At 38.8% G+C, this 50,840-nt stretch overlaps 5 protein-coding genes across 12 annotated transcripts in view; 3 read left to right on the forward strand and 2 right to left on the reverse strand.

Annotated features, from left to right (window-relative positions):
- copa (COPI coat complex subunit alpha) overlaps positions 1-1,447 on the reverse strand; it is a 12,039-nt gene extending 10,592 nt beyond the window's left edge. The window contains exons 1-5 of the mRNA XM_027013855.2: positions 1,253-1,447; positions 584-697; positions 430-503; positions 179-259; positions 13-89 (exon numbers count right to left, since the gene is read on the reverse strand). Of these exons, the coding sequence (XP_026869656.2) occupies positions 13-89; positions 179-259; positions 430-503; positions 584-697; positions 1,253-1,292 (386 nt within the window). The 5' untranslated portion in view covers positions 1,293-1,447. The remainder of the gene's footprint in view (positions 1-12; positions 90-178; positions 260-429; positions 504-583; positions 698-1,252) is intronic.
- Positions 1,448-1,941: 494 nt separating this feature from the next.
- Positions 1,942-5,736, reverse strand: pex19 (peroxisomal biogenesis factor 19). Of its 2 annotated transcripts, XM_027014614.2 has the most exons (8): positions 5,653-5,736; positions 5,161-5,246; positions 4,835-4,997; positions 4,659-4,744; positions 4,277-4,450; positions 3,917-4,075; positions 3,684-3,728; positions 1,942-3,547 (listed from the first exon to the last, which is right to left on the reverse strand). In XM_027014614.2, the coding sequence occupies exons 1-8, from the start codon at positions 5,711-5,713 to the stop codon at positions 3,461-3,463; spliced, it is 861 nt and encodes a 286-aa protein (XP_026870415.1). In that variant the 5' UTR covers positions 5,714-5,736; the 3' UTR covers positions 1,942-3,460. The 2 variants fall into 2 exon arrangements, with proteins under 2 accessions (XP_026870415.1, XP_026870423.1); XM_027014622.2 differs by lacking the exon at positions 3,684-3,728.
- Positions 5,737-11,896: 6,160 nt separating this feature from the next.
- Positions 11,897-24,212, forward strand: elavl1a (ELAV like RNA binding protein 1a). Of its 7 annotated transcripts, none has more exons than XM_027013817.2 (9): positions 11,897-12,172; positions 12,960-13,006; positions 13,423-13,636; positions 16,633-16,810; positions 17,446-17,549; positions 18,141-18,294; positions 18,393-18,618; positions 18,898-22,328; positions 23,186-24,212. In XM_027013817.2, exons 3-8 carry the CDS (start codon positions 13,601-13,603, stop codon positions 19,220-19,222), a joined length of 1,023 nt encoding a protein of 340 aa, XP_026869618.1. In that variant the 5' UTR covers positions 11,897-12,172; positions 12,960-13,006; positions 13,423-13,600; the 3' UTR covers positions 19,223-22,328; positions 23,186-24,212. The 7 variants fall into 7 exon arrangements, with proteins under 7 accessions (XP_026869618.1, XP_026869626.1, XP_035375582.1 ...); XM_027013825.2 differs by having other exon boundaries at positions 13,577-13,636; XM_035519689.1 differs by lacking the exon at positions 12,960-13,006 and having other exon boundaries at positions 13,577-13,636; positions 23,186-23,442; positions 23,664-24,212.
- A 12,606-nt stretch (positions 24,213-36,818) lies between these two features.
- Positions 36,819-40,717, forward strand: zgc:101744 (uncharacterized protein LOC541409 homolog). The gene is made up of 5 exons (XM_027014193.2): positions 36,819-37,108; positions 38,139-38,232; positions 38,654-38,792; positions 39,831-39,999; positions 40,455-40,717. The coding sequence occupies exons 1-5, from the start codon at positions 36,991-36,993 to the stop codon at positions 40,487-40,489; spliced, it is 555 nt and encodes a 184-aa protein (XP_026869994.1). The 5' UTR covers positions 36,819-36,990; the 3' UTR covers positions 40,490-40,717.
- Positions 40,718-43,462: 2,745 nt separating this feature from the next.
- diras1b (DIRAS family, GTP-binding RAS-like 1b) lies at positions 43,463-49,576 on the forward strand. Its single transcript, XM_027014411.2, has 2 exons — positions 43,463-43,537; positions 48,043-49,576. Exon 2 carries the CDS (start codon positions 48,077-48,079, stop codon positions 48,671-48,673), a length of 597 nt encoding a protein of 198 aa, XP_026870212.1. The 5' UTR covers positions 43,463-43,537; positions 48,043-48,076; the 3' UTR covers positions 48,674-49,576.
- Positions 49,577-50,840: the final 1,264 nt, after the last annotated feature.

A 50,840-nucleotide genomic window follows, 5' to 3' on the forward strand; every position in this document is an offset into this window, starting at 1 on the left:
CGAGATACACACCAAACACAAGTCCTGGACTGCCAGTTCCAAATGCGAATGGTCTGGTCATCTGAGGCACTCAAGATCCACGGGTACTCCTGTAAAGGAAACAGACAACATGGAGTCACAGGGTGTAGCCCACACAAAGCTCTTCTGATTGTCTAACAGGCAGCATAAAATGACTCACATGATGGAAGAAGGTAGTGCGAATGTAGTCCAAGTGCCCAAGCAGAGTGAAGAGACACCGGCGAAGCTTGTAATTCCACACCTGACCGACAGGTACCAAAAAAAAAAAAAACAGTCAAGAATGAACCGCCACGTGAAGCGCTCAAGAACGTGCTGCTGTTCACGATGGTTGCCGTCATAGCATCTCCTCTCAAGTGGCCAGACAACCACAACACAAGCTTTTAATCGATCTTGAATAAGCAGATCTCAAACCTTGATTTTGTAGTCATCACCTCCTGATACAAACAGAGGCTGCTGTTTGTGAAAATCAATTCCTCGAACTGGGCCTGGCCAAAAGAGTATACACATATAAGCTCGTAAAATACAATACAAAACACTGAGAAACATTTTAGTGGGTTTGTCATACCATCATGTTCGTCAAATTTGTCGATCAGGGTGCACATACGGTAGTCCCAGAGCTGGATGATTCCATTGTGCAGACTGGCTAAAATCCACGGCCGCTTTGGGTGAAAACTAAGCCCTGTAATGGCGGAATTGTGTCAATACTGGTCAGTTTAAAAATGACCGTCAGATATGTAGAGTACATTAAATGACAGCTTTAAAGTAATGCCACGGCGTCCAACACTACAATTAACGAGCCAAGCAACGTTACCGTCACACACTCAGAAGAAAAATTGCTAGCGTCAGTTTTCAAGTTACAGATGTTTTTAATTATGTTATCTTAAAATGTTAGCAAGTACTTACTATAACGAAATTAACATAACAGGGAGAGCTTAACTATCCCATAACTATCTTTATGTTGCCAATAAATATATGCAAACTTTTGGCTAGCTAGCTAACCTAGCTAACTCGCACCAGACAGGCCTAAATGTCATTGCAAACGGCCGTGACTGGACGTTTGACAATAGTGCAATGAAATCCTATGAGAAAGACTGAATGTGTTCATGAATGTTCAAGTCAAATATACATCTACTTTTACAGAGCTATCTAGCTAGCTAGCTTGAAACCTACAGCTAATAACCTGGATAGCAAGTTACCAGTTAGCTAGCAAGCTAACTTGCCTTGAATAACTTACCTTTCACCCGAGCAGACTTTGTCTCAAATTTAGTTAACATCTCCACTTCAATAAATACACCTACTATGTGTATATTCCAGTATAGGGTAATTCTTACTTCAAAATGTTACCCCTCAATGAAAATTTAACGACAGTTCTCTACTTCCCGACCTGACACGTATACCAAAAGCAACCGAACTACTTCCTTTAATGAAGGAATAAAGCTTGACGCTTCAAAATGCCTACAGTGAAACGTCCACGTCACAGAAACCCAAATCATAGTGTTTACATACATAGAGAGCGGGATTGACAATACTAACAACAAATGCAAATACAACCTCCTTAAAAGGATTTTGTTAGAGGTGTTAATAAACGGTGTCAATTAAAAAAAAGCCGTATTAATAAACTTTTAATAATCTTGTGGGACCCTACATCTTTTAAAAGCACATACAATAGTAATTTAAATGAAATGTTTTATACAAATAGAAATCTCTGTAAAATAGAGAATAGACAATTACCAAGTCAAAATAAACATTATATAAATCAGACCTGATAACTCAAAATATGCCTTTCATGTCTTTTTATAAAATATTGCAACCTTATATATGTATATTTCCAGGGCTCTCAGGTCCACATACCCTCAATAGGGCTGTGCCTGGGATGTCTATGAATAGGAAAGATTCAGTGAGGGGAAAATATGGTCATGGGAATAAAGGTCTGACTTCATTGTATTCATATATTTAGTTTTAGCAAGTACAGACAAATATCAACCTAGTAACGTATGACTGTAAACAAGAAAAAAAAATGCATTTCTCTTTTCCCAGTATACTTTTACAAGCTTCCTATAGCTAAGTAAGAGCTACCAACAATGCAATTCACTCTCTCCTCCTGATTTTAAGTAAAATATTCTTGTAATATGCACATGAAAGACAACTTTTGCCTGTGATGAGGAATCTAAACAGAAGACAGCAACACAGTACATAAATCCCTTTTCTCTTTCAGATTTTATTTTCCACATATGTTCACTGTGGGTGAGCTTTTTAGCTGAATTCAAGTGTTTTTACATGTACAGGTGTCCAAACCCCCCAAGTGCCCACTTCTCTTACTGCAATCCATTTTCGCACCTTTTGTCCTTTCACCATCACACATGCGATGATCACTTATCCACTGTTCCAGCTTACATAAATAGCTCCAACAGCTGTATACATATAGATGTATAAAATTATAAAGCCACCCACATTTCAAAATAGTCTTTTTCACTCCCACCCCTTCTCTGGGCTATATTCACGAATAATTATGTTTTAAAATGCTAATAGAGAACAGAATGCTGAACACCACTACCTGTGAAATAAGACACTTTAACTGATGCATTTTGAGGACCAGCTGACGTTATGGTATAGGTGTTTTATCTACGTGGGGTGTCTACAGATATACATGGCTTTCATTTATCCCAAATGTTACCACTTCCCTAACCCTCCATTTGTACAGTTTGATAAGACAAGAAATAAAGTGGCCAACCTTACCCAGTTTAAGAGGAATAATATTTATCCATCATATACTTTGTTACCTGACTGCAAAAAACACAAGCCTGCATTAATTGGCTCTAAGACAGGCTCACATCATAAAAGGCACTCTTAACTAATTTTACTATTAGGAAAATAATTTGAAGTCAGTTTTAGTCACCAATTAGTTTTGTGAAACCACACACAACTGGACAAGGTTTTAATATGCACCCATCAAGTAAACACAATTAATTAAAAATATATAGAATTATCAGTATAACCATAGTGCATAAAATTAATAGATCTTATTTGTCCAATGATCGATCATCCTCCCTTTGAAAATCTACAGGTATTCTTAATTGTAAATTAATTATACTTTTAAAGCTTGATCACCCACCTCTCAAGGTATTATTTTATGGCATGACTTGACAATACAGGCACAAATATCTAGCTGTTAAGCTGTTAAGATAAGCATTAGGTGGAAATCTAATGCCAAACTATCAGCTCATGGGGAAAAAAATATCAAACCTGCATTAAAAATATTTAACAAGCTGTTCCACATCAACTAAAAGAAATGAAACGTGAAAGTAGAAGATCTTTTAAAAGGTGTGGACGATTCAGACACACTCCAAAGCTCCAACCTGTACACAGGAAGGGCACAGAGAATAGAGCACTCTCTAGCATTTTCTTAACATCATACTGTGAAAACACAGCAAGCTTGGTCAAATCACATGACTATGCATTGCTCAGCTCCCACTGCTCCTTGTGTTCCAGGAAGATGCAGAGACTCCAGGTCAAAGTTTAAACCAGGTGGCTGAGGATAAGAAAAAAGTAATTTAGTCCAATCCTAAGAGACTTGGACTATAAGCTTTAACCTTAGTACAGAAGCCAGCTACTTTGTTGGATACATATTAAGTTTCAAAGAATGCTTTCATTAGAGAGGCACTCACTGCCTCTCCAGCTAGTTCTTTTGGTGGCTGGCCCAAGTCTTGTAACTGAATGGCAAATATTGAGACAGAATGTTAGTTGCAATGTTTAAAGATTAGCACACCAGCTGCAAAGCATACAAATAATTTAACAAGTTAAAAGCACTGTAAGCCAAGTCAATGTGCTATCACTCTAAAATAAAACTAAACCATGAGGGACTATAGTTTTGTTTGCACGGAAACAGGGATTATTTTACCTTCTGCATAAGTTCTAGAATGCTCTCAAAGTTGCTTTGCCCATCTCCATCTCTTTCAAATTGGCTACATATCTCTCCCATAATTCTGTGTTGCTGCTCATATCTATGGATGTCCACTGGGGGGAGGGAATGCCTGTTGTTTTTCAACCAGTCAGGATACTAAATGCAAGTAAGTTACATTCTGTTAGCTACACTTTATATAAGCAAACACTGAAATTATTCAACTATGGCTAATACAATTATAAATTTGTGTGAACAGCAAAATATGATGGGTTAACTGCCAAGTAAAGAATCATGCTTTAGGGTTGGAAATTGTTCCTTTGAAAAATTATTAACACCATAACCACACATTGTGCTCACCTTTTCTGTGATTTCTTTCAGAGATGGGTATAGGACATCCTTTGACAGAAGGTTCTGCATAATGGACTGCATGATGGGCAGAATATTGCCATCATCCCCACCTCCTTCACTACTTTCATCCAATCCCAGCCCTTCTAAAGTTTTGGCCAGATCCTCTCCAGCCAATCCAGCAGCCTTAGCCACAGACAGGGGAAAAGTAGCTTTCGTTTTAGCTTTAGCAGTTTTACTCATCAATGTTGTTACAGTGATATGCTGTGCTATAAAAAGAGAAAATTAATCACATTTCTCTTAATTTTTTGTTTTGGACAACATCTGAAAGCACATTTATATAGTTGATTTCAGCTTTGTTTCATACACTCATCAGTTTCTTATGATTTAGTACCTGCAGGTTATCAGTGTTTTTCGCTAATCCACTAAGAGTCTCTTTAAGACAGGAAGCAAATTCTTGCTGAGAAGCTGCATCTGTACCTGAATTAAGGGAATAATGTTAAACAATTATGAAGACACAAGTATAACAACTTTTGCATTTGCAAAGACCCACATTACTATATGACATACCCACTTTGCCTGCAGCCTCAGAGAGCTTTTGAAATTGTTGTAGTAGCTCTGGTTCTTCTTGAGCTAGTTCAGCCATGGCTTTCTCCCATTCTTCACGGGCCTGATTAGCCATCTCCCCTTCAAAGAGAGACTCAAAAAACTGATTATCTTCCATCAAAGATGACTGTGGACAAAGGGACACACAACAAACACACAGTCAGAGCTAACACCAGTACACAAACTACATTAAACTTATTTACATCAAAAGTGCTATGGGAAAATGCAAATAATTTGAAGATTTGAGGAAAACACAAACCAACTGAGGAAATGTGGTACAAGCTGTTTACCTTTTGCCCACCCTTTGCTTCAGCACTAGGTTGCACATTACTGGAGACACGAGGTACATTTGTCTTCTCAAAATCATCCAGTGCACCTGATTGGTAGACAGAGGGAGAGATGGAAAGAGAAGGCACCTGGCAAAGGTGTAGGTATAATTCTGTATGTGACAAAAATGTGTCCTGTGAACAACTACACGAGCACAAGATCTAGAAAGCAATAGTTGATATTTTGGGTATGAGGAAGGTAGTTCACGGAGAAATTTGTATGTCTAGTCACGTCCAAGTCCTCTTTCGGCTGTGGACGACTAATCTAATCAACTGTTCATTTGAAAAAGTGTTATCTTACTGGACCAACAACATAGCTAGCCAACTAACTAGCCATGCTAACCAGCCTATTTAAATACGACATAACGTTAGCTAGTGACAACTAATTATTTTATTTGCTCAGTATACTAAAAGCTGGCTTGATTCGTCATCACCGACTGTTACATTTCATCTTACTGTCCAATAATTCATCCAATTCTGTATCTTGTGCATCCTTTTTTTCTGACTCCGACGCCATCTTGTATGTCAACGACACTCTATTGTCGCAGGGCGATGACGTAAAGTCACATTATTTGATCCTGTATCAAGGACAGCGTGTCCCACCACGTGTAATATGTGCTGAATTATCTTAACCAATGAAACTAGCTGGGTAATTTCATAATGAATGTATAATGAACAGGCCCATATATAATGCACGCGTGTATGTAAGAAACAGAACGTTTAAAAGTTATAACAAAAAAAAGCCCAATGCTTTAATAATACACATTTTATAGTTGTAGAATAAAAAATATACTCGTCCAGCAGATGCTGCCTGAACAAAAGAAATTAAACCAGCTCCTGTATTACTTTACTGAGCAATTTGATGTATTATCTCAAATAAAAAAAAGGAAAAACAACACAACAAAACGAGCAGATACGGTAATGTTGTTTGCGCCTCTTGTTAGTTATTATGAGATTTCCGTTTTTAAATGTTTGTATGTTAAAATCAAAAGCAACTTTATTCATTCGCCTATGTGTTTATTGTCCGATATTGATTCCCCTTCTGATCGTCAGTTCTGCTTGCAGCTTCTTTCCCCCAATGTCCCCTCGGACTGATAATTAGGGGTCTGGGTCCGGATTGTCTGCAGGTTATACAAGATTTCTGTAAAGCTGCGTTGTAACAGCGCGTATTTTAAAAAGTGCTATATAGCGCCAAATTGCTGCAGAGTAAAAATAATATTAAAGGGATTTTAAAATAACATTTTGGGTCAGTTGTAAAAGTATAATAAATGTAGTAAAATGCGTGATTTACTTTATAATAAGCAGGGTAGTTAAAGTACTGACAGTTTTCTGAAATATTTGTATGTAATGTGTATTTATGTGTATAAAGCAAGGTAGCCAGGTAAATGCTATAGGACGACATCTGCGACAGGTTAAATGTTAAAAGTAAAAATGTTTGTCATTGGCCTGAAATGTTTAATGTATGCTGCCATGTCAGGTGTAAGGCACCTGCACACTCATTTTTATAATTATTTTCTAACAATTTAAGTCATAAATTTGCTATGAAGTGGTGTAGAAGTGTTGACTTTTTTTCTGAGATCCTTTTTAATCCACAATTTTCTTCTGATGGATTTAAGTTGGCTAAGACAAAAATTATCTTAAATGTCAATTCTGATTGCTATTTGCTAGTGCCTCTAATAACCCAATCACAGATGAAATCACACTTAAGCATTGGCATTCTCAATTTTAGAAGCATGGTTCTGCATGTACCTAGGTGATGTTAGCCAACCAAGTGCAAATAAAATTGAGGGCAGTGAATATCATAATGTTTGTATGTATATAGAGAATTTCCTGTAATGTTAGCTATCAATACATCAGGCAAGAGTGCTAAATAAGTCCTGTACTCTGTATTTAACAAAGGTTATATATGTCATTATTGACATCTATGTTGTTATGGTAATTATCTTCTGACCACCAAGGTGGTGCTCACACAGTTGATAATTCTGTGACAGATACAGACTGAGATGTATATACCTCTATAATTCTGTATCAGCTAGACTGAGATGTATATACCTGTATAATTCTGTGCCAGATACAGACTGAGATGTGTATACCTGTATAATTCTGTGCCACATACAGACTGAGATGTATATACCCGTATAATTCTGTGCCACATACAGACTGAGATATGTATATATCATATACAGTCACTCAGTGACACTACATGTGACATAACTGAGACTATACCTTCTTTTGTCACATATATGGGTGGGTGACAGTACACTTTCCCTCACCTGCCTGTACCTAGATCTCAGCTCCATACTGAGACTTGATCAACGAAGGAGCTCTGTATGGGGGTTGGAATACCATTGATCTCTGTAAACTGAAGACTAAAGTGAAGATTTATTTGGGTGGAATATACATCCAGCTACATGCTTTTCTGTGCACCTCGCCTGAAGTTCATCATATTTACACTGTGTCTGTACCCTGAGCTAAGCAGAAATACAAAAAACAAAGAAAAACATGTCTTAATAACCCAATTAAAGTGACTGATTTACAGAACACTGCCTACACCTTTTATCTAAGCCTGCGTTTACTAAATGTTAGATCTCTAACATCTAAATCACTCATGATAAATGAAATCCTAACAGATCAAACATTTAATGTACTCTGTCTAACAGAAATCTGAATCAAGCCAAATGAGTATATAACTTTAAACAAAGCGTGTCCTTCTGACTACAGCTATGTACACCGCCATCGTCGAACTGGCTGTGGAGGCGGTATTGCAGTTATATATACTGACACATTAGGCATAAACCAGAAAGCTGGTTATGATTTTGAGTCATTTAAAATAATTTTTACTAGCATAAATGATGCTGCCAGTCAATAAGAAGCCCAACCAGCCTCTTCCTCTTACTGGCATCTACAGGCCACCAAGACCCTACTCAGAATTTGTAGATTTCTTCTGTAACCTACTCACTCTAATAGAAAGAGCCATTATTGTCAGTGATTTCAATAGTCACTTTAATAGTGCCCAAGACCCTCTGAGATCGGCCTTTAGTTCTATATTAGAATCAGTTGGTTTCACCCAATGTATAAGTGTCACATTTGGCCACCCTCCTGGCGTCGGTTTCCGTGGTTTCCCTGTGATGCAGATTTTCCTTTGCTTCCTGGTAGTTCCGTTTCTTGGTTTCATTTTCTCAACCCCTCGTCTGTTCCTTAATTACAGTCCTTGTTTTGGTTTCCCCCATTCATATGTTCACCTGTGTCTGGTTAGTGCTTGATTGTCTTGGTTATTTAAGCCCTGTGTTTGGTTTTGCCCCCTGTTGTTGGTTATTTTGGTAAGATTGGTCATGTGTGTAGTTGTCATTATCTCTGTTACTGTTCTTGTTTCATTTATTTGCTTAGTTCGTGTGTTACTTTGCCTTAGTGTTTTCCCCATGTCTCTGTTTTATCTGCCTCCCTTGTGTAGTTTCCCTCATTTAGTAAATCACCTCCTGCATCTGCGTTCTGCCTCTTGCCTCGTCCCCGCACATACGTTACAGTAAGAGAACCCACACACTCTGGTGGACATGCGCTTGACTTAGTACTGACATACAGTGTAGACACAGAGAACTTAGTTATACTACCCCAGTCAGATGACATCTCAGACCATTCCCCAATTTAATTTGAAATACATGAGTCAAGATATAGTAACCTCACTCACTATAATACCAGATGCACGATAATGACAGCCACTGCACCTAGATTTATTGTGAAGCTCCCAGACTTATCGTTTGCAACTAGGTACCCTCAAACCCATTATTGATCAAATAACTGAATGCTTAGAGTCAGTATGCACACTCAATGATGGTTCCCCACTTAAGAATAAAAAAATGAGGAACAAAAAATTAGTACCTTGGTATAATTACATTCACAATTTAAAACAAAACACTCAAAAAATAGAACGGAAATGGCATCACACTAAGCTTGTAGTTTTCCAGCTTGTATGGAAGGAGAGCCTTCTGAAGTATAGAAAAGCACTTATTATGGCAAATCATCTTATCTCTCAGCCCTAACAGAAAATAATCCTAGATTTCTTTTTAGTACTTTTGCACATCTAACTAGGAATAAAACTGACACCAATGCTCAGATTACATCACCACACAGTAGTAATGAGTTCATGAATTTCTTTAATGAGAAAATTAAGCACATTAGACATAACATTAAGAGTATTAACATGACATCGGGCAACAACCACGCCAACAACTCTAGAATCCTTTACACCTATCCAAGAGCCAGAACGTACATCTCTGATCTTGTGCTCAAAATCCTCCACTTGCTTACTAGATTCACTGCCTACACACTTTCTTAAGGAAATTACTTCCTACCTGAAGTAAACCCTCATGCCTGTGTTTTCTTCAGGCTCTATTCTTTTAGCTGTGCTGCCATAGCTATATCTGCCGAAGTCCATCTTTGCACATTATAGTCCCCAAATTTACACACCCTCATACCTGGACATGCCTAATAATCTATTCTCTCTTTCTGCCGAAGTACACCTACCCCTGACATCAGGATGTTACTGAGCCTCAACCTGTCTCAGCTGCCACGGCTCCTCCCACCACCCCTGATGTCCCCTGCTGTAGCCCACCAGACCTCCACCCTAGCCAACTACTTCTCCAGTGGGGAATGGTTTAAGGCAGTGGATTAAAAGATGCATATTTGAACATTCCCATGGCACCAGAATATATAGTTTCATCACTTTGCCTTTTGGGATAAAAAATTTCAGTTCAGGGAATTGTCCTTTGGGCTTTCCTTAGGTCCAAGAATATTTACATGCTGCAAGAAGGCCCTCTCCAAAAAGAATGCAGTCAGAGACACATGTAGATTGCTGGATGATGCTAATTGCTGAACCTCACTGTAAACTGGATGAACAGCCAACTTAAACAGACAATGCAGTCTATAGGAACGGCCCTAAACTCCCAGTCCATGGTAGCCTTGCTGCTCCTGTAATGGGCTAATGTTATTCTGACCTTTACCCACCACCTCAAACTGGGTTTCGGAATTCGATATTTGTCTCTATTATAGCTACAGGGTTTGGTCACAGTTGCAGTGCAGGTCAGCACACTGGAGTTGCTCCTCATCCAATTCTTTCAAATGTTGACAAAAGACCTCCAGTTGGAACTTGTGCACCACAGTCATATGCTAGGTATACATCTCTCCATATCCATTACCATTAATAGGCATTCTTTTGAGGTACAAAATGATCTTAGGTCAATCTAAACCATATAAAACCTCTTCTGTTTTGATGATTTCTTATTTGTCGAGAACACAGTGATTAAACCCCTCAAAATTGGTCTGCAATTTCAGCATCTTGTTCATTTGTTATGCCATATAGATCAAATTTCATTGCTGCCATTGAGTTCTGAGGTGAAATAATCTTGGATTAAGCAGGTTTTTCTTACATGGGACTTCTCCTATTTGGTTAACTTATTTGTCTGGCTCAAAGTTAAAACTCTCAATATTGATCCAGAATTTAATGTGTTTGCAATTTTGAGGTATGAAATGATTTTTGGCCAGCCTAATATAAAGTTTTCCTCACAGTACTGGACCTGTTCTGTATGAGTTACTTCTTATTTGTCTGGCTAGATATGAAAATAGCCTTTTGTAAACCTCCAACATCTTTTTAAAAATCATTAATCAGATTTTAATCTCAATTTATATTCCCAATGCTATAATGGAAATTTAGTTTATTCTTAACTATTATTATGATCACATCTTGATCACATTAATAGTTATATTTCTGTAAAAAAAAAAAAAGTGCACAGAAAATATGCGACATAGAAACTCTGTTGGACTAATTTACCATGATTTGCTGAACAACAACCTATGAGAAGGCAATAAATAAATAAATAGAATCACTTCACCTGTGACTCAGTCCCCTGGTTATAAAATATAGCATGCATAGGTTCCAAATTGCGTAACACACATAGCCGGCATCTTGTGTGCGCATGCGCAATAGAGACTGTAGGTTACATTTTAGTGCACGGCCACTCTTTACTAATGGGCAAACACAACATGCCGCATAACATAATACATCCTTATACATTAAGTAGTTATCTATAATCAGAAAATATGTGTCTTAATCTCTGCATAAACTAGCATAGTGGCTAGCAAAGTAGCCGACGTTAGCAAGCTGAGATAGCTAAATGAATTTACATGAAGCATTCACGTTTGATCGTATTAGCTGTCCGGCACCTCATCACCCCTTTAAATAACATATTATTTCCCCAAAAAAGTATTAGATGATTATTAGATAGTTTAAAAATGAAAGTTTGTCGTCTGACCCGTTCGCACGGGAAGGGGCGAGGTTAAACGTTGTACTGCAACCAGTCACTAGAGAGCATTAGTATGAAAAAGTATGAAGATAATGACATATAACATTTTGAGTAAGGAGAAAAAAAATACTATACATGACATTTTAATGTATGTAATTAGTTAAATACAGCTAGGTCAACGAAAAATAAATAAATAACCACCCTTTACGCTTCTCTGGTCAATCTACATTGAACGACTGACCTAAAGCAAGAAGCTAACGCTCGTCTTTTTCACTCTCCCGCTATATATTGTTTGCTTTCATTGTAAATGTTAGAATGTATTTGAAAATGGCAAAGTGCCCTTTTCTACACATGATCGCGAAAGCACAGTCTCGGTGGCCATGTTAAAATTATATACTAAGCAACCTAGCCATAACTAGGTAGGTAGGTTAGTTAGCTAGCTAGCTAGCTAACATATGAGAATTGAATTAGCAATTGAAGGCCTTTTGTGCCACACGACGTTGGGGCCTCAACTATAAATGACAAGAAAAGGATCAAATTGTCCAGCAGGGAGGCGGGGCCTTTCTTTCTTACTAGGGCGTTCTTGAGGGTGTTGCGTATCAAGAGAGCCTGCTTCACAGAGACATATTAAATACGTCTGCGGCTCGTTTTATGAACGAATTGGCGTGGTGGAACAGTTGGTAAGATACTAGTAATACTTATCATACGTTTATTATTACAATTTAAACACGAAGCTGTGTTTGTAAACACCAGGGTAATCGGACCGATGGCATGCGTTGGAGGCCTCCTTCTTAGCTAAGCCTTGCAGCGCAGCCTCCTCGAGTTTGAATGCGGCAGATCGGTAGTACGCGGAGTCCGTATGATACTGAAAATTAACGCCAGGGACGCGGCCTAGTGCTGCAAGTAGCCTGCTAAACGGTCGGAGATAAAGGTCAGCTAACTATGTGTTCATAAACACGGCGTCCGTAGTTATGGCTGTTGAACTAAGGTAGCTTGGTAGCTCGGCCAGCAACATTTAAAACTTAAGATGAAGAACGAGGCGAGTCGGTGCGGTTAGCCAGCCAGCGTTAGCTGACTAGTTCTGATTTTCACGAACCCAGTTTGTAAAAGCAGTGACGTGACTCGTGAGGGTACATTTAAGCCATAATATACTAATTGTGTTTTTAAGAGAGATGGTGGATAATTCACCGGCTAATTCTAACATTTATGCGCTTGTAAAATCTAATGCTGAGCTAGCTCTAACCGTGTATTAAGGTAAGCACTCGAAAGGTCGAGTTAATGGACATGCGATGAAAGGGTAAATGTAGTTTACGTTTCTAATGACTGACAGAGCTAACCTAGCCAGCTAAATGGATATCATACGCGCGATTTATCAGTCCAAATATAATCTTGGTTTGTAACAGAGGTTGAACAGTTTGTTTGTTTATTTATTTATTTATTTATTTATTTTTTGTTTCCCCCCACAAGAAAAAAAGCTTAAACATTGTCAGCCCTGATCGAAGTTCTGTATCTGTGTATGTATGCGTATTATTATTATTATTATTATTATTATTATTATTATTATTTTAAATTATTATTATTATTATTATTTTTTGTGTGTGTGTGTGTGTGTGTGTGTGTGTGTGTGTGTGTGTGTGAGAGAGGGGGGGGGGGGTATGTAGATTAACCAACTATGTAGAATAACCAACTGAGTGAGACTGTGTGTCTAGGGAGTTAGTTTTATATTTCCAAACTAATAAAATGTCAGGATACCTTAGCTCATACCTGACATGTTCCCTGAAAATGTGAAATTTATGCAGATAGCAGTAAATATCCATCTTCATGGAGATAACAACAGATTTTATAATGGAAAGTCAAAGTGAGGTTTTAAAAATACACGCTGAAAATATCCCAGTCTTAATGGCTGATGGCTGTTATGTTCTTTCCACAGGTAATATCGGAAGGCGGCTCATCTTTTATTTATTTTCATTTAGTTTATTTAATTCACTTTACTTTAAACCCAATACCTACCTTTGCCTTCCCTACCTCCCCTTTTTCAATCAGCGTGTATTTTTATTGCCTTATTTTGTTTTTGGTATCTTCAGAGTCGGGATCTGTGACGGCTCTTCATGGCAGTCAGAAGGGGACACATTAGATACTTAAAAGTGAGTAGAATTTGTACCTTTTAGGGAAACAATTTGGTTCATTATTACAATATTTCAGATTTGACTGTAACCAGTCATTAGGCCACAAGAGCTTCTTGGTCTACCGTTAGTTGTAGTCATGATCCAGTAGTCAGAAAGTAGTAGTCCAAGGTATAGTTGTACTGGATTTCAAGATGAAGAGTATCTTCCATATCGTGGTGTTGGAACAGCATTACATATGCTTTGTTTTGACTTAGCATTTAGAAGCAATCACATTTTGACCAGTTTAAAGTTTTTCATAGCGCATGACCTGAGGTATTCTCAGATGTCTCCTTTCTGTGCCTCCCAGTGTGTAACAATAGGACTGGATGGCATAATTCCAGCATGTAATACTAGGAAAGCCTGTGATTAATTCACATTTGTTTCAGTGCTGAAAGTTGACTGCTTACCCTTTTGCATTACACAATAAGACCTCTCTTCTAACATGAATTGAACACTAGAGTGCTCATGTTGACCGTGGAGATCAGTGCTTAATCTCGGACATGAGAGGCTGTTCATGCAGTACTCATTATTACATGCCATTACATTATTACTTTACATTCGTGGGCTGAAGCTACCTTGTTTTTGCTGTGTATCCCTAAAAGATGGTCAAAGTACATGAAGGAGAATTAAAAAAAAAAATCTTTAAGTGTTTTTGTAGTTAATTGTTAGTGACCTATAATTAAATGTGGTCTTTTCTATTGTAGATGTATACATTATCAATTTGCCATAGATTAGTGCTTGTACAAAGATTTAAAAGCCGTTAAAGAAAAATCAAGTGGCAAAGATGCATGGCAAAGTAGCGCCACGATAATTTGCTTAATATCGTCACTAATTTAAACTATTTCCATATTTTATTCAGTTTATTGACCCATGGTTAGTGGTTATGACCATGTGGAGAGTGATGCCCCCCACTAGGCCCTCGAACACTGTAAAACTCTACTTTTTGTATGCTGTTATTTGAGCTGCCATGTCCGGGAGTATTTCCTCTAGCTGCATGCTTATATGCACCAACTGCTCACATGCCAGCTTGGTTTTAAATTGCATTGAAGTCCACGATGTTTGAAGCAATGTAGAAATGACTGGTCTCCAAATTTGTTCTTAAAAATAGCCAATCGATATTTGAATTTTCCCTTTCTCAGGTGACGTGAATAACATTGAGTATCTCTTTACAATGGCACCAGTCAGTGGGTGGAATGTATCAGGTTGCAAATGGTTAGTTCTCAAAGTTGTGTTGGAAGTAGGAAAAATAGATGTATATGTATAAGCATCTGAGTGACTGACAAGGACTAAATTGTGTAGGCTAAACATCTTGCTTGGAGCATCTCCAAAATGGCAGATCTTGTGCAGTATTGTTGATATGCAGTAGTTCCTGGTATACAACCTGTGAACCAATGACAGGCTCCTAGGCACCTGAGACTTGATGTATGTGGGGAGCAGAGTGTAGCCTGGTTGGTCTGATTCCACATAAAGGCTACTGTAGAACAAATTCCTAAAAAAAAAAGTTCAAGGTAGCTATGATGGAAAGGCGTCAGAACACAGTGCATCACAGCTTGCAGGATACGGTGCTACATAGCCACAGAGTGCCCATGCTGAGCCCTGTCCACTGCTGAAAGTGCCTACAATGGACATGTGAGCATTAGACCTGGTCTGATGAATCACGTGGGTTTTTTTGTTTTTGTTTTGTTTTGTTTTGTTTGTTTTTTTTCCTCCCCTGTGGATGGCTGGGTGTGTGAGCTTGTGTGTTGCTTACCTGGAGAACAGATGATGCACTGAGGCAGTGTGATGCTCTGGACAAGGATCTTCTTTGTAACCTTGACTCCTGACATTCAAGTGTGTGTTAGTTTTGACACACATTCCTAAACATTTGATACCTAAGTACACCCCTTCATGGCATCAGTATTCTCTAATGTCAGCAGCCTGAGCCAGTAGGGTACTGTGCCCTGCCAAATTGTTCAAAAATGGTTTGAAGGTGTTGAATTGGCCTCCAAATTACAAAACCCATGGAGGCCCCACTTCGCAAGTTGCAAGACTTGACGGATCTGCTAACGTCTCTGTGCCATATACTATAGAACACCTTCAGGATTTTTGTGGAGTCCATGCCTTGATGTGTCGAAGTGTTTTTGGTGGTGTGAGGGCCTACATTGTTAGGCAGGTGGTTTTATAATGCCTCTGTGGGTGTGTGTGTGCACATGAAGCATTTTAGAAAGTGTACATAATCAGAAAAGAATTCAGTTATGGTCATTTATAGCCATGAACCAGTACAAGGTTACAAAAAATGTTCCTTGGGCTGGTTCAAAATTAACTTTTTCTTTGTTGAAGCACGTCCTTGTATGTGACTGGAATTTTGAAAATATTGTGAAAATCGATCTGCTAACTTCTTGTATAAAAAGGATGTCCTTGCATGTTGCTTCCATAGTTGTCGGTTAGAAAAGCAAGAGTTTTTATACATTGTTTTGATGGCAAAAAATTAAGTTAAATTTAAATGAGGCAGAAGTTTCATTGTCTACTAGTAATTCGGTGGTAAATTTTGGAGGTGGGAAAAGGTTGTATTTTAAACATAACAGATATTCAAATCTTGAAAATATCAGATGCTGGAACTAGTTCATATATTTTTCTTTGGCAGCACAGGTGAACTTCTTGTTGCTTATTGACTTTTCAGTAAAAATGTATTCATCCCCACGAAAATGGAAGTTATGTGGCAGGACTACTGGAGGGTGGGGACTGTTTATTCTTTACTCATGTAATACTAAGATGAAGCATTATGTCAGTAAACAAGTTTAGGTGAATTACAAAGACCTACTGTTCTGGCCTTTGATTAATTCGAAAACAACCCTTATCAGGTAAAAACAAAAAATAAAAATTGAATACACCAGTGTCCAATGGCGGCCAATTCATGTTCATATTCACTGACTTTGGTTTAATTTGTTCAGAAGCAGTTTCTTAAGTCCACTTTCTTTTTAAACTTTGCCTGACAGGAGGTCTATGACATGTCGAACGGTTACGAAGATCACATGGCGGATGAGCCAAAAGATTCCAAAACGAACCTCATTGTTAATTACTTGCCTCAAAATATGAGCCAGGACGAACTGCGTAGTCTCTTCAGCAGCATTGGGGAAGTGGAATCTGCTAAACTTATTCGCGACAAAGTTGCTGGTATGTATCTGGTATAATCAAATGGTGAAGAACGAATGGAAATGAACTCGAACTCAAACAGCCCAATTGGCCTTTCTTCATTCTTGAAGAATTAGGATTAGAGTGTTTAATCTTTGTGTTTTAGGGGAAAGTATCTGTAACTATATTTAAGATGGATTTTGCTGATTGGGTGTAATAAATTCCCAGTGAGAGTTCTCCACTCAGACCTTTTTAGTCTGGGACTAGGCCTCTTATGCTTCCAGAAAAACCTGTGTAACACTGCAGTTAGTTCTGTGAATAAGGAAAGGCTAAGGGAGAAACTTTTTTTTCTTTTGCTTTCCCTCAAATTGATGACCTCTTTATCAAAATGTGAGATGCATAAATAAATTGTTAGATTGCTTTTGTTTCACTTGCGTGAATTCTAGCTATATAATGATTTTTATTTTTTCCCAGGATGCCCTCTTCCCACGCCCCCTTAATGTAGCCAGTTTGTTCTAGGCTAGAATTAATTTTCACCCATGTTTGTTTAACCTTTTGACATTCAAATGTTTTATTTGTTTTGTTTTTGTATTTTTATTTATTTATTTTATTTGTATTTGGAACGTTGCTACGTTTTTTTGTTTTATTTTATTGTTTTCCTTTTTTTTTTTTTCTAGGCCACAGTTTAGGGTACGGATTTGTTAACTATCTTAACCCTAGTGATGCAGAAAGAGCAATCAGTACTCTCAATGGCCTGAGGCTACAGTCTAAAACTATCAAGGTAACGTGACTGAAGGTGTTCCTGTGTACAGTATAATTTGTTTCTGTTGATGGATGAATCAAGGTAGTAAAGTTATGTATGCTCTGAGAAGTGCTGTAAAATGGAATATATAGTTTATATGTTGTGGCCTTTTAAGGATATTTTGCTTCTAGTTATTTTACTTTTGGTTAAACTAGGACTTGGGGTGATATTCACCCCTCCCCCCCACCAAACCACCTATTTTTAAATAAGATGGAAGTTTTGGTTTTCCCATGGTTCCCCTGGTTATTGGCTAAAACCTGAGGGCCAGAGTAGTAGTATATTTTATTTCGTTGATGCCAAAAACAGATTTAATTTTAACTTTGTCCTCCTTGATTTATTAGCAATTAATTTGATTTGTGCATTTTTGTAATGACTTATTTTACAATTTTTAGTGTATAGCAAGCCTTGATGTTCTCTATAATGAGATCATTGTTAGTGCATCAATAAATAGACCAGATATAGATTGCAAGTTTTCCAAATTTCACTACCTTTTTATTTTCTAAGCTTTTATCTCAATTCCATTTAACTGTTCTAAAAGATTGTACTTGTCCTGTCATTTTTTCCTTTCAGGTTTCCTATGCCAGGCCCAGCTCAGACTCCATCAAGGATGCTAACCTCTACATTAGTGGACTTCCTAAGACCATAACGCAGAAGGATGTGGAAGATATGTTTGCACGTTATGGCCGAATCATCAACTCGCGAGTGCTTGTTGATCAGGCTTCAGGTGACTGGAATAGCAAGTTTTCTTCCTTTTATACTGTATATGGCGTGGCTTATTTTTTGTGATTTGCAATGGTTTAATGCAAGTTCTCATCCTCTCAGGGCTGTCTCGGGGTGTCGCCTTCATTCGCTTTGACAAGCGGGCAGAAGCCGAGGATGCCATCAAGGACCTGAATGGGCACAAGCCTCCAGGAGCAGCAGAGCCCATCACTGTTAAATTTGCAGCCAACCCTAATCAAGCTAGGAGCACTCAGATCATCTCCCAGATTTACCACGCCCAGTCACGCCGCTTCGGGGGCCCCGTCCACCACCAGGCTCAGAGGTTCAGGTAGAGAATGCATGAGGGGGAGGGCTTCACTTTCCAGTATTACAAGCTTTGGTGTGCTGCTTTGCTGTGTCATTTTAGCTGGGTCTTTTGCTAAGTGTACTTTAAAATTTTTATTTTAACATTTCTTTGCTGTGTGCATTTTTCTATACTTGAAAGTGTTCTGCTTTAAGGTTGTGGAGGTATATATTTTTGTTCTGCTGAAAATATCTGGGCCCATGAACAAATGCTCAAGCTTGGCTTGATCATCTGTTTTTAACTGGTCAATACTGCCTTCTCTAGGTTCTCACCCATGGGAGTGGATCACATGAGCGGCATCTCTGGAGTGAACGTACCTGGCAATTCCACATCAGGCTGGTGCATCTTCATCTACAATCTGAGCCAGGATGCAGATGAGGGCATCCTGTGGCAGATGTTCGGGCCCTTTGGAGCTGTAACCAACGTCAAAGTCATCCGTGACTTCAATACAAACAAATGCAAAGGGTTTGGGTTCGTCACAATGACAAACTACGAGGAGGCAGCCATGGCTATAGCCAGTCTCAATGGCTACCGCCTTGGGGACAAAATCTTGCAGGTTTCATTTAAAACAAGTAAGACGCACAAGTAGAGAACAGCTTAGTACACAATCGACAGGGCAAGATCCTGAGTTTTGTACAATAACAAGTTGGTGCAGTTTGAAGAAAACTATTTTTTTTTTTTTTTTTTTAGTATAATCCACTTAAAGCAATGGCTCACTTTCAACAGTTTCACTAGCATTCTATTGGATGGGTCTTTTTATTGCAAACTTTGGGATGCTGCAAATGCTTAAGATATTTTTGGGATCTCAAAATATTAACCAATTGTACGTCTGAGGAGGCAGTTGTTAATGTGAGCTTCTGTCTCTGTGTGCCATATGCATGGTAAGACAGTTCACTTGCAGGGCACTGGCTTTAACACTCAATTTTGTTTTCTCACATCTGATGGCTTTTACACAGTATTACAATATCTAAGATGCCTTAGACCTCCCCCCTCCCCCCCATTAGATGCTTCTCGTTTAAATGCTGCAGTGCTCTGTGGTTGCGTAGGACTGGACTGCAGTTCCGTAACTCCTTCCCATGGGCTTGCTTCTCTGTGCTGGGGGCTACACTTTGAAATGGTGGTCTTTGGAACCTGGAGCCTTGGGCTCTACCTAATTTGGCAAAGGAACCAATGTGTTTTTCAGAAGTCTGTGTTCAGTGAGGGGAATGTCTTTATATTGTGTAATTGGTTTGAAAGGGACCCTCTGAAAAGACCAAGAAGGACCAAAGAAATGGAGAGTTCGATTCCCCTGAGAGGAGCAGGCCATGTGAGTCAGCATCAGCCTCCTTGTTATATTGCTCACACCCCAATCCCCTAAAAATGTATTCTAAACTTTTTTTTTTTTTTTATATATTTTCAGCATGTCATCGTTAGTGAGCTTTTGTAAGTTTGTTTTTCTTTAGGAGAAAACATTTTACTTTTTTTTTTTTTTTTTTTTTTTTTTAGTTTTTTCCTCTCCGTAGTGTAGGGTGGTTAGTTAAGTGGCTGTTGTATTTATCAGTACTAATCCATATGCTTCCAAAGGTTGCCTTGTGACGTTTTTTTTTTAATGTTTTTCTTCCCTTTTTGCTTTTGTTTCAATTGTTTGACTTGGCATTTAAGATCATTAAATTTTATTTTGTTTTGCTGAAATTTTTGTTTTGTTTCATTTTTTTCTCAAGGGGTTTCTTTTATGATTTGTTTGAATTGGTTTCTGCCACTTTGGAGTTTTACAGCCTCAGTGTTCATGCTGACCATTTTGTTAGTCTAAATAACACTTAGAGAACATTTTGAAAGCTTATTTCATCCGCTATTGTCAGGGTCATGTGTCTAGACATCTCTGAATAACGGATATTAATTAACTCTTTGATTCCTGTACTGAGTTGAGTTTTAGGACCAAAAGTTTTTATTTTATTTTATTTTTTTAAAGCAGTTATTTTGTGATTCTCCCTAGATGTGCATTATTCCCGATGCATAGGCTGTGGATGAGGAATGACCATTTTGGATGGCTCCTGCTCAAAATTAATCTGTGGAAGCTCATAAGGGCTTTTTCTCATAACAGCATCATGAGTTCAGAAAAATGCAAGTAACACTTGTAATCAGATACATGGCAAAAAAAGTAACCCCTGTAGACATTTAATGACATTCACATTATAAGATACACGAATTACATATGTACCTTTTTATAATCATATCTAGAATATTACTGAGCACAATGGTACTTCATCTATTGAGTGTGTGTGTGTGTGTGTGTGTGTGTGCGCATTGGAGTTCATGGTTTCATCGCTGGAATTATTGAATGCACTCAACACACTTAACTTTTATTTGCTCTTTGTGTAATCTTTGTCAGCATAAGAACCAGATTCTCCTTTTGACTATGGTTTATATGAAAGGCCTTGTGGGCAAGCTCCTCCTGCTGGTTAGCAGTAATAGTAACGGGTAAGAAAATACATTTTCATGTGGAGTGTGATGTGCTCACTGCATGGACTTCTTAGCTTTTGTTCCAGTGCGGTGCTAAGAAAAAAAAAATCCAACTGGGATTCTTGTAATCCACGTTTAACTGCTACTGGCTTGAAATTTCAAAGTCAGTTTTACTACAGTGACTAAAGATGTAAGCCTTAATTTATGTAGAAAAGATGAGTGAACTGTTGGGAGAGCAAGACTATATTTATTTCCTCATGGTTGGGGTGTTAAGTTTTTTTAATATCAATTTAAGGACTTTGCAATTTACAGTGAAAGAATTGTGTAAAGAACGACTGTAACAGTTGTTTTTGAAATAAAATACCAGGCAAATATTGTAAGTTGTCTTTTGGTGGTTGAGGTATAACTGCTAGAAATATGGGCCTTAAATTCAATATCAAATTTATTAAATTTCTCTCTTCTGCATATAATTTGCCAGGTTAAGAGTACCTGTAGGCTCTGGTTCTCACTGAACTTGAGCATTATATTAACATTTTGCTTCACCCCAAACAAATATCTAGGTTGCTCATGGGAACCAACAATAGAAACCATTGCAGTAACTGTCAGTTTTTATTTAAATAGTCATTAGTTGGTACAAGATTGTTTGTTTTAAATGTATTTTTAAATCTAGGAACTGTCCTTGTAATTCGGGTGACTAAATGCGCTAGATACCCTTGTTTTTGTAATACATATGGAAAGCCAAGGTGATCAAAATTCACGTTAAGCAGAAACACAGAAAAAAACGGCACTTTGAACGTTTTTACGCCGCAAAACATGGCATTATTTTTCACTACGCCGTAAAATACGTCTCAGAAATGCAATATTAACCACCGTTTGTCAGTTGGGGGGGGGAAACCTAAAAAGAACAGCTTTAAGTGTTCCAAAAAGGCATTTTTACGAAGTTAAAGTTCTGCTTTATAGTAAGATAATGAGCTCCTCCTACTGGTTTATAGTCAGCTAATGAGCTCCTGCTGGTTTTGACAGCCAATAAACTTGAACTTTCTTCACCCAAGCCCAGTTCTCTACAGCTCTTAATCGACTGATAAACCAGTGCTCAAATTTGTTTATTTTTGGGATTCACATGTGTTAATTCGTGCAACAATTTATTTATCCTATTTATTCATTAGCTTATTAACTTCATTTTTCCTCGTAGATAGACACAGAATGACACCACTCGACAATCCAGGCTCCGATGTAATTCAATCAAAATTAACGAGGTAAGGGCAATTTTAAACGAGTTAATCGTCGAGTTTGTTAAACTGGTAAAATACTAACCAGAGCCATCTAGCTAACTGGTAATTGGCTGCAAAACAAAGCTCACCCAAAGATGGCTGTAGTTGGCCAGTCATGAGTTGTTTTTAGTGCTAGACTGGAAGCAAGTTTATCTTCTTGCAGGAACAAATGTACGTTTGTGTCGAAGAGGATGGTTGATAGTGTCGTTATAGCAACTGCTGACTTCAGACTTTTGTTATGATTAAAACTGAATGAAAGGGAAAGGGGTTATCGCAACAAACTCCAGAGGGATGCCAAACAGTGAATATGGATAACGGCGCTCTTGGGCTTGGAGTATACTTGTTTTGTACACTTGTGTCCTTTCTCCAAGTCTCGTACTAGGCAGTCGGAACCCCCCCCCCCCCCCCAGCCTCTCTCTCAACGTTTCAAGAAATGCCTGGTCACAAAGCATCTGAGTTTATTTGGTTATTTATTCAAATTTTAGCAGTGTCTGTCTTCAAATGGGAGCTACTGAGTATTTTCATCTTAGAAGATGGCTAGTAAGAAATAACTTTGTTCTTTAAAAACTATACAGATTTTAAGATGAAAAAAATGTTAATTGTAATTATCTATATGACGGATCATCTAAAATTAAATTATTGCTACCAACCTTGTGATGTTTGTTCAGAGAATCTATATACAATGTCCTTTCCACATTCATTTTAGTCTATTTGGCTTGTCTGTTCTTTTTCTGAGATAAAACATTACACTGGATTTTTAAAGAATTTTTGTTTGATGTGCCCTCATTTGTTTTTCTGTTTCTCCCATTCTGTATGCTGTTCACGTGCGTGTTCTTGGTTAGTCCCTACCATGGTGGAGTCACCTGCATGTCAGACACACCTGCTGTGCTTGAAAACAAAGGCCTCTCCTGTATGATCACTCGCCCTGCTGAAGAGACTGAAAGACTGGGCTGGAGATTTTAGTAATTAGACCATCTGCAGCAGCAGTAGCTTTATTCTGTCTGGTTTGGTGACTGTCCTCTGTGCACTCCAACTACAGCAGTTTCACCTTCTGACATAGCCGTGATGGACTTCATTCTCGTTGTCACTCTTTTTTTAGGTGACCTCACATTACTCAATGCTTACACATTACTCATTAGTCTCTTCTGATTAATCTTAAGATTTTTGTTTAATAACTAAGCTATCTATCTTTCCTATGTTATTAATTACTGTATGCTCCCATCTTTTCTTAAATTGGCTCCTAACTCCCATTGCTTTTTTTTTGTGTGTGTGTGTGTGTGTGTGTGTGTGTGTGTGTTTGTGATATCTGGTGTCCAACAGAGGATGGGATACAGTATGGAAGTATGTCAGTACTACTAGCATTAATTAGCAAGATTACTTGGCCCATTGAAAGAGATTGTAGCCTAATGCTAATGCTATTCACATTAACACTACTTCATAGCTAGTTCGGAAAAGTTGTTCAGTGAGTTGCAGTAAGTTTTAATAAACTAACATTGAAATAACCACACGTGGCTAACCCTTATAGAACTAACTACCATGTGCCAAGTTATTATGCAACAGTTCACTTGTATCTGTTTCCCTTCACTGTCAAAATACAACCTAGATACATTTAAGCCTTCCAGGGCATTTAACAGTCATGATGCCTCAGGAAAACGCAAACTCACAACAAACTCCTGGTCTTACAGGACACTTAGCAGTCATGATGGCTGAGGATGACTCGTAAACTCTCAGCAGACTGTAATCACTGAGCATACAACATATTTATCATACTGCCATCTAGTAGAATATATTGAAGCATTCAACTACTGAATAAGTTGCTTTTCATTTTCAAATTTCTATTGTTATTAAATCACTTAATGTTACAGCTCAGTCTGCTGTTACTACTGGTTAATACTACACCACTTCAGTTTGGTTTATTCTTCTGTCTTTGCTCTGTGTAGTGGTACTCCTTATTCTTCCTTGCAACTACCACATGTTGAACCACATGAGTCTCTTGGGGAAAAAATGTTTTTTTTAGAATGTTTACTTGAAAGCATTTAAATTGTTAAGTGTAACTATATTGCTTCCAACGAAATAATGATTCACTAAACTCGACAAGTTACGATCAGAATTACTATTAAGCAGTGATGTCACATTTGATAGAATAGTTTATTTTTGGGACTCCTATCACCTAAACATTCCAGATTTTGCACTGCAGATTATTATAAATTAAATATAAATGCATAATATAAATTCAGGATAATAAAAATGTAATTTCCATAATCAACCCAATAGTTTTTAATTGGCTATTACACTTTACGATATTAATGTTAACTTCAGTCCTGTGTTGACATACACATCACACAGTACACTGGCAAAAAAGGAATGATTCACTTTAGATGGGTTTAACATTCTGGACTAGGAAATATACCCTTTCCTTATTTTATTTCTTAGATACAAAATAAATTTCTCTCTCATGCACCTTCTCTCTCTCTCAGTCACAGCACTGAACTGCCAGTATCATGTGTAATGTCCATATCATTTTTATATGACAAATAAGAATTAATTATCTTAACGGCTGGATGCTAGGCATATGTGTGTGTATATTTTTCAAAGCACTGTGGAAAGATAATTTCTTTCTTTACCTGCATTTTGTACATGATTGACAAGTAACTCATGTTGTCGATTGGCTTAATAAATCATGATTGACAGCAAAAATCTAACATCTGATTGGCTGCAGTTGAAAATGACTGGCAGATACCCCAGCAAATCATCTCTTTTACAGGTGCTCCAGCCTGCAGCGTTACATACTTGAAGATGGTTGATGAGGTTCCTAACTAATCTGTAATAATGACCCCATATAGCCAGACACAAAGTAAAATAGCACCATTTTTGAGGTCATTTGCACTCTGGAGATTGTGGTCAACTATGTGATGATACTGCCTTCTGAGTGTTTTTAGTTTGCTGTTCATCTTAGTTGGGATTATACCACAGTGATGTAGCTGATTAATAATTTGGTAAAAACAACCAAATCCTCTTGAATTTATTTCACTATTTTGGCATCAACCCTTACCAACAGAAGTTTGAAAGTCTCGTTGTCTATCTCTCCAGTTGCACATTTTCGTATTGTGGATGTTCCATTTTTCCTGGTTTCGTGCCAGTCACATGATAGAAATGTCATCAACACGCCTAGTTGCTTGCTGTGAATTCTCGGGACAATGATCCCTTCTATAGATCTATTCACACATGGGCACCATCAGACTTATACCCCAATTTTAAACTAGGGAGCCAGAAGGCAGCTTAATGTTTGGTACAACTGATTCTAACATTTTTACTCTCACATACAGCTCCTCTGGCGAATGTCTAGAAAAGTTCAGGGTTTTCACACACATCTGAAAGGGGTTTATGAAATAAAAGGAATCTGTGGTAGCATTCATCTAATTATGAATGGCAGCAAACTTGAAGCTGCTCCCCAGTAAGACAGAGCTCTTACATAAATTCTTTATTGGTAATACCTGTCTACACCATGATCTTGTAATTTCCTTTAATTCCCCGATCTTGCTATCAAAAATGCTCAAAACCTTGGTGTGGTGGTTAATCCATGTACACGTCAAAGGCACTTAGTCACTAAGAAATATATTTAAAAAAGAAACCCTCCTGATGTTTGTGTGTATTTTCCAACACTAAATGGTGCTTGAGGGATGCTTGATATTTGAAAGATGGACCTTTCTTTGTGTAATGTAGGATAGTTTCTCTTTGTCCCCTACATTTATAATGCAAGGTAAACATGAATATAATTAGGATTTTCTTTATTTCTGCATAATTTGGAACTGAAAGATCATCAGACTTCATCTAAGTGCTCAAACTAGATAGAGTAGCCATGTAATCAATGACACAAAAACAATATTCATTTATCTGTTGAGCAGAATGATCCTACATTAGATGCTTTTGTTGGAAAAAACAAGTGATACTCTCTAGGTAAGTGAAGTTTTAGTCAATGGGATGGCAATCAATTATTTTAGTAGGTTTAGTAAGTTTAGTAGGCCCTCCCTTGTTTCAAAATAGACCTTCTACTGATATACCTTATTTTAGCTGAACATCAAGAGGAGCTTCAAATGCTTCCTCAGCCGCAGAGGCAATCCTGTGATGCAACTCGGTATGGAACTTATGTAGAGATGACAGACGGAACCAGTGTGGCCAGTGGAGCACCAAGTATTCAAGTAATTTTCAGATAAAAGATATTCAAATTAATTTATTAAATTTTATTTGTTATTTGGGTCCCAGAGGTGCACAAGTAGCTTTTTGACTGCAATACTTGGTTAGTCGATGACCTTTTCTCAGTTTTCGGTACATAGAGAGATTAGCATGTTAACGCTAGTCTCAGGATATTGTTTTAGGCTATTGCCTCAGAAGGCTGGCTAATAAACATTTTAGCTGAGTTTGCAGTAGATGCTCTTGTGAAATGTTATTAATCAAGCAACATTGTCTAATCATTTATCCCAGTTATATGTTTGTCCTGAATAATTTGGCAGAAGATGTATTCTGCAACTTTTACTACATAGCTTATTCTCAGTGTTCATTCCATGAGGCTCTCAAACCCTGTGGAAGGGTTCATATATAAAAAGAGAGGCTGTTTACTGTGGAGAGCTCAGCTGTATCTGTAACGTTTCTGGCCCGAGTGCCGCAGGGTATGGGCAGGACGTACAGACTTCCTCGACAGTGCAGAACATTTATTAACATTAAACATGAATGACAAGGATGGCACTCACATACAACATTTACAGTGAACATGACTACACAATTAACATCAAACAGAGAACACATACACTTTAACTAACAGCTACAAAGATCTAATGGAACACACACATAGTGACAATGACCAACACTGGTACACACACTGACAGGAGTTTAAATAGACAGACAAACAACAAACCCTGTGCAGGTGTGTGCAATCCTGGAAGGGGTGGTTACAAAACAGGTGAATCCCCCTGCACGTGGTTGGCCGTACCACGTGACTCATGGGGGAGGTGCATTCTGTGACAGTATCAGCTTTGATTTAAGATAGTCAGTTAACAAGCAAGCTAGATAGATGCAAAGATGAGTAACTACCGGTCATGTGCAGTGCGCAGGAATGTTCAGCAATCACTCTCTAACTGAAGCCTTTTAGTTATCTTTCTTATAAAATTCCATGTTGGTTAAACGATGCTTACTTAGACAACTGTCTATGTAGTTAATGGACAGCAAGGCACACTCATTATCTTGACCAATCATGTTAGGCCATAAGGTGCGTGTCTGGGATGGGAAGAACTGCCTGCAGGCTGCACTTGGGGTGAGCAGGTTCAAAAGGTTTTCACATCAAAGTGGACAATTGCTTTTACTTATCCCAGCCCAACAAGGTGAACTCAACGGCTTGTCCAGCATCTGCTGTAGCCCAATTTTCAAACACATCCAAGCCGATAAGACCCAAAGACCATGCACCTGCCAGCTGGGACTCACTGGATGCCAGATTCTGCCTTGAGCAAGAGTGGTGAGGTGAAACCACCATACAACAATGGGAAGGCAACATTACCAGGAGAATAATGGGGTTACAAGCAGATCTGAACATCCAGTACGGAGACCCACTCTCCTCCACTATGAAATAACCTGAAGTGCCTGAGTAAAGGATGACACAAGCAAAGGAGTAAAGACATGGTCGGCAGTGCTGCTCAAAGAGAGGAGGAGGGGCAGGATGAAGAAGAGGTACTGGAAGTGCGAGACCAATTGTTGTTCAGGAATGAGGTCAGCAGTATGATGGATAAAAGATAGCTGGGCCCACATCAGCTATTAATTATAGTTATTAAATGTTTATCAGGTACATCCAGGTGATGACATAGATGGAGTGACTATGGAAAAGCTTGATAGAGGGAATAATACTCCAAAGAATGGAGGAAACCAAGAGACACTTGACAGCAACATTACAGGGAATGGCAAAACCAATACAATAGGATACTGAACAGAATGAGAGAAGAGCTTAGTTGATTGCCTGCAAATGATACCATGTTTTCAAGAAAATCATCTCACACATTGGCTCACAGGGTGTCAGTATCATAGTTTAGGGATGGTTTGCTGCCTCAACAGAAGAATGTCAGGATATCAGTCTTTCAAGTCTTATCCATATCTGGGTTATGCAGCAAAACAGCAAACCTAAGCAGATAAGTAAATCTTCAACCGAATGGTGAGACAGCATTTAATGCACCTTAACATCAAGTACATTAAATGTTGGATCATTTTGCTGAACAAAGAAATTAAAATGTATATTGTTTTTTAAATATAATTTTACTTGAGTTCTTGTTATCTATGTTTAGGACTTAAATGTAGATCTAATCACATTTCAGATCAAATCTATGCAGAAATACAGAAAAAAGGGATCACAGGCATTCTACCAACACTGTACCTGTTGAGGAATCTTTAAGCACATGCTAAAAGGACCAAAATGTTATTATTTTCACAATGAGTGGAGAGGATGTAGGGTACTAGAAATCCCAGACTAATTTCAGTGTGTCATCTTCTGTAATTTATAAACAAATACCTGGTCAAACAGTTGTTATTTTTCTTAACATTTGTCTTTTTCTCTTGAATTTTGCTGATTGAAGGTTTGATTTAGGATGGAAAACTGACATTTCTGGTTTTACAAAAAAAAAACACTTGGGGACCCATCTTGAGATTTGTATACACAGGAATTATGTAAATAAAGCTGGTATGGGAATCTACAGAATCTGCTGTGATGCTTTTTATATTAGGCATAATATAATGAAACATAAGAGATGAGAGGGGATGTGTTAGTTAAAACAGGTATTAATTCATTACATTGTTAATTCAGGTATTCCGGTATTCACTCCTTGACCTCTTGCATCTATCACATTTGAAGGGATCATCTTCCTGGAAAAAACAAAAACAAAACGTAAACATAAATCACAGCTTTGTGTGCTGATTTAAAATTATTATATTTGCTGCACAGGATAATGTTGTCCCTGTGTGTCAAGATACAAGATGCAAATATATTGTTCTGGTCTGTGACAGAGGCGGCACAGAGGAAGCAAGAGGGTTGCAGGGAAGTGATCTTTATTATCCATAGAGAATAACATAAAAGAAGCACTGATGAAACAAAAAACACTAAATGTAGTTCCTTGCATGAAGACAGTGCAGTGACGTTCAAAGATCGTCAGGTCTGTAGTCTGCTAATGTGCAAGGTTGTACTTGTGGGTTTAAATAGGTGGGTGAACAGAGGGAACAGGTGAATACAATCAATACTGCGATGATTGAGAGCGAGGCTGGTAAGTGGGTTGATCCCTAGCGCAGGTAGGCATTTCTCTCCTGCTGGATGGCCAGTCTACCATGACAGAACCCCCCTCTGAAGACCCCGCCAGCCTCCTGACACATGGTTGACCTGGCCACCACGGAGCAGGCTTCATCGGGTGCTCCCTGTGGAAGGAGGCGGTGAGGTCGGTGTCCAATACCTGGGGGGCTGGTATCCAGCTTCGTTCCTCTGGGCTGTACCCCTCCCAGTCAACCAGGTACTATAGTTGCACCCCTCTCCTTCTCGAATCAAGCAGGCCCCTACCCTGTACAACCACTCTCCTCCAACGTCCATGGGCAGAGGCGGAGCACCTGAGATGTGACCCTCCTCGGCGAGGGGACCATTCAAACCTATACGGTAAGTAACGTCATTAACACGCTCCTTTATGGTGTATAGGCCTTCGTACTTTGCCTTATGTTTCCCCATGGCACCTGCACGGCTGTCTCTTGTGGAGACCCACACCTTTTGCCCTGGCTCATATCAAGGGGTCTCCCTGTGTCTCTTATCCACCTTTCTTTTATAATTGGTGATTGCCTTATGTAGTTTCTGATGTGCTTCCTCCCAAACCTGCTCACTGCATAGACACCATTCCTCCATGGCCAGCTGGTCATATGTAGGTAGATTCCAGGGATAAAGCGGTGGCTGATACCCTAAAACACATTCAAATGGTATCATTCCCATGGCTGCATGATGCAGTGAATTTTGGCTATACTCAGCCCAGGGGAGATATGCACTCCAGGTCTCTGGATGTTGCTGGCTATACAAGCGTAAGAACCTACCCAGTTCTTGATTCACTCTTTCAACTTGCCCATTGACCTGTGGGTGTTATCCTGACGTGAGGCTAACCATGATGTTCAATTTTCCCAGCAGTTCCTTCCAGACTCTGGAAGTGCATTGTGGACCCCTGTCCGAGACAATGTCTTCCGGCAACCTGAGTTGCTGAAATATTTGACGGAAGAGCTGGTCAGCCATCTCCCAGGCTGTAGGTAGCCCTTTCAATGGAAAAAATCGTACCATTTTTGAAAATCGATCTGTAATCACCAGTATCACCGTGTTCTCCTTCCGAGAGGGGCAGGTCTGTAACAAAGTCTATGGCTATGTGTGACCAAGGATGTAGAGGAGTGGGTAAGGGTAGCAGCTTACCTTCAGGTGGGGTGCGTGGTGTTTTACTGCGGGCACACTCTGCACATGATGCCACATACTTTACTATCTCTTTATGAATGGCAGGCCACCAGTAACGCACACTCAGGAGTTGTGCCATGTGTGTGGACCCCGGATGTAGGTGTCATGGTGTCGGGAAGGCATGAAGAAACGGTTAGGAGGACAGTGCAGATATGGGTTAGCTGCTTCAATCTCCCGATCGAGGTCCCACTTTAGCATTGCCAAAAAACATGAGGAGGAGAGAACCGGCTCCAGACTGGTTGATTGTGCCTCCACATTATGCTTTCATGAGAGCGCGTCTGGTTTGAGCTGTCCCGCCTTTCCTCTGTGTTGAGACAAAACCATGCCTACCCCCACCTCTGACGCATCCACCTTTACCACAAACGGCCTCTCGGGATCTGGTTGCTGCAAAAGTGGAGCGGTTGAGAAAGCGGTTTTGAGTTTCTTGAATCTCGGGGTTCCATCTTACTCTCTTGGCCCCAGAGTAAGTCTGTGAGGGGCTGGGCTAGGGTGCTGAAGGATCTGATAAACCTCAGATAAAAGTGTGCAAATCCTAGGAAACGTTGTAGTTCCCGCCATGTCTGCGGGTTGGGCCAATCCTTCACTGCCTCCACCCTACCTTACATCACGCACATGTTGGGTCTAGGAAGAGGAATAGATCAAGATGTCGTTGATATAGGCAATAATGGCTCTATTCAGAAACTCCCTGTAACGGGACTCCGGGCCATTCCATGTGGACAAACAGCAGAGCCGAATATTAGAGGGATAACGTAGACAATACATGGGGCTGAAAGACTTTTATTTTAATTACACCACGATCAGAGGGAACAAACTTGCTGTTTGCTGGAGTTTTGTAAAGTTATTGTAACTGTCTTACATTGTTCAGGGTGGCCAACTGTCTGTGTAGATAACTACTAGAGTTAATGTATATGTGTAGATATAGTTATATTTATTATAATAAGGTAACAGGAGTTTGGGTTCAAAGCATGTACCTATTTGTTTAGTTTAGCGGTCGTAAGGGGACGAGTTAAGAGTCGTGCCCAGAACTGAGGGAGTTGTAGTATTGGTTCATGTTATTGGAGCAGGTAATTTTACAAATAGAAAGGGGGATAAAATGTTGATTAATGGCTCTGTGTTTGAATATGGGTGTACTTATTTTAATTAGGAGAATGGGAAAATATTTTAAATAATAGCCTTTTTTGGAATTATAAGGGAGAGGTATTAGGAATTTAATAAATTAGGTATCTAGAATGGTTTGGTCTAAAGGGCGATGATTAAATATAAGGAGTGGCATTGGAATGCAAGGATTGAATGCCATAATTGATAATTGGGAGCATGTTAAGTTGCCTTATTTTGGGTTAATTTTTGTTGGCATGGATGACTGGATTTATTTAATTTTTTTGTTTTGGAATTGAACTTTTTTGTTGTTGTTGTTGGTTTATGGCATCATGCTCCTGTCACTGGACTTTTGAGGAAAATAAATCTCCCTTATTGGCATAATTACTACTGGAATCGCCCTCTGTTTGATCTCCCCCCGCTATCCTATTACACTCCCTTAGGACCTCATTAATGTAGGCCTGAAATATCAAGGGAGCTATGGCGAGACCGTATGGCAGAACTAAGTACCCATAATACCCGGAGGTTGTGATAAAGGTGGTCTTCCACTCGTCACCCTCCGTAATCCTTATTAAGTTATAGGCGCTATGTAGATCTAGTTTTGTAAAGTAATGGGCTCCCCTTAACTGTTCTAGTGCGGTAGGTACTAAGGGTAGAGGGTAAGTGTATGGTATTAATAGTTAATTTAAGCCCTGGTAGTCCATGCAGGGTCTTAGTCCCCCATTCTTCTTCTACACAAAGAAGACAGTGGCTGAAGCTGTAGAAGTGGAGGGATGAATGTAGCCCTGCTGCAAAGCCTCCTTTATATATTGCCCCATTGTCCGCTCCTCTTCCAGGGATAGAGGGTAAATCCTTCACAGGAAACCGCCCACTCGATGATATGGCTCTCCATCGTGTGTGAGGGTTGTGCACCCTTAGCCAGGGTAAACCTAACGTGATAAAATACAATGTGCTCAACGTGTTCCTCGGTCGTTTCTGGTGCTGCAGGAGGTGTGACGTGAGTTATGTAACCCGATCCCACCGGTCCTCCGTCCAGCGCTTGAACTGTTAGAGGGGTGGGCAAAAGAATTGCTCTTATCCCCAGTCTCCTCACAAACGCCCAGTACATCACATTCCCTGCTGCTCCTGAGTCGACGAGTGCTGTGGCGGGTTGGATACGGCCCCGGTGAAACACTTTAACTAGGATTTTACACATGGATCTGGCGGGGGAGTAACTCACTGGACGGTCCTTCTTCCTCCACTCTTTAGGGTTACAGAGGACCCCAGCCACGCCAAATTACATGGGTTCCTCTGGTGTATCTGATGTGGCACAGAGGAAGTGAGAGGTGGGGTTGCAGGGAAGTGATCTTTATTATCCATAGAGAATAACATAAAAGAAGCACTGATGAAACAAAATACACTAAATGTAATTCCTTGCATGAAGGCAGTGACGTTCAAAGATTGCCAGGTCTGTAGTCCATTAATGTGCAGTGTTGTCCTTGTGTACCTGTGGGTTTAAATAGGCAGGTGAACAGAGGAATATAATCAATACTCTGGTGACTGAGAGCGAGGCTGGCAAGTGGGTTGATCCTTAGACCGAGTAGGCGTTTCTCTCCTGCTGGATGGCCGGTCTACCATGTCATGGTCAGCATCAGCACTGATGTCTTAGAGGCAGCACTGAAGTGCTGTTTTTTCCTTGTTTGCTTTTTTAAATTACTTTTTTTTTTTTTTTTTTTTTTTACAGTTACAGGGCCTCCTGGCTATGCATTTAGATGTGAGGGCTGTGTCCCAGTGCCTTTATTTGTAACAGTTCCATCCAACAGGCACTGAGCTGTGACTAAATGCCTGTTAAATGTGCTCAGGAACATCTTTCAGCACTGTGTAAAATCCTCACCACTTGCCAGCTGGAACCCACTAAAAATCTTCTAAGCCAACTCTTGTGTAACTGCACCCAAGCAGAGCCAAAGCCTTACAATTTGACACGACTTCAAGCAAAGTGATTATATAATGCCTTTCTTTGTAAATTATCTACAAAAAATAAAAGATCTGTCTTTATAAGTATAATACTGTAGGTATCTTATGAAATACAGTTTGATCTAAATGGTGCTAGAAACAATGCTGATGCTGTTTTAAGTGTGTTAGCTATGTGGCAGAATCCATTGTTCAGTAGGGTCATGCCCTTCTAGTTGTACTTATACCTCAGTCTTTATATCTACCATATGGGGGACTCTGGTTTTCCAGGCTCATAAACCATTAAACACATGCAGTCTTTGGACTTTGTGTTATCAATGCCTGTTTCTGTTTTTATTATAGGCACCACATGGTATGCAATGTAGATATTATTTGTGTAAAATACAAAAGGCTCAAATCAAGCACTCACAACCAATGTGACATAAATGAACACCTTAATTATGATGTAGTCCTCATTATTTATAAATAGTAACTGAAACATGCCTGCCTTGAAAAAAAAGGAAATAATAATGTTCACACAGTATTTGCTGACCCAAGCTGGCTGGCTCCCACACATACAATGTGTTATGTGTCGGGAACGATTCAAAGAGCTTTTGGTTTGTTTTTGGTTGTTATTTTGTTTTTTTGACAGCAGTATTCTTTAACATGAACTAAATATGTATGCAACTTGAAATCAGGGCATCTGCAGATGTCATAACTGACCCTCCTGAAGCTCTGTGGCCTTCCAACTCTGTGCCTGTTCCAGGGTGGATGGCCATCACTAAAGTTATTCCCACTATTACAGCAATAAATGTAGTTCACAAGTAATAAGTGATTGTGAGGAGGCCCAGTCACTCACTGGCCTTGGTGTCCACTGCAAACAGACCGGATATTAAATTGAACACAAAGCAGCTTTGTTTCCATACGTATAGGAAAAATATAGAACAATAATTATTTCAGTTTTAAGATTTGATTTTGATATAATTTGTCTCACATAATTTTACATCCCATCATAATGGGGCACATTTTTCATTAACTATTTCTTGCCCAGTTGCAAGTCCTAATCTGGTTTCAATGGTGTGTTTGTGTCCAAAACCCATCTTGCATAAGAACGTCTGTCAAGGACAAGGGAGAAGTAGTTGACTGGATTGCAGGTGCAGTGGCCAAATTGTCAAAAATACTGACAATACTGCTAAATTGTCAAAAATACTGACAATACTGCTAAATTGTCAAAAAGCATTGAACTGTTGAACTGGAGTAATGAAATGCACAAGGCGTGATGCAAATGAGGCAACGACAAACTTCCTTTACACTGTACCATCCAAACCTTTAAACATTATGTCAACACAATGGCCTGGTTTCAGCCAAGTTAACTGGTACACTGTTACATCAGCACACCTCATATTACAATACATGACTTGAGCAGGCAAAATAATTTAAATGATTATATAAAAGCACTTGTGTGTGTGAGTAACTACAGTGTACTGTAGTTAAGGATGTAGAAGTATTCAAAATTGCAGTGAAGTACACAATGTTTCCAGAGAAATAGGATGTTCTGAAAGGAGGACTTTCATCAGATGTGCAAGAAAAAGTTGTTTTAAATCTATACAGATTACAGTTAATCATATAGTCATTCTTCTTTGCTGGCATAGATGATTTGCTTTCTTAACTATCTGTGAGGAATTTCTAAATGATAAGATAGGCACACATTTTCTTCATCTTTTTGACTCAACACCTTGGATTGTTTTATTTTTTTTATATCTGTCTCTCAGGAATAGACTATGTATCTTATTTAACCCAAGGCTAATCAAGAGCGCTGACAGCAAAGAAAATGTAAAGTAAATGTTGAAGCATAATTCAAAAATGGTAAGCAGTTTTATTCATCGCTACTTCATTTCTGTTGTGGTATGCTTGTAGCTGTATAGTCTTAGAAGTGGAACTGTCAGTGAGGAACCAGGCAATCCCGCCACTGACCACCAGAGGTCCTCACCTCCTGAGATCTGAACGTGATCGTGGTTGCTAATCATACTCACCTGTTTCCACGCTCCCGTTACTTCACTATATAAGGCTTAGCGATTCAACCATGATTTTCCCTTCCTTGGATGGCCAGTGATCAGCATGAAGTCTCACACTTTCAGCTCTTGAATCCGTTTTTAAAAATTATTTATTGTTTCTTAGTGATCAAAATATTTTCTTTAATGTTCTAAAATGAAACATTACAATGGTCGTTAGAGAATGTTTCTTTAAAATAGCCTGTTGTTCTTATTGGCATTGGAAGCTATCAAAGATTTCACCAGACTATGGAACTTCAGTTTTTTTCTAACACTGCATTTGTTGTGCATGTACAACTCTATCATTTTTAACCAACACAGTCTAAATTAGTTAATATAGACTTCTAAGTACAGTTTTTTAAGGTCTTAGATGCTAAATGTTTAACTGTCTTTCTAGGAACGCTTATAATAAACTGCAGTAAAAGTTAAGTTATAGTTAGTTACGTTAAGTAATACGCAGCTCATTCATTGATTTCATATACTTGCGGGATACCCGGTTTTTCCACGCACCACGCTCCACCCTGAACCATATACACTAGACTGCTGATACAAGGGAATTAGATCTGCGTGAGCTTTAAAAGAGCCTCTGGTAGACAATAAAAAACTTCATTATAAACATATTTCATGGGTGTCTGATTGTACTGCATGTCGTAGTAACCTATTCCTGGCAGCAGTTTAAAAGATTGTATATTGTATAGTTTAAATAATATTAACCAGCATCAGATGGAAATGAGTATCTAAGTATAATGTTATGGATGTGTTTGATGATACATCCAATGATATTTTTAATTAAATATTCACTAATGGTTCAGAGTTTACGCACTAATCCTAGTCACCTGTACAGGGATCCTCATCTCTGATTGGTTGCGGTCAGTCATTTCCAACGTACTGCGTCATGCAAACGTCTACCTGCCTGTTTACGAACTATCGGCAGTGTGAACAGCAATCGTTGATCTCTTGTACTATTAAATATTCGGACTCGCTCTGGAAACAATACATTTTTTCGCGGGATTATAACGTACCTCTGTCCTTTTTGCACTTTCCGCCCTCGGCAACAAATAGAAGAAAGAGCACAATGTTTGCTATTCTTACAGACCGTTATGATACGTTTTTTAAAGAGAAGAATATGGTTACGGATTTCTTAGCAAAGTTGGAGGAGCGAAGTGGAATTCAGAAACAATACATTGCAACAGGTAGCTAACGCTAGCTAAACTACATTATGTGGTAAATCGGCTCACGTTTGACAACAATTTATGTAGCCTTTGTGTGTGTTATTCGTCTGTTGCATAAACAAGCAGACAGCCTGGTCCTGAGTTCACGAACTTCCTATTTAACTTAAACACCTGTGGGAAGTCACATGCTACAGGTGTCCTCTGTCGTCTGTTTACCTATATCTCGTAGCTTCTTTGAATGTTTTTCCCTTGGTAAAGTAGAGAAGGACACGATGTTTTTCATGTGAATATACAAATGGTTGTAGGAACTAACTTAGATCATCGTATGGCATAATCTAAATCGACTTCTTAGAGTTTTCGAAGCATTGGGAGCAAATCGGCGATGACCCGTCATCATAGATAATATGATCATTGTTTAGGCATATTAATGTAGCCTATAGTATAATAAACAACCGAAATGTGAATCTCTGCTATGATGATCGTCGATCCCATGTGCAGTCTAGAGCCTGTCTGCGAATACTGTGTTAAATTTATCTTAAATCGATATCGTCTTGTCATGTTTGATCACCTGTCTAAAATGGGTAATGCGTGCCATTTAATCGACAAATTAGATTTGTGTTTTTGTATTTATACTAGCCATGCAAAATGTAGGTGTGTCTCCCTTATATCAATAACAGCAGAATGTCCCAAGATGCCGTTCTATGGGCTCATCTGCTTGCCCCTCCTGTTCCTATTAAAAGTTGATCCCTGGGGTTATTTTTAACCGGGTAGCATGTTCTATGCAGTCTGAGACGCCGAGTAGATTCTGATGGCCTTGCCCATTATGTTGCGTTTGCGCTGCATTCATTTACATTTTTGACAAGTCTCCTAGGTGTATAGCTTGCACCATTTAAGCTAAACGCAGATCGTTCAATGCAGATAAGGTGCAGTTGGTTGGTAATTTGCCTATGATGCATTTGAGCAGACTGTTTGAGCTTTGTGCGCTTGGTTCCCAACATCCACCTCTTCCAGTGCCCTGGTCCAGTTTGAGTAGTTTCGTGTGTGTGTGCAGGTGCAGTGTCCATCATTGCATTATATCTATTATTTGGTTATGGTGCCTCTCTTCTCTGCAACCTGATTGGATTTGTTTACCCTGCATATGCTTCGTAAGTATCCCTCAATTACTGTGCTTATCTTAATGTATAAATAGAGAATATGTTTGAAAATATATGCATCTGTCTAGAGAGATTCAAAATTGAGTGAAGTGCACAAAGTTCACTACAGTTTTGAATATCTCTACATATCACTATGGTACACTTGCTGTCAGTCGTGAAGAGTTCGAACATTGACACCAAGTTTGTGCATGCTCGAGAAGTCCATGTGAATTAAGAATTTGCATCCTTAATGCTGAAGTTCTCCCATAGAGATAGAAATAACCTCATCAGGAATAGCCTTTAGGGTGACCTGTTGTGATGAATCTTAGCTAAGCATACTTGGGTATAAAAATGGGTCTTTGTAAATCCTTTTAAATTATGTGTAATGTTGTTGACCTTTTAAATGCTCATCCTCTTGTGTGTGTTGGTGCAGTATTAAAGCCATTGAGAGCAGTAGCAAGGATGACGACACCCAGTGGCTGACCTACTGGGTGGTGTATGGACTCTTCAGTGTGGCAGAGTTCTTCTCAGACATTTTCCTGTTCTGGTTTCCCTTTTACTATGCTGGAAAGGTATGAGTATGAGGATATCTGTCCAAGTGGCAATATTGTCTTTTTTTAAAAAATAGTGAAGTATGTATTTTAGCTAAAATGTGTATAATAGTTAAAATAAATGTTTCTGCTTTTATAACTATTTAATTAACCTTAATCTGCACTAAATAACTCAATTATTTACCATTTTATAGGATTGGATTTTTTTTTTTGATACATCTCATGTGGCTTAATTGCAGTCAAAGTGTACATTCTGTTCTGCCAAATGTGACTTGAGTTTCAAAAGAATCAATTTCAAATGCTTTAACATTGCATAAATGTGGAGTGTGGGTACCAAAGCAATTTCATTCAAATCATTTTAATTACATTTCAGCATTTCACTTTTATGTTAATCTCAAAGTGGATAGTTTGGCAGGTGTTTATAGGAGTTTTGTATCAGAGTATAGCATAAACCCATGTCATACAGTAGTATGGATTATGTTTCTAGAGTTTTATTGCAGATTTGTTTCATCATATCAGCATCATCAGAAAACATTGATCATATTAAAATGGGGCTTTGAGATCAAAGGGGCATATTTAGGAGTGTTTAAAGACTAAGCAGAGCTTCTTAAAATATGAAATTGATTTTTTTAAATTACTTAAATGGTTTTAATTTTCTTACGAGAATAACAAGTAGTTATATGATGTGCAGACATTGTGTGTCTTTTTAAGATGATTGAAATTAATACAGTGATCTTCCAAAAAATATATCTGACTGAATTGGATTTTCCCCAGTGGGTTGTCTGAAAATGTTTAGATGATGACCTTGTTCCTTTCCAAGTCTAACCACAAACTGGAGATGAAGAGGTGGGAAGTGGGATACTGTGGATCCTGAGGTGAACACCAGGACCCTCCCTTCAGCTCTAATGCCTGAGCCTTCCTTTAGTAGTCACTTTCCCAAAGAAGACTGCTTCAGAAATCAAGATTGTTTGGACAAAGAATTTAAAAATATAGGACAAATTGTTCTTAATAGGACACGGTTACTTCTCAGACTTAAGTGCTCCATCCCTTTACCCACAGTGTGTGTTTTTGCTGTGGTGCATGGCCCCCATTTCCTGGAATGGCTCTCAGATCATATATACACGCCTAGTGAGACCTTTCTTCCTCAAGCATGAGGCAGTGCTTGACACCGTGGTCAAAGATTTGAGCGGCAAGTCCAAAAGTGCAGCTCAGTCTGTGGCCCGTGAAGGTAAGTGGGCCCCTTCTGTTGCAGAATCTTAATAAGCCGTGTTTCAGGCTTTGATTACTTGGCACTGACTCTTGCAGTATAACATAGTTGTTTGTTATATACATTATAAGTGTGTTGTACAAAATGGAGCTTAAAATGATTAAAAAATAAAAATAAGATGAGTAGGGAGGTGTTATAATAGTCTATGCGCTATTTGTCCTTAATAGTATTTTAATTGTTTTACTCCCTTTTAAGACAAATCTACACTACACATATGAATATAGAAGGGGAGGGATGGTGAACCGTGAACCTTTTGCTTTCATATTAATTTGAAATTAAAATTAATGGGTGATGCACTTCCTTTTTCCATGTTTATTAGTAAATATTTAATATACAATGTACTTAGCAGACATGTTCAGTGCAATCTCAGTGGATGGAGAAATCTTTTTTTATTTTATTTTATTTCTCTCTTTCAGGCTTTACCATGTTCGGCAATGACAAGAACAAATGATTTGGAAAAATGACGACTTAATAGTTTTGTTATCATGATGTCTTTGGTTCCAACTACAATCCTTTTAAGAACTACAGACAACTATCCCAAAAGAACTGATAATTACAAAATTGAGTCAGTGAATCGGTGTTAATCAATTTAAATGTGAATGTAAGGTAAAAGTTTGTATTGCACTCACCATAAATATTGTTTCAAGATTGATTTTAATAAAAATTTATTTGTGAAAAATTTTGATTACTGCTTCAAAATAGGTGCGCTTGATGGGTCTGCTGTAGAAGGTCTGTTACTTATAAAACCAGATTTAGGCTGTGGATGTATTGTTTATATAGGCTACAAAGGCTACGAAGGGCTGCTAGGGCTGTTTTTCACCTTTCAGAAGAGGCAAGCTATCACTGACCATGATAGGAATTTGTTTAAACTGATATCCAGACCTTTGGCTTGGATATCGGCTAAACCCTTCCCTGCTAGCATGTGTGCACAGATCAGGCAGTCTCATATGTGCTGCTCCTGTTGGACTCCAGGGGTCAGTGTTACCCCAGCTGCTACTGTGGAGCTGTGCTGAGCAAGTTGTAGACTATGTGGATGACTGTGACAAATCTATAGCACAGTATCTAAATCTGGCCTTGATAGGGTATAGAGCCTGACATGGACTCTAGACCATTTTGGGTTAATTGCAGATATTGAAAACATTCTGATTTTCTTAATCACTTACTGGATCTACACTGTAAGATCATTTTCTGTGTGGAGTCGGAGCTCAGTGTTTTTTCTTGTTCATGTATGTTTCTAAAGCTCTCTTGTGTGTTTTCTCATCACCTGCTTGAACTGCTTGTATGTGGGTTTGCTATGGGTTTCCTAAAGCTTTGTGTTAGGTAATATGAGCTTGTGAGTGGTGGTGGCACTTGCAAAATATTTTCTTCAGAAATACTCCAGTGAGGAGACGTGAGCAGGCCCTGTGTCAGCTTCCTCAGCCTGTCACGATGGAAACTTCACTGTTACTGAATAAACCTTTGTGGAAGCTAAAACAGACATAATCTCAGGTAAACAGTTCACACCCGGTACATAAATATGTTTTCTTAAATCAAACAAGAATCCAGCATATATGTAATGCCTGAAATATGTGCTATACCTTAGGTATTAACTAATATGGCTGACATCTTTCTGAATTAAAAATCATAAAGTTGGTCTACATTGATCAAATACAACATTAGGCTTGTTTGACTCAATATAGAGCATGTTGTTTTTTTTTTTTTTTCTTGTTTTTTTTTCTTTCTAATTTGCATTGGAGCCACCTCTACATCAAGATAACCTATACTGTTATAATCTTGTGAGAGCGAGATAGGCAGCATGAAGACACATCTTAATCTGTGTTAATCTGAATCAGACTATAGTTAATACAGTACAGTGGCTATTAAAATATTTAGAGTGCTTTGTATAATAAGCTCACTCAGCAAGCGTATTGAAACCACTCATTGATTCTCATTACAATGGGACCTGTCAAGAGGTGGGATGTATTGGGAAGCTAATTAAGAGTCACATCTTGATGTGTTGGAAGCAGGAAAAAAGAGCAACCGCGAGGATCTGAAAGACTTTGACATGGGACAAATTGTGATGGCTAGATGACTGGATCATCAACAGCTCTTGTGGGGCATTCCCAGTATGCAGTCATTAAAATCTACCGAAAGTGATCCAAGGAAGGGCAACTGATGAACTGGCAACACGGTCACCAGGTGCCCAAAGCTCATTGATGCATGTGGAGAATGAAGACTAGCCTGTCTGATCCAATTCCCAAGAAGAGCAATTGCAGCACAAATTGCTGAAAAAGTTGATGCTTGCTATGATACAAATGTGCCAGAACACACAGTGCATAGCAGCACACTGGCCACAGTGCACATGGTGACATATGTCCACTACTGAAAGTGCCTACAATGGGCATGTGAACATCAGAATTAGACCATGGATCAATGGAAGAAGGTGGATTGGGCTGATGAATCATGTTTTCTTTTATGTGGGTGGACAATTACATGTGCATCTCTTACCTGAGGAAGACATGGTACCAGGATACATTGAAGAAAAGGGCAAGATGACAGAGGCGGTATGATGCACTCAGGCAATGTTCAACTGGGAAACCTTGGGTCTTGGCATTCATGTGGATATCACTTTGACACATACCACCTACCTAAACATTGTTACAGATCAAGTGTACCCACTCATGATAACAGTATTCCCTAATGGCAGTGGCCTATTAGACTGGAAAAATTTTTCAGGAATGGTTTATAGAACATGACAGAGTTCAAACTGTTGTCTTAGTCACCAAATTCACTTGGTGAACTCAAAAGATCTGTTGCTAATGTCTAGGTGGCAGATACCACAGACTACCTTCAGAGGTCTGGTGGAGTCCATATCATTTGAAGGGTGAGAGCTGCTTTGATGGCACAATGGCAGCCCTACACATGCAGGTGGTTTAAAGTTATGGCTGATCCGTGTAAAATGTCATATTTCTGACCTGCCTTCTGCTTTGAGCAATTAGTACAGGCAGTGCATTCCTGTACTCTTATCCTGTCTTCATGTGGTGCTCACATAGAGAGGAACATTTGTGTACAAGACTCTCACTAGAGCTTTCCCCTGTAAATAGACCAGTTGTCACTAATCATAAAGAGAAAACGTACACTTTACGTGACTCTTTACTGAATAATGCACCACAACACAAACTGTTTCGTATTCAAATATAACTTATTTTACTTCATTTTATTCCATGACTTGAAAAAAATTAAAATATAATAAATTAATCATTCTTTCATTTTTATCTTTCAGTTTATGGATTACATCTTATTTTACTGTTTGAATTCAATACGAACCAACCACTGCGCGCGCGCGCGCACACACACACACAGAGAGAGAGAGAGAGAGAGAGAGAGAGAGAGAAACTGCGGTTGATATTGATCTGTACCAGGTCTTCATTATTTCAGTAAAATGCTTTAGGACGCGACTGGCGTAGCTTGTCTTTGATCTAGTATATAAAATTAGTCACACGGAATCCGTTAAGTTCAGGTAGGTGAGTCGAAATGCACGCTGTCATGCGAAATCAGTTTATTCATTAAGCAGCTATTGTTTGTTGTAGTAAAACGGTTCGCATCATGGTTCGCCAGACAGTTCTTGTACAAAGATTTAGATTCGTTTTTGCCGGTGAATGTCACATTCCAGAGATGAGGTATGAATGGTCTTCACTTTCGAGATTATCTAAATAAGATGCTGTGGCGATATTAACGTTATAAATTGTTTAATGACAACGAACAAAGAGCTAGAGGAACTAACGTTATAGTTAAGAAAACGTTGATTCATATTTCTCTTGTTGAAGTGAACTGTTAGAAATGCTTGTGAATAACAGCAGTCTACCACCAGGGTGATCCGGGCGCTCAGCTATTTATGAATGAAAACAGGCTGCGTATAATATCGTAGACTGCACAGGGAGCATCGACTACTGATCCCAGTTTACTGTAGTGTAACGAATTCTTGAAACACCATTACAAACTAGGTAAAATGAAACAATAGAACAATGAGAGACATGCAAGTAAATTTCGAGTGGGAGAGTTTAAGTTAGCCTCAGAGCATGCGTCATCTGTTGACAAAAGAAAAATAAAAAATAGTACCAGACGTACACAGAGCCTACATTTAGGGAGTCCATGGCAGTCTGACCCGTGTCAGTTTGACGTGGGTCTTACTGAGTCTTACACGAAAACAGGACCCTCTTCTCGAGGAACGGTGTGTCGATGTAAGAAGGGTTTGATTAACGGACTCGAACGGCCCGTAGCTTCAGTGGGGTACATGTTTATCTGCATGGGCGTTAAGAGCATGCCAGTCTTACACCGCTTCTGCTCGTTTTGGTTTTTGCTGGCATAATATGATGGGTAAAAGACCATGTTACGTAGCTTGTGAAGCAGTCTGTGTTTATATTACATATGTTATAGTTGCGCAGTACAAATGTGTGTATACTACATGTATGTAAAATATGTAGTTACACATATGCATACAAATGTATATATGTGACGGTCCAGATAAATTTGAGCGAAAAAGATCGTTACACAATAATATTTAATCTATTGTTAAAACATGCTAAAACCATTCATTACATTATCGTATTCTTCATTCAGCAGAACTTTCTTCTACTAACTCCCTCTAGTATTTTCTTGTAAATCAGTCCCATCACCACATAAGATAAGTACATAGTCATAAAAAGTAAACAGACTGGGTGCATATTGTAGGCTAAATAAGGATAGATCCTAAAGAGGTGCTCATTTTTGGAGTAGAATGAAATTTACTGATCTCTGTATTACACTTTCATAGTCTTCTGACTCACACGTCATTGGACCATGACACAGGCCATTAAGTCATGTTTTCTGGATCCTGCATGTCTGGCTCATCATCTTTTGTAGTCCTTTCAAGGACATGAACCTTCATTATTATTAACAGGTACCCACTCAGGTTTATTTAGATACCATGAGTATCATATTTTATTATATATGTTTTCGGTTATGTATGATGTGAACTACTTTGAATGATGTCACTACACCAAATAGTAACTTCTGTCTTATTCCACACAATCTGTATAAGTCAGTCTAAACTTCCAGGGTACGTTGTTCCATCAGCACCATTAAGTTAACCTATAGAGTATGGTATTGAAGAGTTGGTTAACTCCATATACATGAGTGCCTGGTGTCTGCAGTGAGAGGCAGTAGTACATGTAACAACAATCAAAACGTGCCCTGGATCTGCTATCCATTACAAAAAAAACCCTGCACTAAAATATTGGTACAATAGTAGATCTTTACTTGGCTGCATGCTGGAGTGTGCACATATGGTGAAGCTGCATGCTGGGATATTAAATCTTCTGAAGTGGGTCAGTGTCCAGCAGTGGCAGATCATGTGGAGATGATTAGCTGCTGAGCTCAGCCCACAGTGGGTCAATCAGATCAGCAAGCGTTATCTAGGGATCCCTCCCATTGCAGGCCTGGAGAATACACACTGCTCAAAAAACACATGGTGAGGTGTGGGAACCAGTCTGAATGTCCCAAACTTATTGAAATGGTAAGGCACCTGTGATTTCCTATTTTGTGACTGAATGGATACAGGTGGTACATGTGCTGAGGGTGATACTGAAATTGAATAATATACACTGCATGATGCTGGTTACTTTATTAAGCTTGTTTGTTTAATAAGGTACAGTAGTTAATTTCTTTTTCTCAATGATGAATTCCCTTTGGGAAGAGTAACTGGGGATAGCAAAGCAGAACCTTTTACTTTGATTTTGAGAAGTAAGACTTGATACATGCTTCAGGATTATACTTGTGTCAATTTTTTTTTTTTTTTTTTTTTTACATCTAGCAGTTCTCTTTTAAAAAGTGTATCTAGAGTAACTTTAGATTATCAGAATGGCTATACAATGATAAAATATCTTACTGAAGTAGGCCTAGTTGTTTCTTGTTCTGTTTAGGATGGGTTAAGTTTTCTGTTTCAGAAAAAAAACACAGCTATGTAATTTGAATGTTTCTGTGGGACAGTATACGGCTATGAGTTTTTATGAGTTTATTTTTGTTTGTGTGGGAATATATGAATCTGTATGAATTTATGTGTGGTTGTTTTGTGTTGGGTTGTACTAATCCAGACAACAGTTGGTGCAGTAAGATGGCAGATGGTGGCATGATATTTTTAGGCACCTTTCTTTTTTCTACAAAGAGTAATCATCTTGTGGTATGGTGTACACTGTAATACATACACGCCCATAGACACACAGGCTTAAAAACAAATTTAGCACCATAGAGACATATGCTGAATAATTATAACAGATGCCATTTGTATAGTATTTATGAAGGTTTGGCATAGAGTCTTCTGATTAAACAGCTTGCTCTCTAGGAGTATTTCTGAGTACTTTGGGATTTGCTGTAAAGCATATTGTTTAAATCACGACAAAGAAAAGTGATCTCAATATAAAAGACTCCCAGCAGACTAATACATTCTGTCTTAATAGTTACTGCCTGACTCCACCTCAAATTGCGTCAAAAGTACTCGTTAATCCTGGTGCAATAATCAAACATCTTTCTCTATCTGTCCATCTCTTTTGTACTGTGGGTTAATGTCCTCAGAGGACCAACTTCTTCATTTAAATTAAGAATTCACAAAACCTTTTGACAGCTGTAATCAACAGAGAGTCACATGTACACAATACTTTTGTATATGGTAATGCACAGAAAGGAGGTCTTCAGAGGAAATCAATGTGACACAGGGGCATTTTGCTAAGAATACAGTGCAGACTGTATAGACTTTCCTGAGAGGTCTGTACTATAATCATTCCAGCAATTGGCATTGTGTTCTCAACCTTTTTTAAAAATTATTTTGCACTGTTTGTGTGGAAAAAAATAAGATTTCTTTGCTTTTCTCCTTCTCTCCTGAATTTGAGAAGAGGGAAACCCCATATTCAGATGTGTTACTGTGCAATGCTGTGACTCTTGGTGACTGTATCTGGAAAATCTGTGGTGTACTATATGCACAGTTTAACATCGAAAATGTTAGTTTGTAGGTAGAGCTAAGTGTGAGTGATTCTTCAAGAGCAGATATAATCATTCTACAAATCACTGAGCTACTTCTGCATTTGGCTTCTTTTAGAACTGACACTTTAAATTCACTCTACTGGTTGTCTCTATTCAAAGCAGAGTTACTTCAAAATCAAGCTGCATCAGCATAGCAGAGAGAGAGCGAGAGAGAGCGAGAGAGGGTGAGAGAGAGAGAAAGAGAGAGAGAGGAGGGGGGAGAGAGAGAGAGAGAGAGAGAGAGAGAGAGAGAGAGAGAGCACCTTGAATTGATGCGTATGCATTATAATCTATACTTGTGCCAGAGTTAATGTATAATGGAATTTGGCAGTGACAGTCAAGTTAAAAAGGTCTGTGACTCCTCCAAACAGGGCTTATACAAAATTAAGATTGTACTCCAGAGAACATTGCCATCAATCAAAGCACACTGGTGTCTGGGACACCTTCACACAGTGGGACGTGGCCTATCAGGGCCCTAAAATAACTAGACACTATTATTGATCAGTGGCTTAATGTCCTCTGCACATTGATCTACCAGCACAGGATGAAAAAAAAAATGAGAGAGAGAGATGGAAAGAGGCTCTGAGAAGTCAATGAGAGAGCTTTTCTTTATTTGCTTTTGCTAAAAGAGCATAGTGAAGCCACTACAATCCCATTGTCAAGCAGTTTGAATCTCACCCTGGCTATTCTCACCCCTTTCATACAAAGAGCACCCCTCCTCACATACTTTCAAGGTATATTAGAATGTATATGTGTGTCTGTATAATGTACCTTTACACCTACATGTACCTATAGACACAGATTCATTCACAGTTTCTCTGGTGAGGTGTGGTACAATTTTTATGATTTCAAGCCTCAGGGCTGCTTACTTCTGAGCCAACAGTGGACTTTTAGACTAAACTACTTAACCTTAGGTGATGGTGATTTATGGACAGTAAGTCAAGTAAGTGGTTTCTGAACTGTTTTTCTCAGGTGTTGAGAGAGCGACTCATCTGACAACCCCGACATGCCTGAGCAGAGTAATGACTACCGTGTGGTGGTTTTTGGAGCAGGTGGTGTGGGCAAGAGCTCGCTTGTGCTCCGCTTTGTAAAGGGCACCTTCCGGGACACCTACATCCCCACAGTCGAGGACACCTACAGACAGGTGATCAGTTGTGACAAGAGCGTCTGCACACTGCAAATCACAGACACCACGGGAAGCCATCAGTTCCCTGCCATGCAGCGCCTATCCATCTCCAAGGGCCACGCCTTCATACTGGTCTACTCTATCACCAGCAAGCAGTCAATGGAAGAGCTGAAACCCATCTACCAGCAGATACTGGCCATCAAAGGTAGCATGGAGAACATCCCTATTATGCTGGTAGGCAACAAGAGCGATGAGACTCAAAGGGAGGTGGCAACCAATGATGGTGAGACTCAGGCCAATGCATGGAAGTGCGCCTTTATGGAGACATCAGCCAAAACCAACCACAATGTCACTGAGCTTTTTCAAGAGCTTCTCAACCTGGAGAAGAAACGCAACATGAGTCTAAATATTGATGGCAAACACTCAGGAAAACAGAAACGCACTGACAAACTGAAGGGGAAATGCAGCATCATGTAGGTACATGGCTGGTTAAACATGGATGAGACTATAGTTATAGATAGAATCTCTTTATCTCAAAGGGGGATAGAGAGTGAGAGTAAAGTGTGTTGTCAGTCAGTTGACATAGTAAATTCATACATATTTCCAGTGGCCTGCCTCTCCCCCAGACCCTGGAGTTCAACAGTCCTAAGCGATGATTTGGCCTAGTCATGTTCAATTTGCTCATGTTCACACATGTGCACATCACATCCATTAACCCCATTCCATCACTTACCACCATTCTGAAGGGATTGTATCAGCATCATGTCATTGTACACTATTAGTTTAATCTATGAACGAACTAACTAACTAACGGGTGGTTGCTCTGAGAAACATTCTTTTGAATACACCCTCATATCCATAATGTTAAAAATCTCTGTTGCTTAAGTTTCTTGAGCATGGCTGTGTGGTGCTACCACAGGATAAATAACAAGTTTTGGTCCGTATTGCTGTATATGCACATGTGCTCTGACAGAAACATGAAGCAAAGGACCAGGTGGTTTTGGATGAGAAAAATATTATGAACATCAATGTAATTTCCTTTTGTCCTTTGTATGAATTGGACTGTGGTTTTAACCCATTTTTTAAACAAGTATAGAGAAATTAAACAACTTTTAGACTTTGGAAACAGGGAAATAACTAACATAGATATTCTTGATAAACCAAGTACTATGGTTCCAAAGATCTGTGCAAGTGTTGAGCAAAAGGCTACCCTCAATTGTGCAGCTAACTCCATTTGCATGTTTGCTTTCTCTATATCATACTAATCCTTTGTAGCAGGTAATATTTAAGACAATCATTTTGTTAAAGGTACTGTTGGAATAAGATGTTTGCTAGTAGAAATGAAATAGATCTCCAGAAACCCATGCTCTCTTGAAAGCATTCCAATACATCAACAACAATCTTGTGTGTGTGTGTGTGTGTGTGTGTGTGTGTGTGTGTGTCTGTGTGTCTGTGTGTGTGTGTCTGTGTGTGTGTGGTGTGTGTGTGTGTGTGTGTGTCTGTGTGTGTGTGTTGGGGGGATAGAGAAAAATGGACCTGAGCTGTTCATCTGAATAGAAAGGAATATTTTTTAAAATTGTGCCTCTAGTTGAGAAACAACTAACTCTGAAAAGTTAGCATCTATCAACAATACAGAACGTTTTAACATCCCCAAATAATTTTGACTATACAAAGGAGGTGTCCATAAAAAGGCCATTTATAAGCTACAGTTTGTGTTTATTCTAATTTATGCAGAGTAACATTGCTTGCTGATGGAAATATAGAGCTAAAGCCTTATTGTTTTGGCCTAGAACAGATTTAGTTTAACATTCATATTTGGTGTCCTACTAATGACCCAGCAACTGGGGAAAATGCAATCCTGTGCAAAAATGCAGTCACATTGCACTTTATTGAAGGAGTTTGTGCATTTTACCATGTTTGACCAGATAATTGCCTCTCATAGATGGTTTGCTGCAATATATAATACCCTTTAATACCTATTAAAGGTCTCATATCATAACTGTAAATAAAAGTCTTATTATTCCAATTTTAATGTTAGTATAGGAAGACTAAAATGCACTGTGCACATGTCTTACAAGGTGTGGCGTCAGTCAATCGTTTCTTTCTGCATTTCTTCAAGGTCTTTTTTGTCACAGGAATTGATGCCATTGATGTTTTTTTGAGATAAAAGAACTATTGTGCATTGAACCAACATTTACATAACTAATTACAAAAACAGATCATGTTGACAAAAATTTAATTGGGATTGTCAAGTGTAACCTCTACATGCTGTCATCCTATTTACCATTCCCTCTGGAGTATATGCTACATCATCTATAACATTTTAGAAAATAAATAGCTAAAAACATCTAAATGAAAACATAATGTTGATTGTTGCATGTTCAGTTGTGCTTACTCATTGCAAATCCAAGTCTTAATGGCATGATTTGTGTTTCTATGCAGTGGTACTTATTTGGGAATTATCTAGATTAGGTCCTTATCTCTTCAGGCTCTCTTAATGCAAATAGTTTTTTTCTTGACTGATTTGGGCTTGGAATAGCAAATCAACTTTCCCTTTCTTGTAACAAGCAGACCAGTTTCAGTCAAGTATGCAACTAAAGTAAGTTGATATTTGCCAATACATTGTAGACTCACAAAGATCTAT

The sequence above is a fragment of the Electrophorus electricus genome, chromosome 19, assembly GCF_013358815.1.
Source record: "Electrophorus electricus isolate fEleEle1 chromosome 19, fEleEle1.pri, whole genome shotgun sequence".
In the NCBI taxonomy this organism is placed as follows: domain Eukaryota; kingdom Metazoa; phylum Chordata; class Actinopteri; order Gymnotiformes; family Gymnotidae; genus Electrophorus; species Electrophorus electricus.

Excerpts from the sequence above, each read along its gene's own strand:
- pex19 (XM_027014614.2), bottom strand. The coding sequence starts at position 5,713 with ATGGCGTCGGAGTCAGAAAAAAAGGATGCACAAGATACAGAATTGGAT. Across the intron at positions 4,998-5,160 it reads AAGCAAAGGGTGGGCAAAAG|TCATCTTTGATGGAAGATAA; the intron begins GTAAACAGCTTG and ends CTTTGTCCACAG. Across the intron at positions 3,548-3,683 it reads AAGAACTAGCTGGAGAGGCA|CCACCTGGTTTAAACTTTGA; the intron begins GTGAGTGCCTCT and ends TCTTATCCTCAG.
- elavl1a (XM_027013817.2), top strand. The coding sequence starts at position 13,601 with ATGGCAGTCAGAAGGGGACACATTAGATACTTAAAA. Across the intron at positions 16,811-17,445 it reads TATTCGCGACAAAGTTGCTG|GCCACAGTTTAGGGTACGGA; the intron begins GTATGTATCTGG and ends TTTTTTTTCTAG. Across the intron at positions 18,295-18,392 it reads GCTTGTTGATCAGGCTTCAG|GGCTGTCTCGGGGTGTCGCC; the intron begins GTGACTGGAATA and ends TCATCCTCTCAG.
- zgc:101744 (XM_027014193.2), top strand. The coding sequence starts at position 36,991 with ATGTTTGCTATTCTTACAGACCGTTATGATACGTTTTTTAAAGAGAAG. Across the intron at positions 38,233-38,653 it reads GTTTACCCTGCATATGCTTC|TATTAAAGCCATTGAGAGCA; the intron begins GTAAGTATCCCT and ends GTGTTGGTGCAG. Across the intron at positions 40,000-40,454 it reads TCAGTCTGTGGCCCGTGAAG|GCTTTACCATGTTCGGCAAT; the intron begins GTAAGTGGGCCC and ends TCTCTCTTTCAG.
- diras1b (XM_027014411.2), top strand. The coding sequence starts at position 48,077 with ATGCCTGAGCAGAGTAATGACTACCGTGTGGTGGTTTTTGGAGCAGGT.